Source organism: Tachysurus vachellii, chromosome 2, assembly GCF_030014155.1.
Source record: "Tachysurus vachellii isolate PV-2020 chromosome 2, HZAU_Pvac_v1, whole genome shotgun sequence".
Taxonomy (NCBI): Eukaryota; Metazoa; Chordata; class Actinopteri; order Siluriformes; family Bagridae; genus Tachysurus; species Tachysurus vachellii.
This window is the reverse complement of record NC_083461.1, coordinates 15723347-15795435: the sequence shown is the minus strand read 5'-3', so window position 1 is coordinate 15795435 and position 72089 is coordinate 15723347. Positions and strand designations below refer to the sequence as shown.

The 72089-nt window shown below is 36.9% G+C and overlaps 4 protein-coding genes across 5 annotated transcripts; all 4 read left to right on the top strand.

Annotated features, from left to right (window-relative positions):
* Positions 1–572: 572 nt before the first annotated feature.
* On the top strand, positions 573–5087 carry tmem106a (transmembrane protein 106A). 2 transcript variants are annotated; one of them, XM_060858993.1, is made up of 8 exons: positions 573–772; positions 1642–1787; positions 2179–2242; positions 2549–2702; positions 3137–3277; positions 3372–3415; positions 3906–3959; positions 4202–5087. In XM_060858993.1, exons 2-8 carry the CDS (start codon positions 1670–1672, stop codon positions 4308–4310), a joined length of 684 nt encoding a protein of 227 aa, XP_060714976.1. In that variant the 5' UTR covers positions 573–772; positions 1642–1669; the 3' UTR covers positions 4311–5087. The 2 variants fall into 2 exon arrangements, with proteins under 2 accessions (XP_060714976.1, XP_060714968.1); XM_060858985.1 differs by having other exon boundaries at positions 574–772; positions 1606–1787.
* Positions 5088–8809: 3722 nt separating this feature from the next.
* arl4d (ADP-ribosylation factor-like 4D) lies at positions 8810–11806 on the top strand. Its single transcript, XM_060858970.1, has 2 exons — positions 8810–8946; positions 9910–11806. Exon 2 carries the CDS (start codon positions 10047–10049, stop codon positions 10647–10649), a length of 603 nt encoding a protein of 200 aa, XP_060714953.1. The 5' UTR covers positions 8810–8946; positions 9910–10046; the 3' UTR covers positions 10650–11806.
* Positions 11807–26096: 14290 nt separating this feature from the next.
* Positions 26097–33788, top strand: dusp3a (dual specificity phosphatase 3a). The gene is made up of 3 exons (XM_060858959.1): positions 26097–26553; positions 29638–29870; positions 31369–33788. The coding sequence occupies exons 1-3, from the start codon at positions 26348–26350 to the stop codon at positions 31575–31577; spliced, it is 648 nt and encodes a 215-aa protein (XP_060714942.1). The 5' UTR covers positions 26097–26347; the 3' UTR covers positions 31578–33788.
* Positions 33789–42457: 8669 nt separating this feature from the next.
* Positions 42458–47717, top strand: sost (sclerostin). The gene is made up of 2 exons (XM_060858947.1): positions 42458–42866; positions 45330–47717. The coding sequence occupies exons 1-2, from the start codon at positions 42632–42634 to the stop codon at positions 45746–45748; spliced, it is 654 nt and encodes a 217-aa protein (XP_060714930.1). The 5' UTR covers positions 42458–42631; the 3' UTR covers positions 45749–47717.
* Positions 47718–72089: the final 24372 nt, after the last annotated feature.

Sequence of the window (72089 nt, the reverse complement as noted above, 5' to 3'; positions counted from 1 at the left end):
CATTACAACCACAAGAGTGAGCTGATGTTGGGTGAGGAGGCCTGAGGCAGTCAGCATCCCCTTTTTATTCCAATGTTCCAGATGTTCACTGGGGTTGATGTCAATCAACAAGGTAAATTGACCTTGTATTGAGCACATGAGCAGTGTATGCTGGAACAGGTTTGGGCCTCTTAGCTCCAGTGAATAAAACTGTAACATGCAACAACAGCATACAAAGAAATCCTGAAAAATTGTGTACTTCCAGCTTTGTGGCAGCAGTTTGGGGAATAACCACAAATGGGTGTTAAGGTCAGATGTCTACTAAATCTTGCCCATGTACTGTTTATATGCTGCGTTTAACTGAGCATCATTTTTCCAGTCCTGATGAAAGTGAAATTCAAAGTTTACATTCATGCGCAATTGCAGAACATTTTGAGGTTTTCTGGTTATAAAACTGTCATAAACATGGTTTAGTTATTTTGTAACAGAACAGAGAGCTGTAATTCTCCTAATATAATAAATGGAGTGATAAAAAAAGAGACTTTTCGATTCCGGAAATCGTTTATAGAGTCATACTGCAAGCAGCCACAGCGCGGCGAGCCGCAGCGACACAAATAGGAAGAGATTAATGCGCACTCTGAGTTTGTTCGTCTGTATGGAGTGAAAAGCGAGATCGTTTCTTTTTTTTTTATTATAAACAGACCTAAAATATGGGATTCACCTAAATATATTGTAAGCCATTGTAGCAGTTGTAAGCCAGCTGACTGTCTGGCTGAGACTTAGACACATCGCGGTGAGTGTCCAAGCTTCCAATCGTTTGGTACATGAACATTTCTAATGTAGTTCACTTTGGGGCAGAAGTCACGTGGAAAATACCACGTTTAGAATAAAGAACATGTTTAGAACAATTTTTTTTTGCTTAAAATAATGTGGTTAAGTAGCTACACATTCAGGATGCTACATTTCTAAACTAAAGTTTTGTTTTCCCCAGGCGTAACCAAAAAAAGTATTATTTGGGAACTGAAACCTCGGTGTATTTGTTGTCACGGAATAGTAATAATAATAATTTGGTTAGTACAAACTACACATATTGTAGGAGTGTAGCTTAAAAATGACGAGGTCCTGGTAGGTTCAGAAATTTTGGCGCAAATATCTATATATCTATATCTGTATCTATAACTATAGCTGTATCTATATTGATATCTATATCCGTATCTATATCTGTATATCTATATTGATATCTATATCCGTATCTATATCTGTATCGATATCTGTATATCTATATTGATATCTATATCCGTATCTATATCTGTATCGATATCTGTATATCTATATCTGTAGCTATAGCTGTAGCTATATCTATAGCTATCTATGCATAAACATCATCATGCAGTGTCATTACATACTCTGATCAAAGTTTTGCAAATTCCTATATTTATATGGATGATATAAAATGGCCCAAACTATGATCTAGTAGTCTAATATATTTTCACTGTTAAACATGTAGGAAATTAAAATAAAAACATTAAAAACAATAAGTTTTTTAATGGAAATAAACTTTAGGAAGTATTATCTTGTTAGCATGATAAATATTTGTCACTGTTGTTACTATTTATTTCTCTTTAGACCAGAGCTTTCTGAATTACTGTCATATTACTTCAGCTCTTCTTCAGTAAGTACATCAGTCATCATGACCCTCAACACAGACCAACAAAAACCCTCCAGGTGGATGGACTATGGCAGTATCCCAGGAAAAGGCCAGGGGGAAAATTGCCCTACCTGCCAGGGCTCAGGACGTATATCTAGAAGTAGGTTTTATTAGTAAGGGTCCCAAACTTTGTGTTTAGTTGTGTCATGTCATTTTTTGCAAAATAAAATGCACATAATAAGAGAACTTCTTACATCTAAAATATAAGGTTAAAATAAATCTATGCAGCATCCAAGTGTTTTAGCTTAGTTTAAGAACCACATCTTGCCCATGTTCATTTTTTCCTATTGATTAATGCTTATTTTCATGATTTCATTTTTAAGTACCAATAAATCTGGAGTTGATTGTTGTATGTATTTAGACATAATTTAGAGGTACTCACAGAACCTTGTGAGCAGATCTAGAGGTCAGCTATGGTTTTTATATGTTACTGAATTTTATTTTGTTTTTTTTAGCAAGCTTTGTTGATTGTTGACAGTCTCTGTGTTCAGGTCAGGAGGCCCAACTGGTGGCAGTTATTCCATGCAGTGACCAAAGGCTGAAGCCGAGTCGTACGTGAGTGTTACATTGTGTTATCTGTTGTACCTTTTTATGAATTTCACACTTACAGAATATCTGTGCAGAAAATTTCATTTTACAATTACACATAGTAGGAAACTGGTACTGACAGGTATTACTAATTGTACTATTACTACATTACACCATATATGTAGGTTTTTAAATTATATTAGCTTTTTTGTAGTATGTATTAAAATGGTACCTTAAATACACATGTTAAGAGTAGAAGGTTAATTGTGTTTAGCTTTGTGCTTTTTGTATTTGTCTAAAAGTAAAAAATAATAATGCATAATGTTCTTGCAGGAAGCTGTATGTGTGTATCTCGATTGCAGTATGTCTTCTGACCTGTTTCCTGATCCTATTGTTCCTCTTCCCTCGGAGCCTGGAGATATCTTCTGTAACTCCCCAGTCCTCTCTTGTTTATTTTGCACCGAAGTATGTGCAAATGATTATCACAGTAGGTGGTTTTAGTTTATTTACAAAGTCCCTAAGTGTAACCTCTACAGCAGTTGTTTGATAACATTGCTGTCATGACAGCATTATCACCTTCAACAGACAGAATTATTCTTCTAACTCTTCTAATGAAATTGCATTCTTCCAATTATTGCAGACCTGACTGAGACATAATAGAAAAAGGAGGGACGGAGCTCCTAGTCAGAGCCAATGCATATTTAACTTGCCAAAGAGTTTTATTGAAAAAGCCTATTCATATACTTAACCTTGCCTGTGCCTCCCAGGGATACAGCTCCAGTAACATAATAATCCAATATAATCTGCAGTATTCTACAGAAATAATAACATAATGCTGTTACAGATTTACTGTTTTTACTGATATTTATTTTGTAGCATAATATTTTTTATGATTTTAAGATTCTGCTGTCTATATTGTAGAACAAACTAAATGTCAGCAATCAAAACTTTGTCACCATTGAGGCTCATGATTTGGATCTACAAGTCCTGATTAATAATAATGTAGTTGGGAAGACCAAGATGGCAAATTTAACCAAAATTCCCCCACGCTCACAGAAATCGGTGGGTTTTCCAAGTTTTACCTACTTAAAAATAGTTTCAAATAGTTCTGAAAATATGCACATAATCTGAGTACAGATTTTTTCCCCCATTACAGATTACTGTTGTGACCAATGTCACCATTGAAGAAGATGGCCTCATGTAAGTATTGTTTATTTATACATATGTATTTATGAAAGTAGTATTTTTATAATATGCCAACATTTTTAAAGTGTTTGTTCAATATTGGAATTATAGCCAAAAACTTCCAAATTTCCAAAAATCTTTGCACAATCAACACACACAAACACACACACACACACACACACACACACACAGAGAGATGCCTGTGGTCGTATTTTTTACACTGCATGGGAATGTCAGAGTGTTTTGCTTTCATCCAAGGACAGACTTCTGTTTGCAACAAAATGTTCAGGCCAGGTGCAGCCAGTAGGAAAAATAAATACTGCTTTTAAACAGTGTCTACTATTCAAAGTTTGGAAGGCTAAAAGACTCAAACGCTATATCTCAGTTCTAGAGTGTACCTTCTAATCCTAGCACTTTTTTCATTGTTTCTTTCTTCTGTTTTGTTTCATTCAACATTCTTGTGCCTGTGACATGATTCTTTTGTTATTAAAAAACCTTTCCACAGTTATTACTGTAAGACAAGTGCCTTCCGGCCCCACACTTTGTATGCGCAATTGCAGTAAGTATTCTTTTTTTTTTTTTTTTTTTAGACACATTGAATTTATGTACAGCCTTAAACATACCCTTTGAATTTTGGCCTTACTGCTGGTGGATGATTTACACAGAATTCTTTGTTGATTAATTTATATAGTTGTGCACTTATAGGAGTAAAGTAGTAGTATAAAAGAATAAATGTGGTAGCATGTGACCTGTGACATACTTGCAATAATTGCACAAGCTGTGATTCTTGCTTCTCCACAGAGTGACTATAAAAGCCTACTTTCTGTCACATGAAGAACAGCTTTCACTGGATACGTTTGAGTATATTGATTGTGGAAGAAACACTACCATTCCTCATAATCTTCCATAACTTCACTGACGTGCTGCATATGATGAGATGTAACATTAGAATTCAAAGGGAAGACTAGTAGCAAATGCCAAAGCGAATCTTTAAAGCAAATTGTTAGGCTCTAGCTAATAATTATTAAATGTATTCACAGAGTAGCTTCTTAGTAGCTCCTTGATTAGTAAACGAGTTCTTTTAATAGTAAGAGTATATTTTTTTGCTGCTGATGGTTTGGAGCTTGATTGACTTTACATTTAATCAGAGGACCATCTGTAGGGTGAAGGTGCATGTGCCCTACAGCACAGATCCACAAACTGTCATAGTTAAGATTTACAATTTTTATTCATTCATTTGTCTTTAGTAAGTAACTACTTTATCCTGGTCAGTGTTGAAGGGGATTCTGGGAACACTGGTTGAAAGGTGGGAATTCAGCCTGGATGGGATGCCAGTCGATAACAAAGTTTGCACGTTGCAACTAATAGTAGTTTTATACATAGTTTTTAAGTAAGCAGAAAATGGTTTGCGTTTTTTATTTTTGTATTTTCTATTATATCATGCACATTAACATGCGCCATGGAGCAGCAGAGAGGCTGGTCATTCTCATCACCACTGTTGGGAATACTGTGTGGACTGAACAAACAAAACATCCAGCATTTACAAGGACATTTCATGGCTTTTGTTAATTATGAGTAACCTAATGAAAAGCTGATATAATTAAATGCAATGCTTCCTTTAATTCTGTGGTGTTTAACGAAATGTGAAATAAAACATGTGGCATAAAACAAGTGATGATAAATCTCACCGTGTATCTGTTTTCAATCTTAGCACAATATTGCTCTTTTACAGGTTGACACTGGCAGATGATTCTTTTATCAACCACTATGGATTCAAAAAAACACAACACAACATGAGATTAGTTCTCTATGATTCAGTTGTAGTGACGCCATGTTTAGACCTAAACAAAGACAATAACCAGGCTGCCTAAAGAACGTGTGATACTGTGACCTCCAGAATAGTTGAGAAAAAATATTATTCAAAATAATAAACACAATAATTAGCATTTTCACTCACACCAATAGAAGGAAAAAAAATTATTCTAATCAAAAATCTTTCTCATTAGAAGTTCTTTTTAATAACGGACCTGACACACCTAAGCACACCTAATAAAATGCAATGGTTAAAAAGGCAAATATGCAAACGAATCATCATGCTCTCAGTTCCTAGGGCTGTGGTTGTTTCTTTTAACCATGTCCTGTTTCTCTGAGTAAAATTGATGTATTCTATTAAAATGGGAAAAACCTTTTAAAACATCTCAACACAATAGACAGATGCTTGTTGATCAAGTAAATAGAAACAAAATATAAACAGTTAAAAATACAAATAAGTGTCAAGTCTTATATCTGAATCAACTGGATAAGAAACAGTGGCTTCCATAAGCATCAGTAGAATTATAGCTATCATCACGTGTTGTGGTCCGAGGAGAGTAAATTAAACACTGCTTGTGTACAACATCGGGAGGCCTAGTGACAAAAGGTGTTACTGAAGACAAGGAAGGCACCTGATACTATACTGTAATATATAAAGGGGATAATTGTACCTGTGAGTCTTGTGGCTGTTGGTTCAGGGGATCTTTTAAAGATTGATGGCATCATGAATTCCTATTTAATACCAGGATATTTCTAACCAAAATCCTGGTTTCCTCTGACTGCAGGTTAAGACTTGGCATACAATTAGCTTTCAATAACAGCCAAGCATACAACACATCTTAGCCTCAAATGTCTCCTAAAAGCCTGTGACCTAAAATGAGGAGGAAATTCTACATGCACTAACCTAAGACTATAAAGGAGCTTGAAATATTCTTCATGTTCACGAAGAGTGCAAAATTTGTACGTACTAACCAAGGTAATAAATAAGCAATAAAGCACAGCTGGTTCATATTAACAGTCAAGCACCAAAGAGAAATAATACTGTATGCCTGATATATGCATGCCTGGTATACCTGTGTTTACTGCTGACACTGCAGGGGGTAGATAAGTCTCCCTTGGGCACTCTTCTGTAGTGCCTTGTTTCTGTCTGTCTTCCTACAGCACAGAATAGAACACACAAATTAAATTCAAGCACGTGACATCAGTTACACAAGGGAGCCAATATAAGGCTGCAAATCTGCAAAGCAATATGAAGCTCTCTTAAACCACTTTGTGGCAGTGAGTCATGTGCAAACCTAAACTAATATTCAGCCAACATGTTTTAATGAAAATGTGCAGCATGTATACAGCATGTAATTACACACAAATGATTAAAGGTATCATTCTACATTTTGGTTGAGCTGCAGATTTAATGTGATGAAACTAATAACTAATGGATTGTGTAGATTAATTTATCCCATATCATTCCATCATTCACAGCTTACTGTGGGACACTGCTTGGCTTTGGTGGCCATCCTGCGGTCCAGTACGTTCTGCCGCCGGCGAGCCTCCCAGTGCATTGCTGACATTTTACACCACTTGATGAAAGACCTGAGAAGGAGATTTATGTGACCAGTCAGCAGAATGTAACACGAGAGCTTTCCTTTCCTGATTAATGTAATTCAAGCTCAAGCAGTGAGTAGTGTCCACTGATGGAACAAAAAAGAATAAAATAAAAAACCCAATACTGAAACCGTATTTTCGTTTTTTCCACAGACCATATTTTGCAAATGTTTTAATTCATCTACAGGAATTCTATATCAGGATAAAAAACTGAATTCTATCTAATCAACTCCAGTCACATGAATGCTATTATACCAACTTTACAACCAATAATTAAAACATTATAATGCTTGGAAGAATAAGTAGGCTTAAAGTAAAAAATAAATGCGCATGCAAAGTGGACTGCCCTCTTTAATAAGCATAATTAGTGGTAAGAAACTTACCAACCTCCACAGCTTACAGAGACTACACACACTTCGAAGTACACTGACTTCAAAGCTGCAGTGACGTCTGATAGCTTGTGTTCCCTAGCAACTTTTCTGCAAAACAGAGGAACGGGTGACAAAGCAACTGCTATGTCACAAAACCCAATGAATACATCATGAAGAAACACTACAATGTTTGTACACACTGCCTGAGATCCACAATGATTTTTTTTTTTTTAAAGAAGAGGTATCTAGCTGATGCAAGAACATTAAACAAACTCATGATGGCGCTTCAGTAGTTCAATTATGATATCAACTTTTCCATTCACCCCACATATTAACCTTACTTCAAACTAAAACAGTATTATGAAATCGGCATACTACATACAAACTACGTTTCAAAGCTGAAAAAAGTTAAAAAAACAAACAAACAAACAAACAAAAAAACCCCAGCAACAACAAAAACATCAAATCAGTTACTATTGTAATTGTTGATAAAACCTTAGAGGCTACTGAAGCATTTCTCAATAAAGATGAGAAATGATGATACCTATAATTAGATAGTGATATAATTTCATGGTCTTAATAAATCACATTAATGATATTGTCATATCACCCAGCCCTAACATTTAGTCACTATACACACTGATATCTGTAAATTCAGATGATGTGTAATTAAAGATGAATTATAAAATATGAAATGAATACTATAAACATCCATCCATCCATCCATCCATCCATCCATCCATCCATCCATCCATCTTCTGCCGCTTATCCGGAGCCGGGTCGTGGGGGCAGACGCCCAGACGCCCAGACGCCCAGACGCCCAGACGCCCAGACTTCCCTCTCCCCAGACACTTCCTCCAGCTCTTCCGGGGGAACATAAATTATTAAAACAAATCTAACCTACTCTAAAGTTAAAAAATTATTTAAGTAAAATTACTGTTATGTTAAAAAGGTTAAATTAAAAACAGGTAGCTAAAGTAAGCCAATTGTCATGGCATCAAGATTATAAAGAGAAATATCCTTGTATGATTCACAAAACGCAATCCAATAGAAAAGGGATCATGAGTTATAATAATAATAATAATAATAATAATAATAATAATAATAATAATAATAATAATAATAATAATAAAAAAAAAAAACAATGAATAAACCAAACTAACACTAATGATTGTTTTCCTGTACATTCAGTGTATGTTTGTTTTTGAATCCCTAAACTATGAAGGTTACTTTTCCTTGAGTAAAAGTAGACGAGCATTAAATATCTTTAATAGCACAATTTATTTTAGAAAAAGCTAAAGCTAAAGTAAATGTAATGGAGTGAATATAGCACCTTGGTGGCCTCCTCTGTATGTATTATACAATCAAATGAGTAAGACACCAACATAAACTGATGGCCTCTGACAGTTGAAGACAAAGTTTGAGTCATTACTACCTCAGAGCATCATTCCATAAACACATGCAGGTATCATTAGGGGGCGCAAACGGAGTGCTTTTTATTCATTTAAATACAATGCAATTATCGAGCCACTAGATGGCGCATCTGTGAGTACAGGAAAGCGTGTCGGTGACGTCACAGGCGCAGGTTGTCGTTCCAGAACTCGAGCGCTCCTGCCTCTGTGTTCTGCCGTCGGCGCGAGGAGCAGCACATGAGCGTTGAACTGTGCAGAGAAAATGACGGCAGTTTTAAAACGAAGAGTCAACTGGATATCAGCGGTCCTCTAGATGAACGTAAACCCTTCATGAAATATCAGGAATTAGGTAAGGAGCCTTGAGCAGTTTTGCTTTGTGAAAAATGCCGCCGATAAACAGACTGGGAGTTTTAGCACTGCAGTGCTTTACTGCCTCGCTACCTTGCCTCACTGCCTCGCTGCCTCACTGCCTTGACTCTATAGGATGTGCTAAACAAATGAAATATTTACTGATTCTGATTCTTTTTAACACTCACTTTAAAACTTATTCATCAGTCTGTTCTTGAGAGATGATGAAATCTTGGCTGCTATTCTAAAAAAAAAACCCCTTCTTCCTAAAATGTCTTTTTTTTTATGTCTGAAATATCTAGTTTTGTTTAGTTCTAAACTTTTAATTGTTCCCTCCAAAGAACCCTTAAGCCTTCCAGATATATATTATATTATAAGCTCAGAGATTTCCAAACTCTGCAAACATTTTACATGTACAAATAACCTATTCTGTGGGTCGTACAGACTAAACCCCACACTTTATATTTCATAGACAGCTGTAGGTTGTGTATAATTAGACACAAGATATGTTTTGTTCCTGAGAGAACAAGAAAAAAAAACAGACAATAAAAATAAGATGAGAATAAAAAAAAAATAATAATACACATCTGTAAATACAAATAGGCAAAAAAAGAAATGGGGAAAAGAAACATATTGTATGTACAGTTGTGCTATAGGTGATAGAATGGAAAACAATAGAATAGAATCAGATGCAGGGATTTACTAAGATGGAGGTGGTAACAAATAAATGTAAATGCACAGAAGACCACTTTTATTACGTACATAAGGAGCAAAGTAGCCTTGTGTCATAGATTGCAGATTTTGGGAGCAAAGATAAAGTGTAGATTTTCTTTTTTTCTGATGGTATTCTTGTTCTAGAAAATGTTGATTGCATTCATACTCCTCTTAATAAGTAGACTGTTAATAGTATACTGTATACGTGGCCTCTCTGACTGTAACCATTTGTTGTGTTTGCTTTGATTAGGGCCAACACTGTGCTTCTGGATTAATTGCCCTTCTGTCTGCCTCCAGGACCTTTGAAGTAGGTGCAAATGCCAAACACCTAAAGCTTTATAGTGAAGCCTTCTGCGTCTCACAGGATAGTGAGAAAATCCGAACACAATGGGAAACCAGCTGACAGAGATGGCTCCCAATACAACGTTTCTGCCTAACTTTCACTCCCTCCATGTAGTGGTCATTGGACTGGACTCTGCGGGTAAAACTTCCCTCCTTTACCGTCTTAAATTGAAGGAGTTTGTCAAAACTATTCCGACCAAGGGCTTCAACATGGAGAAGATCAAAATGCCTGTGGGCAATGGACGAGCTATTACTTTCCAGGTATGGGACGTGGGCGGTCAGGACAAACTGCGGCCACTGTGGAAGTCATACACACGTCGCACTGATGGCATGGTTTTCGTTGTGGACTCTGCTGAAGCAGAGCGTATGGAGGAGGCCAAGGTAGAGCTTCATAAGATCACACGCACGTCAGAGAACCAGGGTGTGCCTGTGCTTGTATTAGCCAACAAGCAGGATCTTCCGGTTGCCCTGCCTGTTAGTGAGGTGGAGAAGGTTTTGGCTGTGCATGAACTGAGCTCTAACACCTTTCACCATGTGCAAGGCTGTAGTGCTGTGGATGGCCAAGGCCTGCAGCTGGGCCTAGAGAGACTGTATGAGATGATTCTAAAAAGGAAAAAGGTGGTGAGGCACAGCAAGAAAAAGAGATAAGCGGCTTAATGACCCCCTTTTGGGCACGGTTATCTTGCTTGTGAACCTCCACAGAGATTTCTGCGTTATTGCAGGATTTTGCCAGGAACAAAGAAAATTCCAGATGGCCTTTCAGTGAAAATGGATTTGACCTTTATGGATCATGCGGGATTGAGCTGCTTTCCATAGTATTTCCAGTGCAGCTGCTATTTATATCTAAAGACTGCTATAGATTGAAAATGATAATATCAACAGAATTTAAGCCCATACTTTTTGTTCATATGTGACTGAATTCAAGAAAAAGGCAAGGCAAAACACTGATTTGCTTTTAGAGTCAATTTACAAAACGACTATATTTTAGTGCTGATATAAAAATGCCATTTTAACATTTGTATTAAGCTAGTCGTGGAATTAATGTTTGACACAGAATCTATTAACACTTCTAGTGAAGTTCAGAATCCTGATTGTTTTTGCATTCTGTAAATAGTTTTTTTGTAATGTTGAGCATTGAATAAATTATAGATGACACATAATATGCATATAAGATATGTCTTCTTGCAAGACTATAATTGTTTGTTATATAGTCGTACAGGCATAGTCGCACAGAAACTGCTGTATGAACCTTAGAAAAACCAGTTTTAGTTTGTGCCGTTAGAAATATGGACTGGGCCTCTAGCTTGAAGGTTTGCCAACGAGATCTGATCCTTCTCTTTATATACAGATTTCTTTAGAATCAATAGTTAGACTTTTGGTGTGCGAAGATATTGTTAGGTGAAAAGTGCCTTCAGCTACGAACTTCATCCTGTTTAAACCTTCTAATAAGCCTAAATGCACTTGTGTCCTTAAGTGGAGTATTATGACAAAAATAGCAGCTTGTCCCAAATTTATTTATAGACACGGTGCTTGTGATGAAGTCACTGCTGGCCTGTAAGTGTGTTACAAAAATGCTCTAAGGGATGCTCAAAGGAGTTTCAGTGTCACCTTATCTCTGACTGGAGACATTGTAAGACTAAAAGCAACATTTTTAAATGCTAAATACAGTTGACAATAAAGTACATTAGTTGATTTACAGATTTTTTATGAAGTTAGCACTGTGTCTTAACAATGGAAATGTTTAAAATATTTGTGTTATATTTATTCATACACAGAGTCAAATAAAATGAAAGCATGAAAGAACAGCAGATGGATATTTTTTAAATAGGTAAGATATTGCTATCTTTCACTGACCATCACAGTTTGAGCAAATGGTGCGAGGCCCAGCCCCCACCAGAGCACCAACAGACACTAAATCCATTTATTTTACTTCCAAGTGAAGCAGCTGCGTCAGGCCTGATTAGATTAATTAGTAATCTGGTTTTGGGCTAAACTAAACCACAGTGGGGAAATAAAGCAAGATTGATTTATTGAAACAGGGCTTTGGTATATATGCTGGGGTAATGTTAAGGGACATCTTGGGCCACTAAACAGATTATGTGTAATTTACCATCTGGGATTCTTTATTCTTTATTTTATATATAAAAATAATTAACAAATGAATGCATAACTTGTTTGTTGTAATCAAACATTGCTGAAAATATATACACATTGTTGTCCAAATCATACAAGAGGTTTTAGAATTAATAGAGTATTGTTATATTTTTTTGTTTTAAGGTTTCTAAAGAATCATTTAAATACAACTTGAACAGTTTCTCTATCACAGCATCACAACCATCAATACCCAATATTCAACAACCACATCCATCAATACCCAATATTCAACAGCCACATCCATCAATACCCAATATTCAACAGCCACATCCATCAATACCCAATATTCAACAGCCACATCCATCAATACCCAATATTCAACAGCCACATCCATCAATACCCAATATTCAACAGCCACATCCATCAATACCCAATATTCAACAGCCACATCCATCAATACCCAATATTCAACAGCCTCAAACATGGACAGCTACAGCAAATGATTTTATTGATTGATGTGGTCTCTGCTTAACCTCTGTTATTGATCGTTCTCTTACATCACTGTGACTTCTGGCCGTTGCCTGGATTTTTTAGAGGAGAATGCAGCTGGAAACTACAAATGGTTTTGTTAGGCGTAGGAACAATGGCATTTCACCAAACCAGTTTTCTCACCCAACAATGTTATCTGAAGAATGTTTGATAAGAGGCATGGCACCCTGCTGAGCTGCATAATTAAGAATTTCTTTAATTGTGCAATGGTTAGTGTTTCCCTTCATATCACCAGCATCCCTGGTTCGATCCTGAGTTTGTATTCTATGTGGAGTTTCACATAGTCTCTATGTAAAAAAAACAAAACAAAACAAAACACGCAAATAGGTGGACTTATTACTCTAAATTCCAGGTGTCCCATCTGGGGTGTAGTTCTGCCTCGCGTCCAGTGACACACTCCAGCTCCACCGCCACCCTGACCACGATAAAGCAGTTTCTGAAGATGTATGAGTGAATGTTTCACATGTTCTCAAGTAGTATGTTTTGGCTGAATAGGCTGGCACTATCTTGATGGAAGAAATAAAACAAGAGAGTCTAAGGCATTAAGAAGGATTAAGATAGAGAATCCAATTCTGTCAGGGTCATCCATTAAACTTGTGGAGTCTTGTGGAAGATGAAATGATCCCCTACAATCTCAGTCCTTAAATAATTTCACTTCCTTTGTACTATGTAGTTAAACATTTTAACAATAGTTTATTACATTTTTATAGTTATTGTTATAACTAATATTATAACAGCATCCTTAAGCCCTTCCTCACTGCTCCTGTTCCAATGTAGTAAATTTAGATGGAATTGTAGTTGTAATTTTCATTTATGCCAAAACATAACTCAAAGCTGATGAGTATTTTCATGTGTACTTTAATGCAGTACATTATTATAGGTAATAACAAAGCTTCCCATCAACAGAAAGGTTATGCAAATGGCCTCAATGTAAACCTGTTACCAAGGGTGACCTCTAAGCTCTCTAAGAACCATAGTCTTTGTGGCTGTCTGTGTCGTGAGGGACACAGTACACCACAGTGCACTACTGAAGCTGCATCATACATGATGTCACATGACAGGGTCTTGTCTACCCAGCATTGTTTTTCTCAAAGCCATGAAGCCTGCTACCACAGCTGATATGTGAGCTGGTCTGGGGGACTGGGGATGAAACAGAGAAGAGCTATCAGTGTGAATCCCAAAACCAGATACTGTGAGTCATAAATCTCTGTGCTTATTTGGCTTTACAGAGCGGTGCCCTGCAAAGCACATTCACTCTCCATGGAAGCCAAGGACCACAGCCTGATCCAGAAGTAGCAAGCGATCCAGCCCTTTTGCCAACATGTCCTAGCTGTGAATAGGGAACTTAAATCATGGGTTAGAGCTCAAGAGTGTTTGCTGTATAATTATTGTGCACTAAAAGGAGATGTTTATAGTATTTAAATCCAAGATATACAGGGTGTGGCTGTCTGTTGTCGGATGTCAGGGATCTTTAATCCAGTCATTGTCATTGCAATTTCTTTAGAGAAAATAAATACTAAGATGCTAACGTACTAAACCAATTAACAAAACCTACAGAATCAATGGATATAACACAGAATAATGTTATTGAAGGTTTTATTTAAGGCAAACCTCATAGGCTCCAAAATAAAATATTAGTTGCATCCACAGCAAGAGCAGCATCTCAATAGGCTGCACACCTGGAGTAATGTATCTTGAAATGAAACCAGATAATCTGCGTCTGAGGCTGCCTTTGTGCTTCATGTTCCAACAAAACACAGGACTGACACACCACCCTTCCAGGATGACCACTATAGGGGCAAATCTGGTTAATATTAAAAAAAAAATCACACACAGTCTTGGCCCTAACATTGGACTGTCATTGCTGTGTTCTGTCTGGAAGTGAACCATATTGTCTTTATATTAGGTAATCTCCATACTTCCAACAGCACCAACCCATGAAGCTAGATGAAGACGAGTGACCTACTACATAAAATTCCCACAATTCCAACCAAATTCCCATGATTTCTGCTGCTAGCAGTCAAACAGTTTGATAATAACCTTTGGTAGCTATTTTAAATGATATGATATTTAAACAACTGAAGACTTTGTTTGTGTTTGTGTGTTGCATCAAGACCTTTTGTGACAAATACAGGCAGGTGAATATTATGTAATTGTACATTTATGTGGTTTCATCTGCAGTCTTTCTCTCAGTGGTTTCTTGAACTTGTTCCACTATAGTTACTTTTTTATTACTATTATTAAGTAAAGTTAATCAGTGGTGCAGAATCAAAACAAATTTTGAAAATCACTTATGAATACAATTTTGTGATAAATTAAGCTTAAAATCTTATGAAGTGTCCGAATAAATAAAGACTCTTAAGTGTGTCTTCTTTAGTATTGTTTGAAATAGAACAGTATTTGTAAGAGCTCATTGCTTTCATTAATGCAATGAGAACCATTCAATTTAGCTGCGGGTCATAAAAAGCAAGAACCTTCTGAGTCAGCCGATCGTCAGGAGTCTTAATGAAGTAACCTCATTAGGGGTTAATGTAGCTTTCCACTCTCGCTGTGCAGATAAACAGTGCTCTATATGAATTCCCATGTAAAATGACAACACTAAATGTATGGATATAATCCTAGACTGTATTGTACGACTCTGATACATGATTCAATAATAGGGTTTATCCTTTAGTTAGTTACAGCTGAAGATTAAATATGTCTAAAAATCTATCTGTATTTTTTAGGTAAGAAGAATCTGTTACTCCATGAGCTTGCCCACGCTCAGCCTACTTCTCTCTCTGGTCAGCAGTTGTAATGTGGGTGGGATCTCTCTCACTCCTCCGCTTTGCTCTTGGTAAAATGCTACATGTTGATGAATATGCCTCTGTGGGAGAGTGAAACACTTCTCTATCCTTGGCAGGCTATCCCTCCGCCCATGTAGTGAGTTCCCAAAGTTTGCAAGCTTACTGTACACTGTATTAAATCTGCCTTCATTACGCAACCATCCACAGGGATTGATATGCAATACCACGTGAAGAGAGAAGACATTGTGCAATGCATGTGTGAATTTGAGCGGATGTGAGTGTGGGAGTTCATATAGCATATTTGCATATCATCTTCTATAGAGAGGTATATTTACAGGGAAAATTATGAACATTATCCTGTCATCAAAATGCCCTCTCACAATACTCATCTTCTAGCATCCTCTAGCACTCTGTATTATAATGCCAGAGTTTATACATCAAAATAAAGCACAGGAAGGAGATGTATCTTTGTAGTCCTGAATTGGCATTCAGGCACTAACATCTTTTACTGCGAAATACAAGTTAGTAGAGACTCATATTCAAGTGCAGTTCATCCTGACCTCAGTGAAACATTTTTTTTTCTAAGCTCAATTTTTCACGCTCTTCACATCTTTTCCTTTTTCACAGGTTTGGCCTAGAAAAAACAAGCACCCTCCCCTCAAACCCACTGGCCATAACATTTTCACAATAGCAGTTGGCAGGCATACCAGGTGAGCATTCAGGTAGCTGTTAATCATGTGCTGTGTAGCCTGTGGTGGGGAAACAGATAAAATGCTTTACATAATTGTTGGGTCAAAGCAAAAATGGATCAGAAATTATATTTTTGCCATGGTGTTGAATGGGCACCTCCGTAGTGCTGCTTTTGTTCATCACATTTATGTGCTGTCTTTATCTATTTAATGGCCTCCATTCCAAGTTCCACATCCCTGCTGATGTGCCTTGAACTGGATTTACAGAGGCAGTCATCTGCTTTGATTCTGGCCTGAGTTACCACCCTGATGTTACCCCCCTTTGAGTTCAAAGACTCTCACTGAACATGACTGGCCCAGCTGTGGGCAATTCCTACCTAAAGTACTTAAGTATCTTAAATGTAGTCCACTTCTGTAGTCTACAAAGCATAACATTTAGTTCACATTTCCTTAACCCCAATGATAGCAAACAAATTTACTAAGAGCAGCCATGCATCAATCAAAGCAGGTTTTTTTTTTTTTCCAATTCTTCATCACTTGGCCCTAATGCTGTCCATTAGACACAGACCAGAACACTATACTGCTGCTGTTCATTACCATTTTGAGGGCAGGCATTTCTGCGAGAACTCACAAGTGTAACTCATGAGTCACATGATTGTGTTATTCTGTGAGTAGCTGCAGGGTTTGTTTTAACTAGGGTCTGTAGGTTTATTGTACTCATTAAAGATATGCACCAGTTTATTCAGGTTGTTCATGAGATCCTCAACATCAAAGTGAACATTCTGTATAGAGCATAAAAGGGGTCTAAATTCTCACCAAGCTCAACATGCAAACTACAGATGCTAAAGAGACATCATAATACATTTAATCCAACCACAACTAAGCAGACAGGAAATTTATGTGCATGTGCCCTTAAGAGGAACAGAATATGAACATTAATATTTAAGACTTTCTAGCATTAATATATCAGCTTATAGAAAACTAATAAGAGAACCTGAAAGTTTAAATACTAGTTACTTGAATTAGCAAGTACCTCATTAGTATTTAATTATCTGGTTTTGGGATCTTTTCCCGATTTATATCTGAGTGACTGAAAGGGACTGGATAATAATAGCATAATAGTAATAGTAGTAATGCAAATAACAGTACTGTGCATCACATATGTTGACTGTTTGTACAATACACAATATACATGCATGAGTACTATCATTGTTCCTGTGTGCATGTGTACAGTGTAAATATATGATCTACTTATAGTGGCTTTCTGCCCATACCTGCAGAGACAGAGCTGTGTGGGCAACTGTTCCTCCCTCAACGACTTTTCCCTCATTATATCCTCATCATATCAACAAAAAACAAACAACTGAAGAGCAGATACTAACTCATTCTCTTTTAAATAATATGGCTTCTAGGCAAATGCTGAAACGTTGTCAATATCAAAAAGAGAGATAGTACTTTACAGAATGGCTATGTGCTGTGGATGCATTTCTGTTTTTTTTTCCTTTTGTTTCCTTTTTTAAGGTTTCTGAAAGTATGCTGAAAGGTCTCAAGCAAGGATAAAATGCTTAAACAAACACAAATATCTAAAATATAGGGCACAACGTTAAATGGAGAAGGTTGATACATAAACATAACCTTTTTAAACTATATGTTCTCAATCATTTCAGTCCTTATGTGTCGTTTAAAATTCTAGTATGATAATATACTTTCTGTATATTTTTTAATCAATATGTGAAAATAAAATGTATTGTGCAGGACAGGAACTACTGTTCCTTCTGTCCACTCCCTCTGACCATTGGTCCACACATATACTTGTCTAACCATCCTTGTGAGTACCTTAACCTCAGTTACAAAATATTCCTGTCCTTTCAAGGACATTTGGTACCTCATCAAGAACTAAAAAAAAACCTGCTTTCGAGCATAATCAGACAGCATACAGAAACTAATGAGACATGAAATTAGATTGAGATTAGAAATAGGTTAAACATGTATTGCAAGTAATATACACTCACAAGTCTGTTTAATAGGAACACCTTTTTGAAGTTACACAATCAGCCACTTTATTCATCAGGACACAGTGTAATCTCTGTGACGTTAACTGTAGAACAGTTGTTGGTAACTGATGGGCCGGTTTAAGTATTTTAGAAACTGCTGATCTCCTGGATTTTCACATAAAACTGTCTCTAGTGGTGTGAAAAACAAAAAACATCCTGTGAGGGGAGGGCCTGCAGGCTAAAACACTGTTAATTAGAGAGATCAGAGGAGACTGAATAGACTGGTCTGAGCTGACAGGAAGTCTATAGTAACTCAAATAAATCAAATCCAACTTGGGATAGATGAGTTACGATAGCAGACGACCAGATCAGGTTCTATGCCTGTCAATCAAGAACAAGAATCTGAAGCTATATTGGGTGAGCCTGTGGTCATGATAGCCTCAGTCTTCTGCTGTTGTATAACATCCAGAACATAATGTTTGATGTTTTTTGCATGTTGACATGCTTTTATGCTCACCACGGTTGTGAAGAATAATAATATAAATTATTATATTTTTCCTAGTAGCCTTTTCCTCTGATGTCTCCTATTAGCTTACTGAGTGGTTTTTGTACCGTTCTGTGTAACCTGCAGAGACTGCTGAATGTGAAAATCCCAGGAGATCAGCTGTTTCTGCTGAAATACTTATCTGGTACCAATATCTATGCCATGTTTAAGGGCAGAGAGATCACACTCTTTCTTCATTCTGATATTTGAAACATTAATGAATTTCGAATAACATGACGAATTATGAAGCGCTTGAACTGTAGCTGCATGACTTTTTGCACTGGGATACTGTCACATAGCTGATTAGATAACGGCTCATAGCTGATTAGATAACTGAATGAAAGTGTAGGTATACAGGTGTTCCTAATAAAGTGAATGGGGAGTTCATATGGGACCTAGTAAACACTTTCAATTTATTAATTTTACATATAATTTTTGATATCCCTGTTTGCAAATTACATTACTGTAGAAATTGCATTTTTTGTATACACAAAAAGACTTAAAAATCACTGCTGGGACACTAGACTTGGTGTTACTTAAAATCAGAGGTATCACCCATCTTTACCAGCTTCCTCCCTGTATCCCACTTCTCCTGCTCTGCTGGTACTGTCTCCTACAGAATGTAGGTCAGCATTAATATATGCAGCACCTGTGCCTAGTGAGAGTAGTATTAGCCAGGGGAGTAGACTGCTATCAAACCAAACTGGAGTTACTATTAGAAGACCCAAGCATTATTCTTTGATTCAAAAGACTAACTGTTTGTTCTGTATGCTTGCACAGACACATGGTGAAATACAAAGTCACAGAGACACAAGCCCTGTTTAATGTCTGACAGCTTGTGGCTTCTCTACTGTCAGAGAGGTGAATATAAAGGTCACTTGGGACGGTGAGATATTACTGAGGTAAAACACGGCCGTATGGCACAGTGAAGAAGAAAAGAGCAGCAGCACTAAAGTCTGCAGCTGAGCTCCCCAGGCAGCCTCACACACTGCAATGCAGAGAAAAGGGGGAGGCACAAACACACTCAGATGCACTGCTCTGCCTCAAAGTCAGAAAACCTTCCCTCCTGAAAAAGTGAGTGCAATGCTCCAGATGAATAATTCACACAAAAGGCCATACGAGTCTTACTGTTAATCCACCTGGATTAAATCAATCATAAAAAGGGATTTAATTCATAAAATAGCTATAAGAATTAAAATAGATGAAAAATAAGGATGGTTTGGTTTTAAGGAACTTTTCACATCTACATCCACTGACACACAAAAACAACAATCAGGTATTGCAAAGGCTGAGCGTTCTTTAATGAAAAACTCACTCCAGTTTTCTGACCCTGACCTCCCCTCTGTGATGCTCAAGTTTGTGGTATTTAATCAGAATGTGGGTAGAATGTGAGTTATCCCCTTCAGAAGTCTACTCATGGCTTTTTCTAGCGGGGGAACTCTGACCTCATTTAACCCCACAGAACAAGGTTAAGCTAATGCATGCCTGGTCTGTGTGGGAAGAGAAGAGATACACCCAGGGAATGCATTCTCATTTATTGACTTTAGATAAGCTTAATGCACTAGCCTCATCCATTTCACTCAATCAAACATGTGTCAGTTACTCGAGAAGTTGTTTTGAGCACTCGTTTTACTATGGTGTGTATTACATTACAATTACTAATGGCATCACACCTATAGCTTACAGTAAATAGAAGAATTTCTGACTTAGCATTAATGGTCTACTCTGGCTTTTTGCCAGAACAGAACTCGGGCAAGATTTGAATCCATGTGTGCAGTAGAAGAGGCAGAGGCAGAGCACAGGAGGTCTCTTAAATTCCCTCAGGCTAGAATCAAGGGCAACTTAGTGCAGAGTCATTCATGCACAATCAAAAACATGTGACACGTGTTTCTCAGAAGTAGGTTCTTTAATAATCTGCCCAGCTACTGTGGTATACATGGCCAAGTGAACTGGGAGCTGGGAGATATGGTGATGGCAGAGGAGTTAAAGCCAAAGACCATGAGGTTAGTACACATACACGCAGCTTTTACTTGGACCTACTGAGCAGACAATATGAGGGTTTTTACAATGCTGATGGAAAGAATGTGCTCTTATGTCCAGTAGCAAGATTCAAATAGAACAGAGTATAAGATTCATTCTTAGATTTTATTAATATCTAATTCATAATATACTAATTATCCATCTGATTGATGAACTACAAGGTTCACATTTAAAATAGGCCATAAAATGTAATATACGAAGGAACATATTAGCAAGTATCATAGAATGTCTACACATATCACCCATGCAAATTTTGGGAGATTTCCTTAAGATAGCAATAAGTAAAATCTAGAGAAAATAGAAGAACAGATACAAAGTTTAGAACAGCATCAAAGTTACAAACAAAAAGCATTCACAAAATCAACTTTGTTTAAAAAAAGGTGGAAAAAACACTTATATATGAAAATAAGAATAGTGGATAGAAATGGTCACTGGTTCACAGAATGTGCTTAGGTTACCACGTGTATAGCATGTCTGCCAAGATTTGAATTTAGCAACTCAACCACAAACCACATCTACGTTGGAAAAACTGCATCTGCTCCATTTTACCCAGTTTGGACAGCATTTTACAAACAATTTAGCTCTGCTTGCAAGACACCGTCCACTGTCGTGAGCTATACATAGACCTAACCTTGTACTGAACCCCTGTGCTTAGTGCTGCTAGAAAAGTTATTAAAACTTCTGTAATCACATCAAGATGGCTGTTTTTGGATGGCTGTTTTGCCTTGATGGATGAGCTGGTAGACTCTGTACTACAGCACATTAAGATCTTTGAAAAATCTTAAACTTATTATGACGTGTTATATCTGTCTAGGCTATATATGCACAGTATCACGCAAAATGTGTGCATTTGTAAAATAGGGCATTTTTGCTTTGTTGTTCCCTCAGTTAATTAATAATACTACTAATAAAAACACAACAAAACAAAACACTTTGTGACTACTCTGTATAAAAGACACTTGTAAGTTCTCTGAGTAATACTTCAGAATTTCAAGCAAACCAATATAGACCACAAGAAACGCATAATTGTAGTACACAAAATTGGGAACCATATGGCAATTTGCTGCAGTTTAAACAACAATAAGGTCAGAAAGGACTGAAAGGAAGCCTTTTGTCAGACTCCAAAGACCTTAAATTACATAACATTGCTGTAAGGAATAGCTCAGTGAGGGTTCAGGGCCAGTGAACTCATGATGCTCTGCAGATGGGGCCACAACTTTGAGGCCAACATGAAGGGAACGGCTTCCTTCTCTTCAGTATTCATTGTACACTTACCACAGTTTACCACAAAGTAATGAATGTCTTAACTGACTCCCTCTAATTTGAATCAGTCTTTAAGTGCTGTAATTAATGAGACTAAATCTTTGATTTATGATAAGGAAGAACCCTTTCCAAGGGTTGCTGGTGTCAATGGGTTAGAAGGGCTAGGGCTTCTGCTTTTTTTATTTTATTTAAAAAGAATCAGTGTACAATTTAATTTTTGGCATCCACATAATCTTATTTGTGTTTGACAATTGTTTTAAAAAGGATTTAAAAAGGATTAATATAGGTTTTTTGTGAAACCTAATGCAACATCACCACAAGGAGTCATAAAATAAACACACAGAATGGCACTGTACCACTTTAATCTAACAAGGCCATTGACTAGTGACAGTCTGTCAGGTGATTACATCGTGTAAAATACCCCATAGATTTGATCTAATGATCTAGTATAGCTAATATCTTTAAGCTCATTTTGGTGACACATAACTTATACAGTATGTATGTCAAGAGCAGTTGAGTGTTACAGAACAAAGATGATTGTTTACGCTATGATCATATATCCATAAAATGCATTTTTTACAGTACATACACTAAACACACATTCTCTAATCGTAGTATAAATGACATGAAAAGACAAGCAGAACCGTATGTTGAGTGGTTTTTGGTTACCCAATTCAGAATAAACACAATGTGAAGCCATTTGAGCTTGCACTAATGCAGCTCCTTTTACATATGTGTGTCTGTGTGCATGTGTTTCTAATGTTATTTCCAGTTCCATTTAAAAAATATGCCCTGATTTAAAACAACAACAACAATACTACTACTACTACTACTACTACTACTACTACTACTACTACTACTACTAATTATTATTATTATTTTTGGTAGTAGTTAGAGGAGGAGTAGGAGTAGTAGTAGTAATGAGCTCTCAGTGTATTGCTTAACCATAATAGTTGAATCGTCATCTATTGATAGATATCAAACTTAACATAATACCAACACCAGTGACCACTGCTTGCACTGGTGAGATAGATGTGATTGATTGGACCGGGAGTGTCCCTTTATTGCACAGCACAAACATGTCACAGCCTTCCCCAACACTATTATCACTCACTATGTTGATAGCTTTCCGAATACCACAGATATCATAAATAAATGTGCTGTGTGACAAAACTGGAAAAGCAAATGCCCTTGACGTACAATATGTAATAACGTAGTGTATTGCTTCTCAGACTGTGTCTATAAGGTAATTTATTCTACTGAAAATGAAATTTGGACTTTTTTCATATTTGCACTTTTGTATATTCTCAGGTATGTAGTAAAAACCTGAAATATGAACAATATTAAGCCTGAATAAACAGCACAGAGCTAGTGCTAAGGCAAGCTGCTCTTGCAAAAATGATCAGTGTTAGTCATGGCCTTTGACCATCACAACCCTCACAACACTGGGGGTAGACAGCCTCAGTGGGTCATAAAAAAGATTTGTTGCATCATTACAGAGGGATAGAGATAGTCCTTCTTTTACATTATAACGTATACAACACAAATATAGCTTGGGATTTCCTGTAGCATTGCTCTACAGTGCCAGCTTGAGGAAGTACTGCTCCAATACAGATGGGAGTGGGTAAAGCTGAGCACAAGATTAAAAGAAGGAGGCACATCTGTGCTATCCTTGAATTGCACTCTTGTGCTGTTGAAGCATGATGGAAAAACTTTTATAGATTTTTTCATTAAGGCCACTTTTTTTATGACCATTACTTTATAAATTGTGTTCGAGACCAGTCTCCAATGGTTCTTTAAAATACTAAAAGCATAGTTTTCTGTCAAAACACAGCTTGATGTTTACACAATGAACATGTGGGCTGATTCCATAAAAGCAAACAAAAACGCTAAGCAGAGATATCCTCTTTGGGATAAATTACATCATCTCAATGACAAACATGGAGTGTCTTGACCTCGTTTCTCACATGGAATACACAAACACACATTTAAGCCTCTGAAAAGTCAGGTTTGCTCTCTGAATGGAACATAAGAGTTTTGGCTAGTAAATGGTTATATTATGCATGACTCAGTGCTGTTAGTATTGTACTTGTTTTTTTATGTTGTAGGCTGTATATTATTATTTTTATATTATGTTTACGGTATAGAAAGAGAGAGAGAGAGAGAGAGAGAGAGAGAGAGAGAGAGAGAGAGAGAGAGAGAGAGAGGGACCCCTACTGCTCAACCAATGGCACTGTCTGTAGATGACAAATGTCTACAATCTTCTGAATTACAGATTTGTGTACAACCATAACGAACTTGAATGCTATTAGTTTTTCCACAACTCTGCTGATGTAATATAAACCATTCTTTGAGTGTTGATGCATCAGTTCAGTATTGCTCAGGGAAACAAAAAGATTTTCTCTTTCTCTACAGACCAAAAAGAATCACCTGCTTAGAAGAGCACATGTATACTTTTGTGATCAGTTCCTAATAAGGAATATTTAACACAGTTACCACTGAGCCAAACCAGATGAGGTGTCTAGTGGAGTGTGTAAAAAAAATATAGAATATATATACATATATTCTTCTTTTTCTTCTTCTGGTATGCTGTTCAAGATTAGTTAGACAGACAGACAGACAGACAAACAAACAGAAAGGTTAGATAGATAAATCATCATGACATGCCTGCTTCTTCTATAAAAAAAAAACAACCTCCTTATATCACTATAGTGACAAAATATGTTGAACAAGAGTTGCCTTCACATGGCAAATGTGGAAACAGTTATTAAAGTAAGCATGTAATGTTTATATTTAGTGTTTTATCATAGACCTCCACAATTGCACAATTGGTAGACATCATCTTTCCTTTCATTGATCTTTTGTATCTGAAAGTGTGGCCTCCTCCTGCTTATGTAACGTGTCTATAAGATTAAGGACACTAAAGGAGATCTGGGTTGAAATTCACAAGGTTTTGTCTCTAATAGTGTTGAGATGAACACTGTGTGTTTGTGCTGTTGAAAGATAAGTACAGATAAATTATCTTACTGCATGAAAACAGTATGATCACTCAACAGTCTGCAAGATTCAACCAAACAAGCTTGTAAGATTCATGTGAGAACATCGCCCCCTTATGGCTAAAAAAATAATTTATCAATATTTTTAAAATAAACACAGAGTGGAAAAAAGGTCCTGAAAATTAAAAACAATTTAAGTTAATTTATTCAGGGGGAAATCTAGGCACTATAGATGGGTGACAAAAACATGACGTCCAATAATATAAAAAAGCCAATAATAATAAATTGAGAGGCTATCATGCTAGACAAAGCATACTGACCCTGGAAAAGTGAACCACCACATTTTTCTTCTTTTTTTTTTAATCAGCTTTTGAATAGAAAACAAGGTCTGTGGTGAACACTCAGTTCTGATGTACACACGTCTCACAACAGAAATGGTTCTGAACATCATTGACACACTGTCTACACTTTACAGAAATGTACAGTAGTAGAATGAAATTCTCGATTATTTGCTCTAAAACAACACTTTGATATCCACAGAATACATTAAAAATAGCCCAATTTGTCTTAAAACTGCAACCCTGGCAATCATGTTCTTAACTGCCCTGCCTTCTGCTCCTCCCAAATGCATTGTGATTCCTACCCCAATGGACTCCTATTAGAGATTGCAGCACTTCCCAAGTTTGATCACTAGGTGTAATAATAATAACCCTGTAGCTAAATAGGGAAAGTTATGCTATACAGTCATGCATCTGGAGAGGCTCCAAATCAATAGAACATCAGTTTATATCTGTCAGTTTCTTTTCAGCTGTTTTAAACGTGAACGACGACTGTATGTAAATTATCAGTCCAAAGTCTCCTGTAGGTGTTCAAGGTCATAAGGTGCGAAGGTCAGAGCATATGATTTACTCATCGAACCGTTCCCTTGTACCGGGTAATGAACCTGCAGAAACCTGAGCACTGCGTTCAGCACCAAAAGCTTTCATTATAGAATAAAGGCGATCAGTCAGAATAAGTTTCTCTTCCCTCTAGGGGAAAATGCACTAGCAGCATGCACAAGGCACTGGTTTTCCTTTAATCTGTCACCCTCTGTACGTGCTGGTGTGTGACTGGCGCTCGTGACAGAATGGTCCCTTTAATGGCGCGCTCGTAGACATCAGCGCGCGTGTCGCTCTCGGTGTTTCTTGTGCATCAGCGCGCGTGTCGCTCTCGGTGTTTCTTGTGCATCAGCGCGCGTGCCGTTCTCGGTGTTTCTCTTTCCGGCGTGTCTACGCGCCTTCGGCGAATCGGGGTGTGTCTGCACAAACAAGGAAGCCACCGAGCGCAAATAACAACACCACCACCACTAGTGGGGCTAAAATGCAGCACAATGAAAAACTCAAAAGCCGGATATGACACTTGTTTGGACTGAAAGGCGTCTTGAAACCATGAAGAAGCAGCACCAAAGCCCCGCTAAGCTCGCGGCAGAAGTGCGCGTGCCAGAAGGCGAAGCTACCGTGCAGCAACTTAACGAGCTTTTGTCTGACAGCAGCGGCTTTTACACTTTACCAGCGCAACATTTCAACGAGGTGTTTCCTAGGATTTACATCGGGAACGCGTAAGTTATGGTGGCCCGTTATTCTGTTCTTATCTCTGGCACTTTAACCTGTGTTTGTATCCGCTGCAGTAGATCACACTGACAGGTAGACGGTGGTTTATCGGTGAATCCTGATCTTGTTCTTAAACACGACATTATTCAGGGCGTCGGAACAGAACGCTGCTCGGATCGCGGCTCTAATCTTGTAGGTTGATTGACACATTTTCTTTTATTGCGATGGAGAAGTGTTTTTACCCGACTATGGATGGAGAGTGAATGATGTTTTAATCCAACGGCTGATTTCATGGTTCACTTCATTGTTATATTCTGTTTGTGAAGAATATTTACCTGGTTTTATTTTCTGTGAGTAATATAATGCATTTTGTATCGGTGCATCTGCTTATAGCCTGCCCTTCCTTCAGATTTATATGAAAGAGGTCATGCTATGTTTTTTGTGAGAATAAACCAGACTACAATAAATCAGTGGTACAGAATTAACAGCAAATGCCTTTTTAACATTTATTTTTAGAGAAATTAAAACAGCATATACCTTTAACATGGATTTATTCCATGTCAAATTATAGGAAGAAGTCACTTATGCATTATGTGTTACATATACATTACAGCTCATTGACACCCCCTACCCCCACCCCACCCCAGATGCCATTTGCAATAATTCCAGATTAAATACATCTACTGGTTGCAGCTTCCCCAGGCAGGAGATTTGGTTTGGTGTGAATCTACTGTTCCCCATAAATGTGGATAGATTCAAGGTTGGACATTTCAGATATTATCCACCCACAATCAATATAACCAGTGTACAGTACATCCAGTAGCAAAAAAGAACACATTGTATTAATAGGGTTAAGTTCGGATTAATTATCCATCCTGCTCTGAAGACCGGAGAATAAAGGGGCTCTCCAGGAGTCAAACAAACAAAAAAAAGAGCATAAACGGTCAGTAACACAACATTCCTGCTCTTGTTTAAGACAATATATTGCCATGAGTCAAGTCCAGTTAAGAGTTAGATTTTCTTCTGCATATCTTCACATTAATGGGATGATCATTGATTAGTAAAAGTTTCTCACAGGCTGTTAAGATATGGCACACTTCTTTATTTTATATATTCCATACATATAAATTGAGTTGTAAGTTGAAGAAACATACCACACTACAGGTGTGGAGCAAAAATACAGTGCTGAAATCAAAATTGTATGATAGAATGTGTGTCAGAATTGCGATGAGTCTTTTTGAAAGTTCTTATTGAATTGTTCTTATTGACAATTTTAAGCAGGCAAGTCAGTGAAATATGTTTTTCAATATTTATTCAGTGAAATCAGCTTGCTGTGTAGGGTCTTCCATATCTGACTGACAGAGGTGGTGTGGATATTGGTGAATTACCTTGTGTTAAAGTGAAGGATTAGATGCCACAGAAATTGACCTTTGGAATGAAAAGGACATGTGTGTAGGACTTTTAAAGATTAATTAAGTTACACAACGGTGCTCAAGGTAGAAACAAGGGTACTAATATTTCTTACATGATAAATATCACCTACTTTCATGTTTACCATTTGTCAATATTAAGCAAGATACTATACAACATTTTATCTCGATATGAGGATCACAGCTTTCTGTCAGTGGCCCAGAAACTAATCTGTTGAACTGCCACTACCCTTGTTATTTTCAGAATGCAAGGGGTGTTTGTAATATTTTGTAAATTACAAATAGTGATATTTTCTATAGACATTTAAAAACATAGAGATACATTTGTGTTAAAAAAAATTAATAAAAAAAGTACATTAACACAAAGCACCTTTTGACTGGAACAGGTCTACAGAGGATGTGTTGTGGAGTGGTCTCTGAGCCAGGCACGCTTCACCTCTTTTTGAGGTTTCTATTAATAATGTATGTGTAGAGACTGCAGTGAGCTGGGGTGAGGGAGCACAGCAGGCCCACAAGAAGTATGACTGCAATCTCCTGCAGCTCTGGATAGATAGACTAGTTCAGTGTGAGAATTTAAGTGATGGGTTTTGGGGATTAGAACAGGTTTCACACTTCATCATCATGGTGCAGTTCATAACCCCTCCACCTCTTAAGTAATAATGTGAGGTTTTGTCATTGTTTGTAGCATTTGTAAATTTTTAAATTGTAATTACTGATGAAGCAAAACATGTAGAAGATGTTGAGCAATTGATGGGATGCATTAAATTGTTTTGGAAGGACGCAAACTTTATCTTTTTGGTGGAAAAGCTCATTATAACTCATTATGCCCTCATTCATTTGTCTATGTAGCTATTTATATATCCACCTGTATTGCATTATGCACCTCTACAGCATATAACTGAAAACAAATGAGAGCGAGATAAAAAGCCTGGACTGGGTGCAGATGAAGATGTAAGTGTTGCAGGGGCTACAGCAGAAAAGAATTAATGTAACAACATGATGACGAGCACTCTATTCTGCTTGTGACTCTTTTCACTTCTCTTGCTTTAATTCTCTCTCTCTCTCTCTCTCTCTCTCTCTCTCTCTCTCTCTCTCTCTCTCTCTCTCTCTCTCTTTCTCTCCTCTCTCAAAGCCCTATTTTGGGCATTGTGCTCAGAGCTGGTGGCTCTTTATATATGCCTTTGGGCAGCAGCCAAGATCTTGTTACTGTGTCTGTATTGGTTTAGAACACTGCTGTCCCCTGTGGTTCAGTAACATGGATTGACATCTCTGCTGTCTAAAAGTGGCTCCACAATTTATTCCTGTCAGGTTCCAGCTAATGCATGGCAGGTAGTGGGAGTAGAAGATGCTTTTCTTAAACTGTCTGGATTTTATAGCATGCCATGAACATTAAGTAGCTGGAGTACCATTAAAGAACCATTGCAAAACCATTACATAAATGTTTATAAAGTTTTAATGTGCCTGTGTCTGTAAGGAAGAAAGGGAGATGCAAAAGATATTCATATTTAATGTAGTTCAGTTAGTGAACAGAAAAACGTGCCTTTTCAGTTGTTTTATTCTTTAAAGGACAGAGCTGACAGATTTTAAAGCTAACAGTGTCAGCATTGTCAGAGCTCCTGTGAGTAAGGTGAGGCTCATGTGAGTTCTCTTTTTGCTCGTCAGATTTGTGGCCCAGAATGTGATGCGTTTGCAGCGGCTCGGCATCACACACATACTCAACACAGCGGAGGGCAACTCCTTCATGCACGTGAACACCAACGCTGAGTTCTATGCAGGAAGTGGGATCACATACCATGGCATAAAGGCCAATGACACGGAACAGTTTAACCTCTGTGCCTTCTTTGAGGAAGGGGCCGACTTCATTGAAAAGGCTCTGGCACATGCAAATGGAAAAGGTATGTCATAAAACTTGGGTGTATTATACTTTTCTCTATAACGTTTTTTCTCTATAACACACTATGAATAGTTCCTCTTTAAATATACCTATCCATTTTCAGTACTTTTTCAAGTCTGAAAGTATTCACAGTGTTCATAGCTCACATTTGTGACTCTAGTGCTGCATGGACAGAGTAGTGTACACAGGGTAGAGTTGGCTGAAACCAGGCATTTCTCTGTTATATCAATTGCTTTATAAGCTGACAGCCAATTAGTGTGCCTGGCAACTGAAACAGTAAATTTAAGTGAATTTTTCATTGTAATTAGTTCAACTAGAAATTTGCATGAAAATTAGCTCTATACTCATTTTACTGGGATTTTATTAAATGTTTATTTAAATAATGCCTGCATTTCATTTCAGTTTAATTTTAGCATTTTAGTTTTTTTTTTTTTGCTTGCTTTTGTGTAAAACATATTTACAAATATAATATTTAATTTAATTGAACTAAAATATAGAACATCCCCTATGTAAAAAAAGATAAAAAAGCACTAAACAAATTAAAATAAAAAGCTTTATACAATTTTATGAAAAAAAAGTTAGCATTTTTTCTGATATGGTTTTTGCTAATTTTTCACAAAAAGTAATTCTTTTTTAATTTGTTCCTTTAACCTCATGTTTTATGCCATGGATTTTATGCCATCTGTGACCGAGCAGAAAAATAATTATAAAGCATCAGCATTCTTGCAGATGCTTTACTGGAAACAGAACTGAGACGTTAAAAGAGGACACAAATCTTTAATGAGGATATGAGCAGAAGCACAAAAATGTCTGATTATTTGCTGTACCTCTGCCCTGTTTTGTTGCTCACATTTATGTCAGTTGTGTTCAGGGAATGTTTGGTGACATTCTGTAAACAGACTTAAGTCACTGAATGTTAATGAGATCAGGGAGTGTCAGTGCACAAGACACATATTGATCCTGTAATGGAGATAACATCTGCTCTGGTTTGCAGTAACATATGAGAAAGGTTATAGATAGTGGAAGGTCACTGGTAATAAGATCACATTAGATCCTGTTTACACCTGGTTGTTTCAAGGTTCTTGAATTTATAAACAAATTTCTAAATGTATGTATTTGCAATTGCAATTTTACATTATGTGGTTAATCCCCATCCATATATAAGGCAGATATAAGACTCAAAAGTATAAATATACATACTGCAATGATAATGTATGCCGCATATATACCTAGGAGAAAAGAAGAGTGTAAAGTGGGTATGGGAAAAAGAGAGACAGATTAAGCTCCAGATGCTCTGCAGAATCTGCAGAATAAGCACAGTACAAGCAGAGTGTTAGGAAGTTGCAGGGGTATGGAGTCGTTGATAATGAATGCATATATTTGTGTGTGTGTGTGTTAGTGAATAGTGTTTAACCTATGACACGGTGTGATGCAGTGTTCAGACAAATATTCACAGTGCTGTGTGCTTAGTCTCCACTTTCACTCTGCTCTAACTTTAGGAAAAGTGTACGTTCACTGCCGAGAAGGCTACAGCCGCTCCCCGACTATGGTCATTGCTTACCTCATGCTGCGCCATAAAATGGATGTGCGAGTGGCGACGGCTACTGTAAGGCACAAGAGAGAAATCGGGCCCAACGATGGCTTCCTGCGCCAGCTGTGCCAACTCAACGAGAAGCTGGTCAAAGAGGGCAAGCTGAAGACTAAATGATAGACAACAAATCTATCACTCTTCTGTCATCAGAGATTTGTCTAGTCTAGTGCAAAGATTTTACAGTCTAGCTCCCTCTCTCTTTTTCTTTTTCTTTTTCTCTTTCTTTCTCTTTCTCCATCTCTCTCTCTCTGTCTCTCTCTGTCTCTCTCTCTCTCTCTCTCTCTCTCTCTCTCTCTCTCTCTCTCTCTCTCTCACACACACACACAAACACACACACACACCAATATACACATGCATAGCTAAAAGAACTGTTAGTCTTGCACCATACACATACAGGCACAGATACACACACACGCACAAACACACACACACCCACACACCCACACAAACACACACACACACACACACACACACACACACACACACACACACACACACACACACACACACACACACACACAGTGTAACAGTCTACAAACCGAAATGTCCTGCTTCTCTATGTACATTATCGCATACAAAATAATTATATTTAATATATTTTACAATATATTTATATTTTGCAATATATGACTTATATAAAATGTTACAGTATATTCCATTTACACGTGGAGTGTGAACCACTCCTGCTGCCATCTGTTTGTACGTCTAGCATCTTTGGAGCTCTTTAGCCCAGTTTGCATACAACAGTTAAATTTAGAGCACAGTCACGCCATAGTCTCCCACTGCCGGACTTTTCACAGTGATCGATCCCATTCCATTTTGTATATGGTTATATATGGAGGAATTTCAAAACGATGCAGAGTGTACACATACCTCTGTAGAAAAAGCACCGAAATTACACTTTGTGAATTATGAATTAATGCTAAAATATTAAATACTTAGCTCATTGCAGCTGAAACTACCGACTGATATTTCCATCAGTGCTCACAGAATCAGTTTAAACAACTGACAGGGTATCCCAATGATCTTTTCATGTTATCATTATTTTTGTACAGTAGTTACACACACATGAAGTGCACATTGCTCAGCCAAAATCTGTAAAAAAAGAAAGAATCTGTATCAGCCATGATACAGTGCAGCATGAGAACTGGCATAGATCATCTGACATGTCAGTTTACTCTTTACCAATCCTGAATAACATCTGAACCTTTCATCCTCCTCAAGATTAGTCAAACTGGAGTGTAACCATTACCATCATTATGTTTATGTGCTTGCTTATGTAACTGTAAGTACTCTTTATCAAGCATCAAACACAAGGTCAAGCCATGCTTTATAGGGCATTACTAGCATATATAGTGTATTTTAGAGAATTACTTCAAGCCAATCTCATTATTGGGTCTTCCTTGTAGCTCTGATGTTGAGAGTAGGATTACAAACAGGGACTGGAAAAGATGATTCAAATTGGACTGAGAGCACAAAAGAAAGATCTGAGCACCATTAGTCCACTTAGTGAAGGCCATTGGTCAAATTTAAAGCCCTAGTGTTCTCCCTGTGTTTTTAATGGTTAAGGAGACTCATATATCACTTAGAACCCACGATATAACTAGGCCACATGAAAACATAGATCATTTTCTATTCCAGTTAATCCAATTTATATATTTATATGCAATGCAGAAATATTATATCAATTATAAACATGTACATAAACAGTTAGGTGTTGACATATATGAATGTATTATTAACTGTATGTGTATTACTACAGTATGTATTCTCAAACTAATATCCAACTTATTGTAGCCATGATTCATATCATGTTATCACATAAGGCCATTGATCAAAATACCTTTATATGGATTATTTAGAGCAGGGATTATCAACTAGTACAGCATATCAGGGTCTACAACAGAAAGGATTCAACTTAGCTGAACTGAGCATGTTTCATTAAAAACCTGTAGCAGGTTGTTGGTTGTGTCTTATTCAGCTTTATGGCAACTCACCATACCAGATGTTGTCCATAGTGGTAGAGACATTAATTCAGCAACAGATGGCATTTTCACTTCAAAACCTTTTATAAATGGGTGTTCAAGACTTTATTCTCCCACAATGCAAAACAACCAGTTGCACATTTACAAAATTTTGTAAACATTTACAAAAATGTGTTAAAAGTTATTCAAGTTCAATTAGGAATGACCACCAGAATGTGCTTTTGTATGCATGGTATTGTTATGAAGCTGGACCTTGACAAATTTTAGCTGAATACCTGCTTTAGAGTTTCAGGTATTAATTCATGGGGTTTACAGTTCCATAAAAGCTATTAATCCATCACAACCAATTTCATTTATTTATTTATTTATTAACTTATTTTTTTATAATTTAATTACAGTACCATCATGTTTAACAATAATAATCATACATGAGAGGGCTAAAGTCTGTCTCCACAGCTAACACTGTCACAGGCTACCTCAAATCATCATTACAATCTGTCCTACTTAGTTTTCCCAAACCAGGTTTCTGTACAATAATGTCTATTTTAAATTTTAAACAAAAATATGTAATAAGAGACTACTAACCTTAAACATTCCTATATTGTATTCTGGAGACCTAGGCTTTCTAAAACCTAACCTACTGTAGATACTGAAAACTGTCTGCCATCATAAGTAATATACCGTGTACTAAGATGGATGCCAAACAAGTATCACTTATTAGTAGGTTATTATTTTGAAAATGCTTTTAAATCCACTGTCCAACGTTGATGAGGAATGACGTTAACAGAAATCCCTCATTCACTGCAAGAAGTGTGTATAAAGTAAAAAGTATTGTAGGAGGGTCACCACTGTTCAGTGGACACAAAGGGTACAGATGTGCTGTTTCTTGCTTGTAAGCCCCTGATCTGGTACTTATCTAAGTAAATGAATTAGTGGAGAGATACACTGCCACCTGCTGTCAGCAATCGCCTGTGATTGTTACAAAATAGATTAGTCATTTAGAAATACTTAATATAAAAATGTGCTTTAAATGTTTGAAGCTGGTAATGAAATACTGTATGGCTTAATGATGTCAAGAGTGATTGCAATGCTGCTTGATAATTTTTAATGTCCTACTATATGTCTACTATAATGGTATATTGTTTTGTACTTATAAGGACGCAGCTTAAGGTGATAGATGTAAACCAAACTACTAAATGCTACGCTATGTTTAAAGAGCTTATCTGATTGTCTTACCTGTGTTCTGCACTGATCCTTGCTGATGAATTGAATCAAAGTTATTATGGTATACACATATACTGATCAGCACAAGTGTAACAATGTTGTGTATTGTCTGTACTTTTGTACTTTTTAAGAAACTGTCCTGTCTTACACACTCACACCTACGCCAACATGTGCATACACACTAATAATGTATTTTCCATGCTCTGTCTATTGTGCCAGAATGATTGTACTCTAACAAAAGAGAGACCACACCAGTATATTGTAATACAGCCTAATAATGATGTTATTAAGTACCTGACGGTGTTCATTAGGTGGGTTTGGCACACATTTTCACACTGCCAAATTGTTGGTCAGATTGAGACACATGTTCAGAGTGAGGCACACTGCAATCTGTATTTAGTCCTATTTATGTCAAAGGCCCCAAAAAATTAAACCTCTTAGGAATAATATACTGTAGAAGAGGGAGAAGGACACAGGAGCTGTCCTGTCATCCCACCATAAAGCCTTACTCTGAAAACTGATAATATATTTTTGATTTAAGAACTCACTCCACAAAGCAAAGCATACAGCTTATTACAAACACTTTATATAATGAAGTGCACTTGATTTTAAATGACTGACATGTTTCTTGATTTTAAATTACTGCTATGTTCCTGCTTTGGGAATACTGTATTTGTGTATCTGTTAACAATAAATTGCTAAATTAAAACAAAAACATAACTTTGGGAAGAATTTCTTAAATGTGCCATAAACTATTAATCAAGCCCCTTTCTAGCTTTATGTTTCAGTTTTTCATCTTTCATTTTCTTTTCAAAGTATAACAAGAAGCCATGTATAGCAATAATTTAATTAATAGTGTGCTATTTAAGTGTCCCATATTACTCAATGTCATATTAGTGAGCTCTTCCTCTTCCTATTTGGTCTCTGAGAAGTGCTTATTTCTCATGCACAGTGGGTGACTATTATAGGTTGCATGACTATACTCTATAACATTATATACTATAGACTATAACATTATTTTTTTCTTTGCATGTTGCAAACTTTTTCTGTGGGCCTTTGATTTCAGCAGATGGAACAGATGAAATATTGCACACAACAGCCTTTAATTACCTCCTGAAAACAGGGAATACATTAAGGAAAGGTCATTGGTCATCATTCTGTTAGATGACCAGATTTGACTTTATAAAAATGGATGAGCGCACAATATCTTTTATTTACTTTAGTGACCAAAGTATGTTAACCATTAAAATAAGTTTTACATTTTAATGCATTCCCTTTCAGGCCTAACATTTGCAGACTTTAATGTTATGTAGAAATTTTTGAAAACATATTTTAAGTAGAACATAAGAAATAGGAAAAACCTTCAGTAAGTCATTCTTTTATTGCAGATTTAAGGCCACATGCCTCCCAACCAACAGATGGAGACAAAAGCTTCAATAAATCCTTGATTCTTATGGTCTATGCACTCGCTTTCCATTGAATTTTTGAAATGTCCCATGAACTTGCTGCCCCACACACGCACACACATTCAGTACATTCAGTACACACAAGACATCACCATTACAGTTTTGCATTACTTTTTCCTGATGATTTGTTTCAAATGGACTTTGAGGTCTTTCAGTCTTTACACAGCACATCTGCATACTGGGGATGAATTGGCCTGGCCTCATGTGTCCATGAGGATCATTGAAAATGCTCAAGTCAATTGGCTTGACAGTTTGAAAGATCTCGTTTTCCATGGTCTTGTTCAGGCAGCAATTACCTGAGACCAGCTGTGGCCTCCTCAGAGAGCACTGTCAAAGGGCCTCCACCCTGTCACCCTCCAAAGACCGGAGACATTTTGGACATCAGAGCCAGATCTGTACGGGAAACAGAAGAAGAACACAGAGAAACACATCAGGGCAGGACAGAATAGGAGTTCTTCTTTATGGTTCAACTTTGACAGCCTTGTGAGGCCTCCAAGCCATGACCTAAGCTGCATGTCTCTAAAATATAATGAAGATGCATTCAGCCATTAAGCATTTGGAAATATTTGTCATTGCACAGTGACAGCTGGCTGTAGAGATGATGTTGACACAGGAAATATCTGGGCTGAGGCTCATCTCACTGGAGTCTGATAAGAGGACATACTGCCAGCAACACAGGAGGGAGCTTCATAATTGGCCTTCATCCCCATTGGATACCTCAGGGGGTACACACACACACACTCACACACACACACACACACACACACACACACACACACACACACACACACACACACACACACACACACACACACACACACACACACACACACACACAGTGATTAAGATCAGAAGTGAAGTGTATAATTTATAATTTCTAAGTCTCTGCTAATATTTATGTTGTTTATGACCAGTTTGTCTATCCAATATAAAAAACGAAGCAATTACAACAAAAAACTCAGCTGTATTAATACCAAAAAACAAACAATTCATTTACAAGAAATTATTTTTTCCCCTTATCCATCTCGAATGACTCTATTAAATGAGAAGCACATGACTTTTTTCTGTGTTGCTCTACGCCACACTCACATTGTGAAAACTTAACTAAAGGAAAAAAGTGGAACATCTGCAGAGCAGTGCTAATTATTGGGAAATATGGGGAGAGAATGGGCTTGGAATGGATGGGCTTCAGATCCTCTTCCAAGCGCTTGCGCCCGCAGTGGTGTTGCTCGTTTCATCTCCGTGTGCTCTGTTGTTTTACTGCGCTGTGACGATCCTGCAGGCCTTTGCCAAGCACGCCTGATATTTATTAAGGAACTGTCATGTCAGAAACAGTCAAATATGGCTGCATGGCTCCTTAGGGTCCAAGTCAGTTTGTGATACTGGTGGGAGCACTTGTATTTGGAGCAAAACAGACTGGGCTTTTATCTCTTACTTTAGAGGACTCCTGGCCTTGTTGGAATCATTGTAATTCTTTCAATATTTTTTGTTCGATTTGTTCTGTGAAATATGTTTGTATCAAAAGGTAGTAATAATAGACTCCCACAACCGTGATGCAGATTCATCTAAAGCACAGCTTGATTATTGCGGAAGATCAAACATAATGACCTTAAATTATACACAGACACAACAACCACATGAAACAGGATTTTTGCTGTCTTACATTAAAACATATAAAGCCAGGACTGGGAGTATGCAGAAAAAAGATTTGGGTGATGGAGAGCATGTCTGAGCACTTTGTGTGCACACTTAACATTAGGGCTGGGCTGAAAATTAGAGAAGAACATAAAAAAGGGTTTATATCCAGATGGGAAAGGTACTTGTTTAATCTTCCCTATTTTGTTTGTGCTATATATCATGCTGTTCATAACATTACATTATATTACATTATATATGTTGAGTATGTTTAGAAAATACATTTCAGCATTTTGAACATTTCAGGCACTTTAAGGTCCCAATGAACTCACTGAAAGAAATGCTGTGTGAAATGAAATATTACAATACCATTATTATAAATAAGGAATGTTATTTGTAAGTGCTTAATTGTTTTTACTCATAATAGTCAAATTCAGAAATTGTCACAAAACGAGAATGAAACAACAACTGCTTGAGATATGAAAATCTTTTATTGTGTGAAAAAATGGGATCAGCACTTTATAAAATATATATTTTATTGTGTGCAGTTTTAGCTATGTACTGTACTCAAGTCTCGAAATAAATAGGAAATAAGGGCTAGATATAACTCTAGATATAACAGTGTAAATGAAGTCAGAAAGCTAGGCGTAATAGAAAATGCTGTGACGATACATTTATTATTTTAAAATCCTTTCCCCTGTGGAACGAGTACTGAGTCTCTGATTCTGTCTTCTTTATTCTGGGCCTGAGTCAGTGTGGAACATCTTTCCTCTGACTTCATCTTCAGTGGCTGTCACATGACAGATCCATGACCCCATTTATTAGCTCTGTTTATAATTAGCCTTTATAGGATTACACACCTGAGACCAAGATTATTTTCACGTGCTTGTTATCTAGTTTTATAAATCCTGTAAAAAGCAAACTTGTGAAGCTTTTTCAAAACAAGGCTTGAAATATTTTCTTTTTCAGCTCCCTTGGATAAGCCACATAATTCCGCATGTTCACCAGATGAAGTTGTTTAGGCTTTCATGGTTAATTAATGCACCTTCCTCTACAATTCTGGGGAAAATATGACATTCCACATGTGTGCTGTTGCACCTTCCTGTCATCAAAAGTACACGTCAGTGTGTACGGCCTTTGTTTTCAGCTGGCCTCCTTGATTGTATGAGTCATAGTCTGCAAAAGATTATGTGTTGCTGTAACTATAGCCAAGCTGTTGGGCTATCAAACAAGTTCACTAAAAAATGACACCCAATGAAAGCAGGAATAATAGGTCAAGAAAATCATACTTACAGATAATTAATGAATGTTTTGTCAATATGAACAGGATGTTATCTTCACTATCCTTTAGTGAAGATTTACAGCTTATATTATTTGACTGATGAAGTACAAGAGCACAATTTTGCAGCCCAGTCTGAGAATCACAATTAGACTTCACTGACACACTTCTTCTTCTTCAGAGCATCACTCCAGTACGTAGCTAATAAAGCAAATACAGTGCACAATGGCCCGCTCACACACACACACACACACACACACACACACACACACACACACACACACACACACACACACACACACACACACACACAACTCAATCTTAACTCCTCTCTAATACAAAGGGGTAAGGAAACATTACAAAGATCAGATGATGCAAAATCTAAAGAACATGGGAATTTCAGGGCGTGAGAAATGTTTCTGTGTAAAATCACACTTCAAAATTCTGGACTCGAGCTGGTACAGAACATTGTGATCTGGATTTTAACAAAGTCGGTGAGAAACCAAAGTCCTGATGAAAAGGAGTCAAGAAATATTACATGGTTCTTGGGATCAACCCCAAACATTTTTATTTCATAAAAACCTCTTTGCTGTGAATCCCAGTGTGGATAACATTTATAGGGCTAAACAGGCGAACAAGAGGTCACCCCATTATTTAGGGAAAACATAATGTTCATTGCACTTTGTCTATAAGAACACTTTGAGGACTTGAGCACATTTGGAGACAATAATTTGCTAGCAAATTAGTTGAGCGTCTAAGAATAGCACCTGTGGCTACATTTGAGCTGGCAGAGTGAAATCAGGGTGGTTTACACACAGGGCCTCGCGGGCTGTGAGGTTTGCTGAATTCCACAGTAAAACCGCAGCTGAACTAAACTCAAATTACATTGAGCACAGACTGAGTAGTGAAAGATGGCTAGAATTTAACTTTTAAGATGATGCTGACCAGAAGCTCCTTTCTTTCTTTCTTTCTTTCTTTCTTTCTGAACTATTTTGTTTTTGACAAACATGTGATTTCATGATTATATGCATAATTATTGTATTTTACATACTGTAAGGGCCAAACACATAAATACTCAAAGTATTGTAACCTGGATGAACTGTATCTTTAAAAACAGGCAAGAACCAACAAATTACATTAGTTTCATGGGTTCTTTGTGTATTGGGGAATTTCAGCCTCTGGACTTTTGGAACATGAAGTAAAGTAAAATAAAATATTTCAATACAGAATATTCACCATCCAAGTCTACAATTTATTGCTTCCAAACACACCTGGTAAGATCACAGAGATCCAGTTCTAAAGAATAAGTAAATAACTTAACACAAAAATTCTGTGCATATTGCTATTAAAGCTTTATCCATTTTTCTGAACCATTTTTCTCTATTAATTTTCACAGGGTTACAATTAGCCTGGAGTCTATGTCAGAGGTCTCTGTGCAGAAGGCAGGGGACATCCCTGACCCATCACGGGGCTCAGTCACAGACACTCACACACTTATTCACACATTACAGACAATTTAGAGATGCCAATCAGCTTACAACACATTGGCTTTGGATTGGGGAGAAAATCAAGTACCTATTGTTCAAAAGTTAATAAAATAAAATTATATAATCAAATAATACAATTTATTTTTAGTTCACTGTATTAATTTTGCCCATTTTAAAAAAACATGTGTACATATACATTTTGCAGCTTAAAAAAAAAAACACTTTAACAATGAACGATTGTCTTTAGAAATAAAGAAATAAACTATTGTCAGCAGAAATAAAATATATATTTTTTTTGTTTTAAGAAACACAAACGAAGTCACATATCCAGTTTTATCACAGTGCTCTCCTCTACAATAGCTGATAGTAGTCTATTTGTCTAAACGTTCTTCTTCTGCCAATCCTAGGCAGTGAACTACTTGCTCTGTATGGCTGGACCAATTTGAAAGTTATTTTATCCATAATCAGATATAATAGAGAAACCTTTATATCCGCAAACCCCAGCATATAAAACAGTGTGCCAAAGAACAAGAAATCAGTGTTATCATGTAAACTTGTGTGCTGTGTAAACTTTCCCTTCTGTCATGATGACAAGAATAACAGATGAAGAGTCACAAACACTCCTGTTATCCTTTCAGTTTCTCATTTATAATAAGAAAATGCTACCGAGCAGAAGGTCACAGGTGCAGACATTCTGCCTTGATTTTGCAAAGTTGCTATCTGATCAGATTCAGAAAACCATCTGATGCGTGTTACATTTTTTCCCAGCTACATAAAACAAAAATAAATAAACCCTGTCTGTTCCTTTCATTATAAAATGCAAAATGACAAGAGGTTTGGATCAACAAAGATTTTTTTTTTAGCCAGTAACATGAAATGTTTTTTGTTTGCAAAATTTGCTTGTTTGGGTTCCCTCAAGAGGGCAGTATTTGTACAAATGAGTTATCTTTCCTAAGGTAAATTATGACACCACATCTATAGCTGAGTTTTAAATAGTAGCATAACTCTGCAAAATTCTGCATTTTGCTGCTCATAAGATTCTATAATATTTTTAAGAATTATGGATGAGTTTAATAACAGCATTAATCACACGTATCACGTAACAGCATACATAAAAGAAGTATAGATCTTTTAATTTAAAAGGAAGAAAATAAAACAGAAGAATTTCCATTTAATGAAAGAATTTATTGTGAATACTGCATCTAATGAAAAATAAGTGAATGAGTATTGTAGTGACTAACAGATGGGATATATCTTAAAGCACATTTTACTTTACCACATAGCATGTTTATGTCAGCATCTGACTGACAAATAACCTGTGGGTTATTGTGTGGTTCAAGCACAAACCACTCAAAGAAATCTTCTCACGGTAATAGAATAGAGGCTTCCACTTACATGCAAACTGTATAGAAAGTCTTTTAACATTTCTTGATGTGAAAATATGGTATTCATTTGTAGTAGCATGATATATACTTTATAGGTTCCTACATCTAAATCTAAATATATGTGGATAGTTATGAAAAGTTCTCAATAATAAAATATCTTTATGTGAATGAAATTGTTTCCTTTGCAAAAATAAGTGAAATCTTATTGAAATTATATATGCAATAGATGTAGTAAATGTTTCTAGAGCAACAGGATGTTTGTAAAGATGATCTCTCTCGTCTCATCTCATGAGTGGAAATATTTGTTGAGATGTTAGTGATGTGTGTGGAGATTTAAGATATTAGTGGAGATATGAGCAAAGATATGAATGGAAATGTGAGTGGAGATGTAAGTTTTGGAAAGCAATAATGGGCATGAGTACTTCAACGGGAATAAAAAGCTGTAAGGTTTGTGCTCCTCCTTCTTCTCATATCATTGTGTGTGTGTGTGTGTGTGTGTGTGTGTGTGTGTGTGTGTGTGTGTGTGTGTGTGTGCGGATCCTCCCACTGCGCCGGGCCGCTTAATTACGAGGCTTGCTCGAGTCTGAGCTACTTAAACAAGCTCCCGGATGGGAGAGCTCACAGAGTTCAGTAAAGTTCCGTTCTGCTGAAGTTTGCCTAAGTGCAGTGTTGGTTTGTTAGTGAGCTCACTTTCAGTGTTAGTGTGAGTCATGCAGGTGAACTGGTTGGTGATGCACCGGAGCGCAGTGCTGCTGCTGCTGCAGGGCTGCCTGAGCGCCACAGATGGAGGATGGAGAGAATTAAAGAACGACGCTACGGAGTTGATCCCGGAGTACACCGAGCACACAGTACATCCAGAACACCGACTTCAGTCATCAAATAACAACACGATGAACGAAGCCAAAAACGGGGGCAGGAGGCAGGCAGATAACAGCCCAACATATGGCAAGTATCTGCTTGGAAATCGACCTTCTCTACCTGTTGGTACTCAGATTAGAAAGAGAGATTAGAATAAAATGAACAAAAGCTGCGATTTTCAGTTTTTAAATGGTTTAAATCAAATACATTTAAATTAGTTATATTTTATTTCTTTATTTTTTTCAGATAGTTTCATTTATTTTTCACTAAAGGTTATTCCACTTGCTAGGGATGAAACTCTTATTCATTAGAACTTCATTAGAATACACAGTGTACAAATGAGACTTAAAATTTTGTTGAAATTTATCAAGTTCAATTTGAATTATATTTGATAAAGTAAATTCATGAACATATTTTCAAAATTTGCTAACTGTTTTGATAGAAAGTGTTAAAGTTAAACCTATTAAACTATTTGAGAGGAAGTTTGTGGCCCCAAATAGGAATTTCAAAACGCGTTGAACCTGAATTTCCATCTGATTATTTTACTGGGCAGGAACCGATTCATATGTGCTGCTCAGAGAATCCAAAACTATTTGAAGAAGTCTTCTTTGAGATGTTTTCTATATTAGTGTATATAAATGAATTCTTAGCTTTGTGAAAGGGTTCTATTACAGAGCCGTTTCTAACAGGGATAGTCTGTGTTGTAAGGTTAGAAACATTAATGGTTCCCTCACAGGGACAACTGATGAACCAGCAACTGGCAGAGTAAAAACTTCAGCAAGTAGAAACTGAGTAGATCATAGTTAGTGTCTTAAATCTGTAATAGAAATAAAAAAACAACAGATAAGCAAAAGTGCTACTATATAAAAACACACAACAATAACCACTGCTGAGGACTCCATCTAACATCCTACTGTAATTTACAGATGGTTTAGAGTTCCTTATGGCTTTACATCTTGCCTTAACTTTTAGATTTTAATGCTGCACATTAATGAATTGTGAAACATAGGAATCATGCAAAACTGAGATCAAGGAATGTATGAGTATGTGTGTTGCAATCAGGTGATGCACTGATAACTCAATGTTTTGTGTGATTTCCGCTCTGTTACACAATTAGTCAAGGTCCACATAACTATCTAATTGCATCAGTATGTTTCCAAGCAGATTTGAATGGAGTTGTTTAGAGCATTTCTTAAGGGTATTTTAAAATTGTTATTTAAATGCAATGGCGCTTTAGCGAATGATTCCCACCTGTGGTTAATAGACCCTGTGGTAATCTTTGTGCTACGTGATCCTTTCACCTGAATTGTAACTGTCAGTATTGTAGTGTTATTGGTGACCTTTCGAGAATTTAATGCTTCAACATGGGAGTTACATTGGCTAGATTATTTATAGGGACACAATATGACCTTATTTCAAATAAATAGTCCAATAGACTAGAAATAAAAATTTTCATCCCCACTAAATGCTTAACAAGGAAAGTCATGTAAAAAATCAAAGAATTTGAATTACATAGTTGATTATGAAAAAATGTGAATTACATATAGTTGATTATACTAACAAACAAACAAAAATCATATTTGTAAATGTAGCTGTAACTTTAGAATTTTAATACTTTCATAAACAGAATCAAGGCAGAAGAAAGTCTAAAGAGACTATCACACCCCGTGTCCATTCCTGAGAGGTGGGGTGTGTGCAGTCCCTAGTGGACAGTATGGGGTCAAGCTGAATATGCTCACCTCTCTCTGGCTGACCTCCAGTTCCTTCACATTTTGAAGGGGAGCGGTGTCACTGGGCCTTCATAAAACAGATCGGGTTCTCTTAGAAGAGAAGAGGGAAAACATGAACTCATCACACACATAAATCCTTTGTTGTTTCTCTTTGAGTTTGCATTGCAGTAGGAAACAAATCTCTCAGCAGTATCATATTTTGAGCTCACCAGTTCAGTATCTTATATGGTAATTTAAGGTGTCGTCACTGGGAACTGAACGTTAGCGTTCTTATCTTGGCCTCCAGATGAACTCTAAATTTATTCACATTCTTCTTTACAATAATTCATCAAGATTAATTACAGTTTAGACTTTATCACTTGTAAGAGTGCTTTTGCACTTTAAAAGCTTTGACAAATTGTTTTTTTCCACTACACTGTAAAAGTTATTCATGGATAATCATAATAAAATGAGCAGAATTTTTTTTTTATGTAGCACTTAAATAAAATATGTAATGTTTACATTGATATAATGTTCTTGTTAGTATAGTAAATAAAGTCTGTAAATGTACACATTTCTATTTAATTAGATTAACATAAATCTCTTTGTCTTTTAACTTTTTTGCACTTATTTTATTTAAGTGGAAATTCTACTCTTAATTTAAACACAATAATTTTAATCCATAAATTTGTATTTTTTTTCAGGGATAGGAGTAATAAAAACCACTGCTTATAATAATAAAACAAACATGCTTTACTAGAAATGTCATTAACAGCAGATGTACCACAGTGTACCAGCCACAGTGAGCTTATTTTTTCCTCTGCTTCCTGCCCTTGTGTAGAAGCCTCTGAGATGAGCTGCCGAGAGCTGCGATCTAACCGCTACATCACTGATGGTTCGTGTCGTAGTGCCAAGCCAGTGAATGAGCTTGTGTGTTCAGGCCAGTGCCTGCCTGCTCACTTGATGCGCAACTCCATCCTTCGGAGCAAGTGGTGGCGCAGCAGTTCTTCTGACTTCCGCTGCATTCCAGCACACTACCGTGTACATCGTGTACAGCTCCAGTGCCCCAACGGCAATAGCCGGACCTACAAAATCCGAGTGGTGACCTCATGCAAGTGCAAGCGCTTCACCCGACACCACAACCAGTCAGATGCCAAGGATCCGACTTCTCAAAGAAAACGGCAAAACAAGAAGCGTGCACGTCTCCAGCAAACACGGAGCCGAAGCAGAGAGCCTACTATCAGCAGCAACTCATACTGAGAGGCAGCCCTCCATGTATGTGACCTCATACATAGACTCTGTCTGTCTCTCTCACACTCACACACTCACATACATACATACACATACACAACATTTTGTCCAATACGCAAGTTCCAGGAAAAGAAGACTAAATAGAGATAACAACCTGGCTGAAGTATGTCTCGGCATATTCACTATTTAATAAGATCAGCGAGTCCTTGTGTGTTTCACAAGTTGCAAACTTTGCTTGGTCAATTGAGCTTGAATAATTCCCAATAACAGTGATGATTGACAACAGAAAAATAACAGAGGACTGTTGGACATTTGCTTAAAATAAGGTTTGTAGTTGTGGGAGACCAGTGTATGGAATGTGATGGTTTGTACTGTATATTCACAGTATTCCTGTGGAAAGCTGATCTAATTTTCATGAAGTTCATTATAAGTGTGATCAAGATGAACATTGACACCAAAGTTAACAAGCATAACCATGACCAAATCCTACATCAGCAAAGCTGCAAGCTTATGGCAGAGGTGAATGTTTGTATAGCTGAAATGAAGTCATCTCTTTCGGGTGTGCTGTAGCTCATGATCCAGCTGTCCAGGAGTGCTGGGCTCAGAAAACGTGCTGCTGGTGACACATTGCTGAAATCCAGCATTCTTAACCCTGGTCACATGCAAGGAACTCATCTGACAAGCTGTGGTGCTGAATTCCCACAGCCTTACCTTACCAGAAGAGACCTTATAGGAACTGTCAGCTGGAGCCAAGCCCACTGTCAGTGACAGAAATTGGGAATAGTTATGTCAGCACTCTACGAGCTGAGTCTGTTAGGGCCAAGAGCAGCAAACACTGTTCCTCTGTCCTGTCTTAATTACTAAATAGACCCATTCCTGTGTTTAGGATTTGAGTCATAAAAAGCCATTTCCTCTAGACGTGGTCAGTTCCTGTTTGTTGGAATAGCAGAAAAAGGGGGCCCACATGCATGTAGGAATCCACAACAATTGTGCCTGTTGTTACCTTAGGGGCAGAGCACTTTACTTCACCGCCCCCGTTCTCTGGAAACCATTTGGAGCGTTTTGGCCAGTTGGAGTAGCTAAGTAGTGTTAATGGTTATCTAATTGTTATAACAGTGAGGTTGAAATGCAAGGACATTAAAACAACAATAAGCATGTAGAACTACATGTAATCTCAGTATACCATTTAATTATAGATCATTCTTTATGTTATACAATGTATAAGCTTTACAAATATGCTGTGAAATGAATTAGAAATTGAATTCTGTTCTGGATGAAAAATGACCTGACAGAACGACAATGTCCTCCAGCGAAGCCGTGAAAACCAGCGTGCCTTTAATAATTGGAGCTGCCCAAAGAATCAATTTCTCAAACATCCATAGGGGAGCTTTAAGAGACATAAATGAAATAGAGGACTGAACTCTGGATGTAATCACGTGTTGATATTACACAGGATGTACAGTAGGAGAGCTGTGGAATCCCAAACCAGACATTTGCCTGTCACATCCAATGCAAGTGTCTCGCCTCCAGTATATCTAATGAAGAATATTTCGCTTGTGTCCAGACATTGTTCAACTCCAGAATTATTTCCCTGTGGCTTCCCATCTCTGTTTTCAATACATAACTAACTATGTTTGCTTCCTTTTTTTCAATTGTATGTTTGAAAAACAAACTGGAAGTTTTTTTTACTTGTCATTTAAACCAAAATGCCTTGTACAACCAGACCGGATATAGTGTACTTACCTGGTCTGTTGGCACAAATCCCTTCAAACGAGTATTGCAGGAAGGATTGCAACCCTCTCCAATCCTGAAAGAGATTCCTACAAAGAATGAACTGTATATTTATTTTTGAATTTCAACATTTAAATTATTTATGCAACCTCTTTTTTTAATATAAAATAATAGCCATTATTGTTCTATATGAAATAATAGTGAATTTCCTAACAAAAAGAGAACACAAATAAAGTAAGTCAAAGTATATTTGGCAGTGTGTTTATCATTCTTTTCAAAGTGTTGTGATGAATTGTCTCTCCCGCATGCTAAGCCTGTCTCTCAGTGAGGCCTTGATAAACAATGTGCTGCAATCAGGAAACGGAGGTTTTGTTGCACTTTGGAATGTCTAGCAGGATTTTACAATAAGTGGTAGAAAAAGAATTTGCACAAAAGAGTCATTATGTCGGATGTGTTTGCTTTCGTTCCTTTTTGTTCAGTATTATAGTAACTGCCATGGACCAGCAATGTTGTTTGTTTACCCAAGCTTCCTTCATACCATAAAAGATATTTTTTTAGATCACTTAATCTAGATGACCTCTGTGTTTGTCATGTTTGTTACATACTAGAACACAGTGTACAATTACTCATGAAGTAACTCCCAACATGTGCCTAACCAGGTCCAGCTTACACAGTGCATGAAACACAATAACGTGTTTATGCTGTAAATCATACAGATGACTGTTTTCCAAACGTGTGTAATTTATGGCAGGTTTACATGGAAGAAATTTGATAATCAAACACAGAAGAAGAAGCCTTTATTATTGTCACATATACCTTACAGAAAATTTTCCTTCGCATTTTCCAGCTTTTTTATTTGGAAGTAGGGGCTGGCCATGATACATGCACCCCTTAAGCAGGGAGTATTAAGGGCCTTACTTATGGGCCGAACATTGGCAGCTTGGCAGTGCTAAAGCTTGAACCCAAATCTTTCAATCAACAACCCAGAGTGTGAACCAAATGAGCCACAACATGAAAAAATGACTTTCTAGACTAAATGGTTTTCTTTTCTTCTGCCAGTGGTCTACAACAGTCATCTGATCTGCTAAGATCATCTATTATAGCCATTCTCAAGATTATAATTAAGTAACCACAATCACATCACATGCTGTGCTTTCACTCAAATGTAGCTGGCAGGCAAAGAACGTCCTGCATAATTCAAGGACAAACATTGGAGAGTAGCACAATACTAGTACCTTATGAAATTGTTGCTGACAAAGCATCTGCCCTGAATTATGGTACCATAAATGAGTAATTATTAGGCAGCAACATGGCACAAACACTTTGAACCAGAGGGTAGGCAGGGGTGTGTGAGAGGTCAGATGGGACTTGCTCCTTAGAGTGTATTTAACACTTCAGTGGCTTCTCTACAATGTCTCAAACACATGTGCACTGAATAGGCCATTAATTTTAGGTGTCAATAGTTGTAATGTAGTCATAGTTGTAAGAAACGTACAAAATGGCTTGCATTAATATGCAATTAAATACACTTAAATGAATTATCTGAGTTTATGCAAGAATGGATTAGCAGTGACTACTGTACTGTTCTGGAAAGTAAATGAATCAAAATATGAAGAAATATGAGAACTAAACCTTCTAATACACGAACTATGAAAATCTGTAGGCTCATTTATATTTTAGTGTATAAGAACCATTTTATAATAAGGATGAAATATACTTTCCAATTCTTATAATAAAATAGCTATTTAGGAATATTAGTTGTATGTTTATTGTTAATAATTGTAATATTATCTAGTTTGTGAGTATTATCTGATAATCAAAAACACATTAAATAGCTAATATGCAATGTTTCCACTTCATACAGAAGATGCAGGAATCATAAACTGAAACAAATCTCATTCATGGTTTCTCTTTACCTTAACTGAACTCATCTGACCCAAGCTGCATGTCTGGCAGATAATATTGCTTTCAACTGCATTTTTAAGGCTTACCATCTTCTTTGATCTTGATAGTACTGAGGTCAAATGTCTCATCTCTCCAGCTTGCACACAATTAGTGTTTGATTGTGCTCAGATGCTAAGAGATTATTCACCAGACCAAATGAAAGACAAATCAATTAAATATATCAAGTATCACCATTTAATGATGATTGAGAGATATTAAAGTTGGTGTGCTGTATTACACAAGCAAAGAACCTTTGAACCTTTAGTGTTCATCACTAGTACTGAGATAATAAACATAAACAGATGCTCATGGCATGCAGGATATCTAGTTCAGAACAGAATCAAAAGCCTTTAAATGTTTCCATCAAGAGCAGTTACACATCAGCTTTACTGTTCTCCTCTGCATTCTTTATTCAACTCATAATATTGGAATTTCTTACCAGGAACTTGAGATTCTGTTTTGTCCCTGTTCACGCACCTAACAATTTGAGTTAAGGTACTCCAGAAAAAGATCTCATTTCCTCAAAACACATGGAGCTCTGAGGGATGTATTCAGAGGAGAATGTTTGTGCTGCACAAACCTTATCAGGTCATATGCACTAATAGCTTAGAACAAATCTAAAGCAGAGCTACACTTGGAAAGGAGATATGGAAAGCAGAAGTTTAACTAATTTGGAGTCCTCCATGGTGCACAGTGCTGTGGGGGTATTGTTACAATTCAGAGAGAGGGATGTTGAGCAGGAGTAGGAGGAGCAAGAAATTTGGGTCAGGGCTGTTGAGAGACTGGAGCTGCTCAGTGTGTCCTACAACATTATTTTCAACACACATAAGCCTCCAGGGACTACAAATTGCTAATGAAGCTGAGTTCCCGGTCCGTGGAGGAACAAGAGGCCAGAATCAAGCAGGGTGCAAATCACTGGCCCATGCAGGATGGCCATGTAGGAAACGCTAGGGGAGCGGATGAGTGCAGGGATGGACGGTAGCATGTCACGGGCCAGCGGCACCCAACGAACCGCAACTGCCTGCACCACATACAGAAATCTAACGAAGGTCAAGCATGTGTAGGAGGGAAATTAGCAGCAGATTGAATAGGCGCAGTCAGTATTTCAGAACAACAGTAACCACAAACAATTGCTGAAGTCTGAACATGCATTACTTGTCTCCATTTGGAATCAATAAAATGAAAATCCAAAAGCAAAATGTGCAGATCCTCACACAAATAAATACAGTCGGTTCAAGGCACTGGGGCTCTGAGCAAATCTGTTTTTGTGGAAAGCAAGATAACATTCATCATATTGTGCTCCACAGCTTTTGCCAACAGGGTGTTGAGTGCTGGCTCTAGACTGCAGTTTGTTTGTTTAAAAGATTACAATTCGTCCAAGTCAAACAGACACCTTGAACATTTACCCTGCTCTGACAATAAACACATGCCAAATGGTTTGTGAGCATGTGCTGGACATTCCTGTATTCATGAGGGGGGATAGAGGCCAGGTAAAGGCTTGCACATGCATGTATGATGTCACCATGTACATAGCAATTATGCATATGATATCAAGGCCGCCTGGTGGGAGCACGGTCCACAGAGGAGAATAGATGCTTATAAAGATAGTTACACTTCCTAAGTAGTAATTTACTATGCCTTTGTGTATTGCTGCTTCAATTCAGTCAAGGTTATGCACATACAAAATAAAATAAATTGAAAAATCATATTTTTTTCTTTCACTGCATACCACTATAGTTTGTAGATGTGTGATGAAAACATGTACTAAAAAGTTTGTTTTCTTTGGGTTTTTTTCAAGGATCTGTGGAAGAATATGCCTTTTTAATGAGCAAAATAGCACATTTTATCTATTAATTTTTTTTTTCTGGAACTCTCTTGTGAGAAATCTGAACTCACATACATACCAAGGACATTTAGCACACACAAAGCCCACCATGTAATTTCCACTATTTCTACATTTATTCTTTCTAAATCACCCATAACACAGCCACTATCTGCAAAAGACGCACACACAATTTTAGGTAATGTTAAAATGACTAATCATCTTATTAACTTATAAATAAAAAATGGTTTTATCTCAGTGCCACCTGTTCAATTTATATCAGTACCAGGGTCACATATGCAGATCATAATTGGAGTTCATTCCAGATGGAGAATATCTTTCACATTTAAGGAGAAGCGGTTAGAAGACAAGCCCTTTTATTGGCAAATGAAGTAAGTATTCATATAAAAACAGCAGAGAAAAACAAACGTTGTTTAATAGTTGCCCAATTAAAAAAAAACTGAGCACATTATTTCCTACAAGACTTTTCAAAACAAGAATTCAAGAGTTATGACTTCACATCCTGGAGCATTTCAAAACTGGAAAATATCATGACAACATTTGTATTCTAAACATGATTTTTATTTCACTGTTAGCAGAACAATTTTGGGAACATGACATTTGTTATTCACTTTAGACATTCTATAAACAATTCACAGACAGTCACTACTAGGACATCCACTGATTCTCAACAACATGTCATAAATGATATCAATAGTCTAAACAGAGTTTGAAATTTTACATTAATGTGGCAGTTTGATATTTTACAGATTTCATATAAAATATAAATAAATATCATGAAACTATCAAGAGTTATTAACTAGACTATCCAAATACAGTGTAAGAAAACAGTTAAGGCTCTGGGGGTTCAGACTCCAGCACTGCCAAGCTGCCAAACTGCTCATGAGAAAGTCCTTTTACCCTCTCCGCTCCATGGGTGCGGTATCATGGCTGACCCTGAGCTCTGACCCCAGCTCCCGTACATGCTGGGATATGCGAAGAAAGAATTTCACTTAGCTATAAAATATATGTGACAAATAAAGGCTCTGTCTAGATTATGTATTAAAACATGAAAGCATGACAAGCTACATTTTGTGTTATTAACTTCATGAGAGAAAAGAAAGGAGGCTGGTCTAACAAACTGTTTATTGCTCTAATACCCTGAGTGGTAACAGGAACTAACTTGTCTCATAGATGTTCTACAACATTAAATATAGCCATAAATATTTAAAACACATGGTGTCATTGATCAATAAATAAAAAAAATGTCATTTTAAATAAATCACTGTGAAATAAGATTAATAAAGCACCTACAGTAACAAATAAACAAACAGGACGGGTTTTAAGGAGATGCCGTTCATCTCTTGAACCCTTAAAGACCTCTTGAAATTGAAGATGAGCACAGATTATGATCATGCTGGATTATATGTTTTGATGCCTCCTGCTTGAAAATATTTATATAAGGATAATTCTCTAATGATTAATGCACATCTGAACAGTACTGTAGGTGAAAATCTAAATTACAGCCCATACTTGTCTAGGTGTAAATGCTCCATAGTAAAGCACAGTTAAATTATTTCATGGCATATGTCTATTTGTCTATATACAGGGAGTTATGAGAGTTATGAGTATCTAAGAGTGTCTTCATCCTAAATCTGTATTATAAGTAAATTGCGTTAGTATTTTAATATTAAGTAAATTATCCAGCACCACTGTGTGCCACTTTGGCCCATGTTTATTATTCTGATTACACAGAGAAAAACAAAAAGAAATTGCTTCCTAACAATGTGGCTTGGTGTCTTAAACAAATAAGTTAGCAGATATGTCTGGGATTTGGGATCTCTGAGTTAGCTTTGAGATTAGGTTGAATTTCTAGTCTTTGATTAAAAAAATCCTCTGGGATGTTACAAATTGCTTCCTCAAAGTAAATAAAATAATTACAATAATAACTGAACCCATGCTCTATACTAAGGCATACAAAGTCCAGGATATTTAGTAGCAATTTATTATATAGTAGATTGGAAAAAATAATAAAAATTCGTATTTACAATGTAAACATGCTTAGTAATTCCCATAAACAATTTCTTATACAATCTAATGGATAGCCTTTATCTTTCAGCAAAGAATGTAATCAAAATATGCAGCTGCTTTTTGTTGAAATAAATCTTTTTCAGTATAGACCAAATTTGCATAATAATTGGTAGTTATGCCAATTACAGTTTAACATATATTATCATTTAATTCATATTTTGGTTAATTAATCTGCTACCTGCTGTTTTCAGACATTTTTTTGTATCATCAAAAATGTAAAAGACTTTTGTCTTTGTCTGCTCTTCCTTCAGACGCACTCACTTCTCTCTTTATTTAATAGGCACTAGAGAGCAGAGCAGCCTTTGTATTCATTTCACATTTTCTCCCCTTTGTATCAAATCCGCCAAGTTCATGTTTTTGAGAAGGGAGGAAGGAAAGGAGGCAAACAGCCCATTATACACCACTGTGGAGGAGCTCACACAGCGGGCTAATTCTAGCAGCAGATGGCCCAGAGCCCATCCATCAGATACAGAATAGTTTGCACTTCTATAAAGAACAGAGAAGGAAAGACACAAGACACCAATCATACTCCCAAAACAATAATTAAAAAAGGAATGCATGGATTTGAATATAAGGCTTCAGTCTAATGATATAGTTGTCATTAAGCCACACTATAAAATCTGGCCTTGTTGATTCTAAGGATCCTGTCCATTTGTGTTTTCACTAAGGTGTTTTTTATGAGGGCTCATAAAAGGTTTCAGACATAAAAAACAGAAGTAAGTATTCCTCAGAGAGGAAATATATGACTAATAAGACAAGAGATGAAAGATTTCAAGAGCACATGTTACATGAAATCTTCCAACATACACATGTACATACACTAATACGGCACCCGTCTTCATGCATACTTAAATTATATTATACTAAATGCTCTGAGTCTAAATGCTCAGTTTAAACACTGCAAAAAATTCAGAAGTCAGCAGAAAATGAGTGGGAAATTGGAAAATGTGGCTGATTACATAATGTCATTAATACTAAACTTCGGGCAATAGTGGTTTTTCTGCCTCCCAAGACCAAGTGTAAATTAGCACCATGCCTGTATTTTTGGAGCATTATAGCTAATATAGCTAAGATATTTTATTAATCTCAAAATCGGATATACCTCAAACCATTTCAGGGAAAAAACCTGAAAAAACTAAGATCTCGCAACCCTGGTCCTAGCAAGTAAGGAATACATATGGTTTACATGTTATTCATAACATCTGCCTTAAAATGATTAGCAAATGAAACAGGATATTTGTGGCATTGCCAAATTTTCCAAATGAAAATAAACTTTAAATAAACACTATTATACCAGTTTAAAAACGTAATCAAAAGCCACATCAGACATATTAACCAAAGCAAATTCATCATCTGGAACAAAATTCAAATTATACATTAAAGGTCAAAAAAAAGAAACAACATATAATTCAACATTTTCGCATTTTTTGGTTTACTCCAAAAAATAATGACTACTTTTATGGATAACTCTCCTGCTTGTCTGAGTCATAATACTTTAAACAATGACAGCATTACTCATTACCAATCAGTAAAGACAATCCTAAAAATAACCCCAAACTGTCATAGTCAGGATCCACAGAAAAATGGACAGAAACCAGTAACAGATGATCAGCGTTAAGCTTCTGATATCCGGATGATGTAGATGATTAAAAGTCCAGATTTGTGTTTCAGACTAAATCTACTTTAATGGTCCTCACTATGGACCAGCATGTCATGGTGGCTTTTGCATTTGCTCTTTGTGACTGTTTCATTCATTACAAACCCTTTTTGCAGAAGGACGGAGAAACTGATGAGCAGGCTTTCCCTGCTGGCACTCCCAGTAGGAACATCCCTGTACTGCAGAACCCCTTGGACAAAGTTGCTCAAATTCCTCTAGGATTCAGCTGAACTCTTCTAAATCAGGATATAATTAATGATTGTGTTTTAATCCAATATTTTTTATTTACTTTATAAGCTGCAAATGATACTTTAAACTACATTATTGCATCAGTGTTATAGTATGCAATGCCCCATTAATGGTCCTTGATTAAATAAAAAAAATTAAATAGCAACCTGTCCAGAATCATTAAATATCTAAATATCTAAATATATAAATATATTATATATGTATACACTCACCGGCCACTTTATTAGGTACATTTGTCCAACTGGTTGTTAACGCAAATTTCTAATCAGCCAATCACATGGCAGCAACTCAATGCATTTAGGCATGTAGACATGGTCAAGACGATCTGCTGCAGTTCAAACCGAGCGTCAGAATGGGGAAGAAAGGTGATTTAAGTGACTCTGAACGTGGCATGGTTGTTGGTGCCAGACGGGCTGGTCTGAGTATTTCAGAAACTGCTGATCTACTGGGATTTTCACACACAACCATCTCTAGGGTTTACAGAGAATGGTCCGAAAAAGAGAAAATATCCAGTGAGAGGCACTTCTATGGGCGCAAATACCTTGTTGATGCCAGAGGCCAGAGGAGAATGGCCAGACTGGTTCGAGCTGATAGAAAGGCAACAATAACTCAAATAACCACTCGTTACAACCAAGGTATCTTGGTTGTAATCCAAGGTATCTTGGTTGTTGTGCATCTCTGAACGCACAACACGTCGACCCTTGAGGCGGATGGGCTACAGCAGAAGACCACACCGGTACTAGTAAGGTGTACCTAATAAAGTGGCCGGTGAGTGTATATATATATATATATATATATATATATATATATATATATATATATATATATATATATATATATATATTTACTTTTTTTTTTTTTTTTTTTACTAAATCACTATTATTGTACATTATTGTACACAAATCCTAAAACCTCTATGAAATCCCATGGAAATTGTTGTGGTTGTAAAGTCTGCATATGCGCATTACTGAATATGGGGCACAATCTGGAGTGTCTCGAGTAGACAGGCATCACTGTTTTCAATATGTCTCTCTGCTCTTCGGGGTGAGCATAAATACTACAATGTGTGAAGCATGCAACAGGGTGTCTTGGCCCAGTGTCCTGGTTCATTTCAAAGCTTTTTTTTCAGTGTAGTCTTGCCACTTATGAAAATCTGCTTTTGAACACAAAAGACCATATCCTCCTGCTATCTTTGACAAGAAATAACAGAGAATTAGGTTCCTAATATAAGCCAAACCCGCACCCTTGCACCAGCCACACTCATGATTAGAGCTGTTTGATCTTTCCTGATTAATTAAAAAAGAATGCAGTGAACTGGGGTTGCTATAGAGATAAAGCAGTAAATGCTGCAGCAGGTGTTGGCCCCTTGAGCGAGGCTGTGAATGGAGCTTTTGCGTAGCTGCAGAGGTGGCCGTTTCCAACAGTCCCTCTAAACCACAGCTCGCATGCCACACATTCTTCACGACCACACAACTGCAAGGGCACTAAGGTTGTCAGGGGAGCATTTAAACAGCATCTACAAAACCTGTATACTATAAATGATTCATCTCTTATCCAGTCAGTTTAGGCACTTATTAGAAAGCATGTTGACCTTATATGGTTATAAAATATTGAATACAATAAATCTCTAGTCGATAAACACTTGAAGCCACACAATATTAAAAAAGCTGAATTAAATAGTTAATAAATGGAATAATTAGTTTAAGGGTATATACAGTTTGAAATAATAAAAAAAAAAGATTCAAGGTAGACTGCATTAAGCTTTTAACCTACTAGCCTGGCTGTGCTCTAAAAGACAAGCAGAGCAGGAATGTCCCGCTGATGCAAAGTGAAGTCACACAAATCATGAGCATAAACCTGGTCAAGCTCATGTAGGCCAGTCTCCTGAGAGGCAGACAGCTCCAATGAGCTCTCATTCTGGGATCCATCAGGCCGTCTAGAGGACTGGCCGTGTCCCTGCTGCTCTGACAGCCTCTATAAGTCTGCAATGAGGCAGTGTGTAGTGCTGCTGCTGCTTCATTACTCTACACAGGTGCCTCCACTTCCAGCTGCCATGTCCATCATCCACCCCTGATCTGATTCCTCCTTTACACTGGGACACTTTTACTGTAACATCCACAGAACACTGCTTGAGACCCCTGATGTCATGCAGTGCATAGTGTGAATAAGTGAAAGGTTCAAGTGAATCAAATTTCACAACAAATAGGAGTCAAGGCCAAAGACAAAGATAGGACATTGTTCTGCTGGGTTGAAAACATATTTACACAATATTTGTCTTATAACAGAGCAAGTTTTACTGCTCATTCTTGACGTATTTGGCGTGCATTAAATATATATATCTCCTGTTTCTATCAATATAAAAGACGGATGAAGGAGATGATCTACTTGTCAGGTGCAGTAGAATAAAAGGGAAAATGTAAAACAGAAACAGAATCTTTCACCAAATCAGGACACTGAAGAATACCTCAAAATATTTGTGATACATTTATTTCATGCTTGGCCAACACCTTGGCAGAACATTTGAGTGAGCTAACTCAGCTTCACTTAAGCACCAAGCCAGCACTCTATTTCACCACTTTGACTTTTTGCCCATACATTTTCCTTTATACTGCACTGGAGGGACACAGGGTCCTGGAAACACTAGCACGAACGTCTAAACATCTGTCAGAGGAAAAACACTCTCTGGTCAAAACAGACAGCTCATGAACATGAGTTACGACTATTCAGCTTAGGAAAAAGAACAATATCAATATCAAAAAATGCAAGAACAAGATCAGTTATCTTAAAAATAGCTACATTGATAGAAATAAAAACTACAAAGACCTGTACATACATCGACTCCTCTGTGTTCTCTAGCTATAGCTATAGCAATTTCTTTCCAATAACTTCTGTAGAAAAAAGAGAATATATAAGAATCAGAATTTCCCCAAGCAACCATGACAGAATTTCAGAAAAGATGTGCAAACACCTAAATAGACCAAAGATAATTATTTGCAAGGTTAATGGGAGAATTTTTAAAAATGATATCAAAAGTATCAAAAATTAGTTGAAAAGGGGTTGGTGACTTCAAGAGTTAAAAATATATTTTATATAATCTTTTAACATAAAAGTCAAGTTGTCCTTAATTTTAATAAAATTTTTCTTAGATTTTATTTTTTTCTTAATAATATTTTATAGTATTACTCTTGCATGTATTCATTCATTCATTCATTCATTCATTCATTCATTCATTCATTCATTCATCAGTAACCACTTTATCCTGGCCAGGGTCATGGTGGTACCTATCCCAGAAATGAGGTGGGAATGAGGTGAGGTTTAATCATGAGAAGGTCTCCAGTCCATCACAGAGCACCACACACATTTACACTATTTACACAGCAATTTATTAATCAAGCCACTCACTGGCATAATATTTTGATGTTGGAGAAATCCAGAGGTTGCAGAGGAAAGCCACAAACTTGGGGATAACATGTGAAACAGCACACATGCAGTAACCTAAGATCAGGCTTAAACAAGGAGCTGTCAGGTGACGATGCTAGTCACTGCACCAGTATGATATGCTGCTTTTTTATGCTTTGTTAAATTATTTAATGTAGCATAAATAGAAATGAACACCATCATCTGGAATAAAGCTAGGAAATCTGTGGCAAATAACCTTTCCAAAAATTATCTGTGAATAAAAATGACACTTTATTCATTTCAAATGTGTGTATTTTTAAAAAATGATCATTTTAAAATTTAATGTTAAATTTGAAAAATTATAATTTTTTTTTAAAAATTGCATTCCACAGTTAGCACTACAAAGTATTTTGGAATTCTCATTGGGCAATTGGGCAAAAGTTGATTGTTGTGTAACTTAAACTGATTCACCAAATGCCAGCTTGCAATTAAAAAACACATTAGCATAAATCAATTTCAACATAAATCTACTCTCCATGTCAAGGGACCCATTCCTGCTCATAAATAATGCACACACTCTCATAAATACTGCAAGTTAGGGGGTCTGTTCACACTCTCAAACATAAATAATGCACAGGATACAACTTTACACCTTAGTGCTCGGTCAGTGTTTTTATTTGTGCTACATTAAATTTGTGCTTGGAAGTAATTGTTAAATGCTGTGATATCCATTAGTATCTGAGGTGCCTCCAGAAAAATACAGCTCAGCGTCTCAGTAGTGCTGAGTGAGCGCACAGATGGTGCATAAATTAGGATGAAAAGACATCGGCAGGTTGACTCTCTCAGTCGAGCGCTTAATCTGTAGCCAAGACAGATTTTATTTTCCTTGAAAGAACAGCACGAAAGAAGGGACAGTGGAGAGTAGGAAAAAAATCCAAGGGACTCATTTCATTAAACCTGTGGCTGGCAATTCTTTGGAGTGTTTCTGCGTCTGTTGCTAAGGATTTTCCAACAGAGTGTTCTGTTTTTCATAGATGCTTAAAACACGTTACATTTAACCTCTGTTATTACTTATGAGGAAACAGATACTGTACTTAAAAGATGAGAAACATAAAACTTTACATACTCGATCTTTGTAATAAGTAACATTATCAGAGATTTTGAGTGGTGTCCAGGCCAGACCCCTGTTCTCTTCTTCTAAACGACAAATACAGAGCACATCCAACCAGGACAACATCCCAAAACCAGTTCACACACTCTGTTCCTGAGCAGCCTGAGGGGAGCATGTTCCTGGACACACACCTGCACCTGTGCTATTACCACGGTCACTGTTAACCCAATCTCTATACTTAATCTCTGTGAACTCTGTGAAACATTTAACTGTCTTGGCCTGTCTCTGGAGGGCCGATTAAAACAGGCTGCTCTCTCAGCTGTGTTCACTGTATGTCAGAACAGACCTGTTTTATAGGTTCATTATGAGGGGGGTGACATATGGAGAGTGTGTTTTACTGCCACTGGCTCCAGGGACTACAGCACTTCCCACTGTAGAGAGAAACGTATGTATTTGCCATCTCCCAGTTCATGTTTCTGTAATGCAAACAGGACAGATAAATAGGTGCAGAGAGATTCATGTGCTCTATTTGTTATATTCAGTAGTATGTATGTTATGCCTATCTCAAGCATGAACTTCTATTCCTGATGTCAGTAAGAAGTCATAGGAATGGCTAAGACTGTTAAAGCCTCACTTAACCTTAACTATATGTAATATTTTTTGATTTTGCTGATTCAAAGTCTCATAGAAAGAAAATGTGAAACGTACAGAATGAAGGGATTCATGATTATGCGATAATATTCATAAACATAAACAGACTTGCTTTTGAAGGATATGATTCAAGAGTCAACCCTTACAATATGCACAGTATGTACTTCACACTGCAATGAAATATTTTCAAAATGCAAAAGACATATGCAAAATTTTCCACAACTGCACTGTGCTGTCTTAAATGGTTCACTAATTTATGCTCCCTCCCTCATGGCTTATTATGCCATTATGATGATAAGTGTAATTATTGCAAGTTTGACTTTGCAATTTGTGTCTGTTTCATTTACTTAAATAAATAATAAAGGTACTGTCTATATAATTACCTTGATTCCAAAAAGCAAATGTGCTCACAGCTATTGTCACTGTCATACAGTGTTTCTATGCCATTGATATTGACCTGGTTCTGGTGAAGCTCTCACCTGATCTCAACTATTATGCTATAATGCTGTCATCCACAAAATTAAAAAATAATATGTAAAATCAGAGAATGTAACAGCACTGAAATGAATTTAGAAATGCCATTGTGGATAAAACTTGGTGGATTAAAAAAGATCATCTCCATAATGTGTTGGATTACAAAGTTTGAATTAAAGTGTGCCAAAAAAGATTCAGTCCTCTGGGATTGTTGAAAATTTATTAATGAGCTTGCGAGGTAAAAGGCACAAGGAAGCCATTTGCCTAAGGTAAGACTGCCTTCTGTGTATCACTGACAATTCTTAAACATTCATATTGGATGTGAATGTTGTAATGCATGCGTTGTTATTTTGTATGAGCTCCATGCATTGGTTCATGTTTAGTGGGGTGGGGAAGGGGGGTCATGCTGAGGTTATAACCAAAGATTTATACTTTACTTCTATTATTATTCAATTCTTCACCAGCAATCAGATACATTTCATGCACAAGTTATAATTACTATAATTACTATCAATAATTACTATCTGAAAGTCATGTGCACTGTTTAGGTAAAAAAAAACAATGAGGTTCCTTTTTCTTCATAATAGCTATTTTAACTCAAAGATATATTCAGAGAGTGTAACAGTAACCAAAAAGAGGCGAGATGCATCGAAGACTGTGCAGAATTCCACCCTTTATTTTCCTGTTAAGGTAGCAAAACTCCATAAATATTCATTTAGACAAACCTGCAAAAATGAGTGGAGTACGTGAAAGACACATTTCTCTGTAGGTTCTCTTAGTAAATCAGTTTATGTGTTTTTGCATACACAACTCTTAAAATCAGAGAAATATTTCTGAGAGATTGTTAAGTTTCCAAAACCACTTAAAACCCGTCTTCTAATTCTGGCCTGTGTCAACCTCCTCCAATAAGTTCCAGCCTGCAAGTATATGAATTTGCCTTTTATTAGGGATTTGGTAGGAGTTAATCCTATCCTCATAGTGCTGTACATATGGGCACAGTGGCACAGGGAAAGGAAAATATGGGTAATGGAATATTAAAATAATAATTAGACTACAAGTGCTTGGCACTGATGTACCCTTAGCTGTCAAAGATGAAGTAGTGTCAGACGTGTTAATTTAATGCCCTAATAGCTCATGTATGATTTGTGTCTGCTTTGGTAAAATTCAGTTCAGTATAGACCAGAATGTTGAACATCAAACTTTTCAAACATTTTATTTGTGAAGTTGAGAATGGCAAGGAAAATGAACAATGGACAGTCTCATTAAATAACAGACCTCTTTTACACACAACAATAAAATAAGTCTTGCTCATGGATACAGTCAAAGGGTGAATTTTCAGGACTTAAATAATGCGGTGATAAAAATGGAAAAAAAAAAAACAATTTTTTACCCAACATCCCATTCTAGCTTAAAAATAACATGTTTGCATTTTAATCTGCACATGTGAAGGGCTGAACTGTGCATCTCAGAAAATACATTCCATTCAAGTGACATTTCTATAAAAATTTATCTCATTACATCATGGCACACTTGAAACTGCAAGAGTCATCTGGGAGAATAGTTTGGCCATATGGCTGAGTTTCAATACAATTTAGAGACTAGATGTATTGTACGCATATATCCTTACTGTGTCCTATTGATAGCCTGCTTTCCATTCTAATAATAAACATACTGAAGGGAATGCATGTTTAAGCTAACGACATTTACATTGCTATATGCTAAACATCTGCATTATTTTATTAGTGTTATTTATATTATTTTATTTAGTGTCAATCTGTAGAATGTTGAAGTTCCACCTAAATTTATTTCTAAATCTAAAAATGATGTGATGACAAGAAAAAACAGTAACATGAATCATCTTTTTACATAAACTACATCATGAGTAAACCATAGTATCAAATTTTATCCCATAACTCAAGGAGGACAAAGCAATGTAATATGGAACTCATGGTGGTTTTATGTCAAGTAGATGACAACATAAATTTACCATAGGTATCAGAGGGCCTCCTCAGAGTTTCATGTCTAATAGTGCATAGTAATGTTTGCTCAAGAGAACATGAGAATATGTAAAAGTGTGTGTTTTCAGCAATTGCCTATTTCAGAAATCTTCTACTTTTATTTGTCTGGTTTTATATTTGCTTTTCTTCTTGGTCTGGAAATCTGTGTGCAATTAATCTGTCTCAGTCAAAAATATATTAAAAACGAAAGCTAGGATTATTTTCCACCAGTGATGAATAACAAGACACACATGATAAGACAAATTATTAGTCTGCTGAAATTGTGAAACATGACACAATGTCTAAGAGAGAGAGAGAGAGAGAGAGAGAGAGAGAGAGAGAGAGAGAGAGAGAGAGAGAGAGAGAGAGATGAGCAGAAATATCAGGACAGGACTCTTTGGTGCAGAAACAAATTATGTCCACCCTGAGTTGACACCGGCAGCTGCTTTTTCTAGCAGGAGATTTAACAGCTTTACACCATTGTCATTTATAGTCCACTCTGAAAGTATTGGAACACCAAATCTATTGCTACAGCTTTAATTTCCTGATGGTTTGGACAATGTAGGACACAGCACCTTTGGAAGCAGACCACACATGTAAATAATACTAAATGATTGGTTGCCTACCCTTTCTTGCAATAACTGCAGCCCAGTGACATCACCAAAACTATCATATTTTTCTTTTGTTTCTAGCTTCTTCAGTTGTTTGTTTTGGCGTTTACTCTCTTTAAACCCATCTTCAGGAGGTGAAATACTGCTCAACTGGGTTAAGGCAAGTTTTCCCCAATGAAGTCCTTTGTTGTGATGGCAGTGTATTTGGGTTATTGTGGCAGGATGAAGTTTTTCCCAGGTAGATGGACGTAATTTCTATAAAGTGTCAAACAGAATGTTCTGTAGACTTCTGAATTCATTCTGTTGCTACTATAATGAGTTATACCAATAAAGATGGTATTGATCATAATCAATAAAGATTAGTGAACCTGGTCCAGAAGCAGCCATGTAAGCCCCAGCCATGACAATACTTCAACTGTGCTAGACAGGTTAGCCTGAATGTTTTGGATCATGAGTAGGTCCTTTTTTCTTTCTCCACACTTTGGCCTTTGCTTGGGTAGAGTTTAATCTTGCTTCCAGACCTTTTGGAGCTCATCTCTGTACCTGTTTTTGATTTTCTATCTGTACTCAAAGTTTCTTTCAAAAGATGGATTGTGATATCTTCAGAGCTGCCAAGTGGAGGTTGCTGGTGATGTCACTGACTGTGTTTTGGGGTTTTTCTTTACAGTTCTTGCTGTTTCTGTCATAGTTTTCTTGGCTGACCAGTTGGATGTCTGTTTGTTAGAACATCAATGGTTTATTTCTTTTACAGGGGATTTCAAATTGTTGAAGTGGCTATACTCAATGCTTGTGCAATGGCCCAGATCAAGTTTCCATCTTTTCTTAGCTTTGAAACATCATGCTTTTTGCTCATATAGAATTCTCTAGCCTAGCTGTTTCAATAATTTCAGAGGGCTCTGTATGTGTTTCTAACTGAGATAGAGAACAAAAACAGCTCATAAAGAATATGACATTAAGAAAAGTTTCAAGATTAAAGATTAAAGAGTCTTAGCCGAGCCTGAGAACTCAAACATAATTGTAACCATACAAGTAGATGACTTGTGCAGCAGGAAGCTCAATGGAGTACCATTTCAAGTCAAGTGGAATTTTATTGTAATTCCTTCATATAGTTGGTTTTATCTAGGGACTGTGTAGTAGATAGAACCGCCTGCAAGTTCATGTAAAATACACATGTTGCTGATCTATTACATGTGTGATGAAGCCATACCTAATGTTATTATATATACTCAGAAAACCTACACAACTGACTGGTGAACTCTTGCCCATTTTATAAATTGCCAAACGGTACATCTCTCATTAAAGAAAGAAAGTAACTGAAGCAATGGTCAGGAAAATGTTTGAATGCCCATTTCCATTATTGTCAAAGACATTTGGCACATTTCCCTGCCAGACCACCAGAGGGCAACCCTGCACATTTGAGTTAAAGTCTTCTTTGGTTGTATGTTTCATTCATTCCATTGTCCATTGTGCTCACCTGTTCCGTGTTTAGTGATTAGTGTTCATCATTGGACACATCCTTGCTCTAGAGTATTTCTGTATGTCCATAATTACTTTTGCTTTCTTCAATCACAGTTCCATTATTTGTTTGTTCAGCACTGTAAATAAAAAGTAAATTCTGCAATTACATCCACCTTCAGCCATGATAAGTAACAGAAAGCTAGACTAAACATGGAGGGATAAACATTTCTGGCAATGCTGGACAGAACAGGACAAGCAGTTCTAGGAGGACCAAAAGTGGCTCAACAGGCATGGAGGATTGGAGGATTCCTGGCATTGGGGATTAGACCTGTATTAGAGCTTTTACTCACTCTCTCTATTTATCTCACCTTTTTTAGATATTGCTCCACTTCTCAGCTCTATGAGGGACACTGGCCTGTCTCCTGGCTCTACAGAAGATGTTGCTTCACTTCCTGGTCTAATGGAAGACACTGCTCTACCTCCCGTGGTTTGCTGAGGCTCCACAACCCATCCAGCCCTATCAAAGTAGTCACACTGTCCTCTTTTTTGGCTGAAGACATTTGGGACACTTGGGCTTCTCTTTGACACCCTTGTGTCTGTTGGTCCCGGCCTTTACCAACTTGTTCAGTATTTCTGTATGTTTGTATTTGCTTTCTTTGATTACAGTTCCTGTTATTTAATACTTTGTTCAGCACTGTAAATAAAAAATAACTCTACATTTGCATCCACTTTCAGCCCTGATCTGTAATAATTATCACTATTTATTTCATACTTAAACAGGTTAGCCTAAAAAATGGCATAAGCTGTGTGTGTGGTGTGATGTTTTTTGTATGGCCCAGGCACTCATGATTGTAACTGACACATCCGGAGTGTCAGTATTCCTGAGATCTCAGATCAGACTTGTTGTCTTTGTTCCAGCTGAGCTCTGATTGGAACCAGGGACTTAATTGTGCACTTTGTAACCACTTTCATGTGTTGCACACAGGAAGAACAGGTACAAGCATAATCTAATAAAGGCAAGAAAGGACTGAGGAAGAACCAAACCAGGCTAGGGATGAGCAGGGTTCTGGCTCCATATGTAGGGATTAAATCCAGTTACAAACAGCTGTGCCGCCTCCTCCTCTGGATTGCTGCACACTTACTCTTTAACATTACTGCCTGCCAGATCCTGTCATGATTTCACTTGTATATTAGGGACCACGTGTTAGATAAAGTTTCGACATAACTATAAAACGATGGCTTCAATTAACTATGCATTAACAAAATACAGTGTGTAACAGTGAATGGTCAAATAAAGATTAGTGATAACATTTTTGGCTGATGATCATGCTTATAATATCCCTAATTATTTTGCTCAAGTGACCCCCAAATCAGACCAAAATCAACTAAGCGCATATTAAAGAGGCCCAGAATGTCATTCTAAAACCATGCCGCATGGATTTAAGCAAACATAATTGAGTCATTTCAATCTAAGCTCTTGTCGATGTGGATATGGAATTTATTGAGTCAGTGGCCCCTCTAAATCTGTGATACATGGCAAAAGGCTACTCGGGATCACAGCAGCAGGGCAGTGATCTATCTTTGGGGTGCAGCAGGAATGCACCAGTTTGGCGATTAGCATGACCTAGGGTGAAGGGAAACTACTATATATGCAACACAACTCCAGAAATTCCAAAAGTTTGTATATGAGTGTACATGACTCATGAAGCAATGAGATATAGACCTGGCAGTGTCATGAAGACTATTATTTGGATTTAATCTTGCAGTTTGCCATCACAAAATACTCAATGAGAGCCACAGGACCCATGAAGTGTGGAGGTCAACACCGAAGCAATAAAAGCTGAGTGTCTGTCAAACTCCCTTATCCCATCTCTTTTTCACTCACTCATTCTGCTTTCCTAAATAAGGGCATGTTGAGTCTATGCCTATTCAGGAATAGTCACATGTGTAAACCAGGGAACTAAGCAGGGTATTCTTGGCAACAGTTTTCATCTGATAAAAGGGAGTACAACTAGAATTCCTCAATAAGTTGTTTCTCAAGTGTGGAGAAAGTGTACAGAGTACCAGCAGCCTTACAAGGCTACAGGAAGCTCCGTAAGACCGTACCCAGTTTAGCAGTTCTAAGCATGAAAAGATTTGCTTCCCTTGTCTTTTCCTGCATTTGTCAGAGTTTGTTTTGAAATCTGCTCCTTTTCACTTTCCTGGCCTTCCGTTAGGGCACTGTGGTATGTAGATGTGGTCATTGGCTAAAATCTGACAATGGTCTGAGACCCTAAATGAGTTTGTGTGTGTGTGTGTGTGTGTGTGTGTGTGTGTGTGTGTGTGTTTGTGTGTGTCAATATCCCCAAAGGAAACACACAATCCATTTAATTTTCCAATGTTCCTGCCACAGTGCTGTCACTCAAGCAACTCTTTGATGAGTGATGGATAAGAGGCCAAATGTCATTAAGAATCTTTCTCATCCAACCAAAGCCCTGATCTACATTTTATCTGCTAACTATTTATCATGTTTTCTCAGTACATTTAATTATGCACATTGCTAATTGCTTATTTTATGTATTTTCTACATTTCAGATAGTACAAGAATCGATGTAGAGCATGGAACAAATGGAATAAACATAATCACTAAAGTAGATACAGGTGCTTTATGTTAATCATGACAAGATTATGTCAAGATGTGTTTTAGATTTAATGCCTGCCCATAAGTTCCATTATATAGAAATGCTTATATCTGGACTGTGGTTCACCTAGTAAACCTTTAGTACTGATTAATGATTGAATAATTATACCATGACCATATTCTGAAAGAAGCTTGATTTCTTTTTTCATTTGTTTTAAGTTTTAATGAGAAAAATTTTTGCCCAAATTAAAAACAGCACTTACTGTCAAAGACAATTATGTGTTCTGGTTCAGGTTTTATCACTCATAGAGCATGTATTTGGGGGCTGGAGATCAAGGAAAGAAAATGGCATTCTCGTCATTGGATTATTTGTTTTTTTCTTTCTTGGAACTGAAATCTGACCCAACCCACTAAATATATTCTCAAAGTGAGGCTGAGCCAATTGACGGTCTATGGGGTTAATTCCATTACTGGCAACTTCAACTGACATGTGTTTGAAGGGAAAAACATAGTCTAGAGAGTTCAGTGTTTACTAATCCATGGTATCATACTATAATTCAGGCTGTATTCAAGTTGTATCCCTATCATTATGATTTTCTTAGCCAGATAGACCTGTTAACACTTTAGTTAACACACAAGTTAACACTACTTAACAATAAATGTCTCTTTGATCCAGGTTTTTCTATTTCCATATTATCGCATTTACAAATTATTCAAAAACCGTTAAATTGCATTATTTCATTAACAAAATATTTAAGCACATATAATATATGTATATAATGATTTTATGGATATATAAAATTTTTATTAAATACTTGAGGATCTTGCTGAAGGTAAGTGCAGAGTACTACTATAACTAATTCACGGGGACCATAAAAAACAAAACAGCATTCATTTAGCAGGTTTCTTTGAATTTGTATTCCACATACATTATTCATACTAATTAAAAATCAAGTTGGAGATGTTTTTTGCTGTTCAGACTTTAATTTAGGGTTATTTTGACTTGAACCAAACTTGAGGGTTAATGGTGGGACAAGAGTTTTCATAACATTGGAGTTAAGCTTGAGATTAATTTGAGTAATCAGGGGGCATGGAAGCATGTTGTCATTCACAGACAATTGCTGTCAGCTTAAGTAATGTTGCTCATAAGCTATATTGTTTTATCCCCTCAAACATAAAGAGAAAAAAACAAACTGTTCCCTTAAAATCAGTGGAAATTACACTTGTGCTTTTGAGAGATACTGCTTGTCCAGAAGTCATTTGTTTTTAAAATTGGCCATGTGGGACATGGTTATGTAATGCTTCCAGATCAACTTACAACACGGTTTATTTATATACTCGGATATATAGCACAAGGTAATTTTAACACATTGTTGGTTTCCACATCTCTCAGCTGTGCTGAGTCTCTTATGGCAGAATAACAGCTCCAAATATCATACTCTCAGGGTTCTGACATGTTCAGTCCTTTTACTTGTTAATTACCCCCTCAGTAAGGGTCAAAGATCTGGATGGCAACTTGAGCCTGTCCATGGGAAAGTACTGACTTAGTAGCAACACACGAATGCATTGGTGGGAACAGGACACTACAAGAGAGAAAAACGTATTATGGCTGGTGTTTTCAGAGACAGCTAATAGTGCATGTTATCCAAAACATGTCCATATGTTGCAGAACACTGTCTCTAATCATTTTTTCGTTCATTCAGTATTTTCATTGGGGAACCACCAACTTTTCTAATTGAGCACTTTAAGAACATTTACTGCTATTTAGTTATTTGATTTCAGAAACGTTCACTGCTGGTGGTTGTGTAACTCACAGGTATTTGCGGCAGGCAACAGGACTGATTTTTTCTATCCTTTTTAGTAGTGATTTCATTTCTACTGTTTTTTCAGGTTACTGAAAACTAGATGCTGCTGGTGTTTAAGTTCTACATTCTTATGCTCATTTTAAGATAACAATAAGTCTCACAGATTTTTAACCAACTTCTAGCCAAAGTACACAAAATAGTAACAGTGCCTAAGAAGTGAAATCAAATAATGGCAAGATTTTGTGCCACTGTTAAAACAAGATTAAGGAACAACTGCGCTGATTGTTTCTTAAATAAGCAAGACTTATTGACTAAGACAAATGTGTTTTCCTCAACCAAATTTCCAGCTAATGCACAATATTAAACAAATCACATAAAACACAATGCCACAATGCTAAGGAAAATTGTGGTTTTACTTCTTCTTTGATCAATGTTCAAAGTACAACATTTATTATTGATGTGGTGAGATAGAGTCATCTCAAGCAACCATCACGGCATCAAAGCTGGTGGAACAAAATGACTGTTAAATGTGCTGAGGTTATGTGTGTAAGTGTGAGTGTTCGATATTTGCCTCCCCACCACACCCCAACCCCCAATGGAATGCAAGATGCTTAATGAGGTGCCTGTTGAGTGGCCTTGTGGGAAGGCAGTTTTAATTTCTATGGCTCTTGCTCGCTCTCAGTGCAGGCTGAGTTCAGGTCAAACCTGGAGGAGGCTGGGGCAGGCAGAGTGCTGGGCCTGGCAGGGGTTGCTGGGACGTTCTCTGAGGCATGTGGAATGCTGGGAAGAATCCTCCCACCAGCCCCAATTCCCCCAGAATTAGAGAGCACTGTGGGACTAAATCTATAAATCACCATTTTATGACTAAGGCAAAATTTATACAACAGTCTGTGATTCTCCAGCTAGATTCATTTTTATTGAAGAGTTATATAGATTCAGTAAGAACTGAACTTCATAATATAGTTATGCTAAAAGCCAGCAATGGTTTTATTGGTAAATGCAGGAAGCCGTGAAGATGAAATAAAACTGAAATAAAATCTGAGCCTTACAAACATTCTGAGTTTGAGAGGCATATAGAGACATGCTGCAAAACATCTTTGATCTTCAGTAAATTAAAGCCAACATTTTATTGTAAAGGCATCACAGAGCTGAAGCAAGAATCCCTTGCTGATTTATGCATCTTTCTATGTCTTAAAATCATAGCTTAATCAACAAAATGGTCACTCTATGCATGTTGTGCTCATCTTTAACATGTTTCAACTCTGTAATTTCCACCCTCCATTCTTACTAAAATAACTGCATTGAATTGGTGCCATGAACTTTTCAGAATTAGTTCAGTATATTTGCAACACAGCAGTAAGTGCACCTGTTTTTCAGGAGATCCTGGGGCAATCTACATTTATGGCTTGTTTTATGTACAAGGAAAAACTGAAGCTCTGATGCTGTACCCTGCCAGATAAATGGAATCAGACAAAGGTGTTTCCTCCCATGGGACACACACGGGACACTGTTATAAGAGAAAAAGCAAAAGAGTTTTGAAAAGAATGCTGCATGCACAGAGGACTGAGTACCAAAAGGTGGACCGTCTACAGTATTGAATCATTATAAAATGACACATCAATAGCTTGAAAAGCATTACACAACGAGAGGAAATGACTGTGTGGCATGTAAGAGGCTCCATTGTGAGCTGAACAATGGCAACAGTAAACTCTTGGTGATGGAATATAAAAGACACACCAGGTTAAGGATATAATGCAGTGTGAGCAAGTTTATTGTTCTCCAGAAGCACTGTTTTTGGTGGGCCAGTCAGTGTCAAGTAACAGGTTATTTGTGGAAAGATCCTTGTTGATGTGGCGTGAGCTAAACCAAAAAATGCCATTGATGCAGCCTTTTCTTGTTTTTGTTTGATTTCATTTGCTTACTTGGGTGGAGCAGGCTTAATCTATTCCTTTCCTGACAATGGCATGTCAGGAAACTATAATCCCTCAATATGCCTGCCTGCAATGAGGTATTCACTATACTGGAAACAATCCTACAACACCCAGAAACCAAAAAGGGCATGGGTTTAATCTCTCTTCTTTCCCTCTCCTCCTCAGTCTCTTTCTCTTTTTACATTCCAAAACCAGAGATGTATCCATCATTCTTTGAGTCTGAGCAGCAGTAATGTGTAGAGCACATGCATGCAGGTTCATTCCATTGGCACCTTATAAGTCAGCCTTGCACACTGGGACAGAGTTAAATGCTGCCAGAAAGGAAATAGATAAGGTGGGGTTCCTCAGTTTGTCAAAATATCTAAAGACAAAACAACACTCGACACAGTAGATCAGTGAATTTCAACTCCAAATGCCCTGAAGAGTATCATTTTCCCTAACACTAACACACCTGATTCAACCCATCAGGTCATTATAAAGGCTTTGAGTTTCTGCATCATGTCTTAAGTGGTGTATTTAATACAGGGTGAAGAAGTAAAGAAAAAAAATAATAAAAGATCAATATATGGGTATTTAGTATATCATTATCATATAAAGTTAGAAATTGTGGTTAATTAAAACACTCCAATACAATCATACACTTTGCAAGTTAGGGTTAGTGATGGATCTTTAACAACACTGGTAGTATAGTAAAGGATTTGCTTTATACATGCAAAGCTAGGTTTGTCCATCAGAAGGACACACTGAATATTTATCTGTAAAGTCCATCTGCAGAATTTGACAAGTGATAAATCCTTAT

Bases quoted from the DNA above. Each gene is read 5' to 3' on its own strand.
- tmem106a (XM_060858993.1), top strand. From the start codon at position 1,670: ATGACCCTCAACACAGACCAACAAAAACCCTCCAGGTGGATGGACTAT. The intron at 1,788-2,178 runs GTAGGTTTTATT...CTCTGTGTTCAG, and splicing joins CTCAGGACGTATATCTAGAA to GTCAGGAGGCCCAACTGGTG. The intron at 3,416-3,905 runs GTAAGTATTGTT...ACCTTTCCACAG, and splicing joins ATTGAAGAAGATGGCCTCAT to TTATTACTGTAAGACAAGTG.
- arl4d (XM_060858970.1), top strand. From the start codon at position 10,047: ATGGGAAACCAGCTGACAGAGATGGCTCCCAATACAACGTTTCTGCCT.
- dusp3a (XM_060858959.1), top strand. From the start codon at position 26,348: ATGACACTTGTTTGGACTGAAAGGCGTCTTGAAACCATGAAGAAGCAG. The intron at 26,554-29,637 runs GTAAGTTATGGT...TTTGCTCGTCAG, and splicing joins AGGATTTACATCGGGAACGC to ATTTGTGGCCCAGAATGTGA. The intron at 29,871-31,368 runs GTATGTCATAAA...CTCTAACTTTAG, and splicing joins GGCACATGCAAATGGAAAAG to GAAAAGTGTACGTTCACTGC.
- sost (XM_060858947.1), top strand. From the start codon at position 42,632: ATGCAGGTGAACTGGTTGGTGATGCACCGGAGCGCAGTGCTGCTGCTG. The intron at 42,867-45,329 runs GCAAGTATCTGC...GCCCTTGTGTAG, and splicing joins AGATAACAGCCCAACATATG to AAGCCTCTGAGATGAGCTGC.